Genomic DNA, 65,565 nt, shown 5'->3' with positions numbered 1-65,565 from the left:
CAAAACATTGCGCCATCCGATCGTACGTGAGGAGTCAAACATGGTGTTGCAGGTCACGTTTTAGTTAATATGGTTCCTTTTGTTCCTTTTTTTTAATAAAAAAAATCAGTTCGTTCTCGATGTAATTCTTGAATGTATTATATAGGTACAATTGTATATATCTTTCACGTAAGGATACAACCATGTATTTCTTTTTTTATGGCAGTTTTTTTCTGGAACGCTTTTTTTTTTTGGGGGGGGGGAGGGGGAGGGGGAGGGGGAGGTAGGGTGTTCATCAGGGTTTCTCTGATGCACAGATTCCTGTGAAGACCTTTACACATTCTTTTTTTTTATTTTTGTGTATCCTGTTACGGCCAGATCTTGATATCCATGTCTGTGGACTTTTTGATAGTTTCGTGATGCAGGATTATGCATAGTCAAAAGCTTCAAGAGGGAAATTTTACAAAACAGTGCCGTTGCTGAAGCGGGATTATTTCAATGACAAGGAATTCAAGATCTGTGGAAGTTAGTCGGATCCTGGTCTGATAATAAAAAAAAAGTTTTTTAAAAAGCATAACAATGAAACTTTATTCACAACGGATAAAGATAATGGAAGTAATGAATTTGTGAAGTTTTGCTAATTTTTGCCAAGTATTTCTTGAATAAGTAAATGAGTGAGTTAATGATGTCATCCCGTCACAACTTGCCATAAGGTTTGTATACAAAACTTTACTTTTCCCGTTTCGATGTTGTTTTTCACAATGAATTCTTACCCCAGTCTGTAATACTTGCACATCTTTATTCTTATGTAACCTTATCATGGTGAATATTATTTGTAACATTTTTGCAACAGAAATATAGTAACTCTCATCATTAATTATAGACAATCAATGCAAAAAGAAGAAGAAGAAAAAGAAGATAATCTTATTGTGAGATGGCGGCAGCAGTAACTAACTCAAATACATATTCGTATGAACTGTTCACGAACTCTTTTTTTTCGAATATATTTTGTGAAGTTTATAACCTTGAATAATTTTACAATTTTGATGGAATTTTAACTTATGTGATTCTTATGATTTGACTCTTTTTTTCCAGAACTATGTTTCAACAAACGTGGCATCCGATTTTTTTTCTTTATTTTCTTCATATTATTTACTGACGTTAATGCTTATCGACCTTGGTGAGTGATGAGTGTGTTACAAATGATATCAATGAGTTATACGAACATAAAAAAAAGAACTTAAAATGTTATCACGTTCGTTTGTCAGGTGAGTTTTCATGAAACCCTTTCAATGATGCGCCTCTGGATATATTCATTTCAAGCCAACTTAAATGTTAAGATTAGCTCTATCGGGGAAGAAAAAAAAATCAGGTCTAAAAGTTGCTGCAAGAATGAAGTACACGGTGTATATCAAAGGCAATTACTTGGTAAATTTGTTATTACATTGGCCCTCTCTAGTTTATTTCATGATTATGTACTAGATGGGCATATTTATACGTCAATGGTATACATTATGAAGGGAGGGTCATTAAATAATGACAAAGTCGGGAAAGTAAAGAAGGATGGCATAGTAGGGGAAAGCTTCACATTACCTCTCTTTCCTGAAAATACTCGTTATATTTAATTTAGGACGTTTTGCCTGATATTACTAGAGTAATGGAATATATCTTTTTATACATATATATACACATATATATATAACGGGGACCAAATCCCAACTAGGGTCCTCAAGAGACCTTCAGCAGCCTTCCAAATCTCAAACTTCAAGTATATTTTCTCTAGGACGCCAAAGTAATAGAGTTACTACGGACTAAGTTTTTATTTGAGTTTGAGTAGAATCTAATATTATCCTTGTAAAATATACAATTTGTATTTGTTCAAACGGTCACTCATCATTCCAATGTCCATTCGTGGATTCTTCCCCTAAACATAAGAGTCCATGTGCCTCATGATTTTCTGTAGAGAGAAAAAAAAATCGGGGTTGAGATAATTTATCATGGCTCCATCATATTCTGATATCTCTTTTTTCGGGGGAGGGGGCAGTCTACAAGAATGTAAGGAGGATGAAGAATGAAGTGATTTCATGAAGATCAAATTATTTGAATAATACGTAGGTTCATATGTTTGTAGATACAGGTAGGTATGTAACATACTTCTGTAAAACTATTGTTTGTATTTGCTTTGTGACTCTACAACCTTGTACAAATTGTTAATGTCGTACGTCACAATAAATTTGTATTATTTGGATATGGAAATTCGGATATGGAAATTTATAAACTTGCAGTGATCTCGTGAGCGCTGTCCCCACTGGGTTTCTTGCAGTACGTCAAACTCGTTTCCTTTACTGTAACTTTGTTAATGATAATAATGTAATGGCTAGGAATGTAGCATACGAGGCCATGACAAGTTTTTTTTGCTGTACATAAGAATCTCTTTGTAAATTCCATGTATCTTTATATCAATAAACATTTCGACGTGGAGATCTTACGCGACATTCTATGTAATTTGGAATGAGAGTATATGTATGATGAAGCTAATAACTTGGGTTTCATTAACACTATCTGGTTCCATGTGCACAATATAGCCCAGATTTCTAGGCTGTAAAACGGCTGTAAATATCTGCAAAGGCTGTGGTGAATATACGCAAAGAAGTGATTTGATGAAATTTAGTTTCTCTTTCATCCTTTTGCATAGCTTATTTCTTGATCTTATTACCAACTACAATGTTTTACTTCTCTTTGGTCACAACTTTGAGATGATAATGGATTTGCTATATTTGATATTTTGGCAGTTTGTCGTTTGTAGGTAAAGGTTTTCTTAAAATGTTGAATCAAGTTGCCTTTGTCAGCATTCCTAGGGCATATCTAACCTAAGTGTTCGCTCTTCCATCCTGTCACATGTCTTTCTTTCTTTTTTGGCCATGTTTTTTTTTTTTTTAACCACATACACTTAAATACTGTACATAATCGATTTCGTGACGTTCAATACTGTCATTATAGTAAATGATCTTGTTTACTGAAAGTATAACTTCATTTTGAAAGACTGAAAACAAGAAAAGCAAGAATTCAGTGTACAAAGTTTTTACATTATAATCTGTTATAACTATGTAAAAGAACGGCGTCAAGAATACCGCTACTAGTGGGTGATGTTTACACTTAATTGAATACCAGTACAGTTACTGAGCAAAAGAGAAATTAAGTAATATTTTGGCTGGCTATTTTATGATAGGTTTCATATTCGCAATGTACATAATCATTAGCTAATCAAAAACTGTAACTTGCTTGTATTTTCTTTTTCTTAAAGCTGTTGCTTATCTGCGTAAATATTGTAGCTTCACTTGTTTGTACCGACCACAAATCGGGAATAAAATTACAGCTCGTCAAACTCACTCATAATTCTAAACTTGTGTTTCTTTGCATGCAGCCCTCTTCACCACGTATAAAAATATGATCAATCAGGCTAATCCCGATGACGAAATCCCTTAAAAACAGACTCCAGTATTTGACACTGTCATATGAAATACACACAGGATGGCAGGCGGTCTCTTAATACACACTGTTAGTGTGATTGTGTACATGTTCAAGATAATTCAGCAGTTATACTTAAATGTCATTTTCTTACACTTTACAGTATAGTTTACTTTTTTCTTCAGTTGACAGTGGTTGATATTGAACCATCCGATGCCCGACGATATAGTAAAGTTCAAAAAAGATTTATCTGTGGATGTACAATGTGGAAATACAAAGTACATGGAGAGAGAGAGGAGAGAGAGAGACAGAGAGAGGAGAGATAAAGGGGAAAGAGGAAGTTCTAGTCGTGTGTTTCAATATTTTCCAAAGTACATTTCCACAATCCACTATAGATGGCCGTTCTTAGTAATATGGTCATGATATGACATCATCTAAAAAATTATGAAATCATGAACCATTTGTAGGAAACTGTACAGTGCTGGCTGCAATCAATCAGATAATTTCTGAATTTAGGGTGGAACAACAATGCAAGCAGTGTCGTATCATATATATATATATGTACATATATATATATATATATATATATATATATATATATATATATATATATATATATATTATTTGTCACAAATATTACCAAGGGCAAAGGAGAGTAGTCGTTTGTGGTGCTATCCGCATTTGACTCGTCAGAATATTGAGGAGTGTATGTCCAATATCAGCGCCCGACTAGTGGCAGTGCGAATTCCTTCGCAGAAGAAGATGGAAGCGGATGATGGCATGTGTATGATGGATGGTATATTAGTGGGTATGAAACTCCTGTAACCCTCACCCCCCCCAAAAAAAAAAATGAAATAAAATAAACAGCTTAATCAGCACCTCATTTGCTTGTACGGTTTGTATGGGGCGACAAGATTGTTTATGAATAGATTTCAAAGTATTGCCATGCAGGGACTCTTAGTTTACCATCAGGGCACATGAGCAGAATCGACCAGTACAATGATAATATTGATGCAATAGATAATGTAGGAACATAAAGATAATCATGAAAGTCGGAGGAGAACAAGGGAAAAACAGATAAGAGCCTTACCTAGGCAATATGGGGAAGCATTTTATTTTGGAACGAACTTCTCTTATGGAAGAATATTATTTTATTGAAGGCAGAGTTCCAGTAATAATTGTTTTTTGTAATGACGGAAATACATAATGTCGATTCCAATTTAATTTCTTTGTTTATATCCAACTCACATTGAAACTCTTCGTCATCTGAAGAAAATAACCATCACTTTTTGAAATAACAAAAAAAAAAAAGGTCCTTAAAAACAGTTATCGGTTTTATGCAGTGATTTTGATAAAGACTTGACCCAGATGGATGAAAAAATGATGAACTTCATGCAGTCCACCTTGCTGTGTATGTCGCCCTCAACGTTCGTTGCTACACTGAGACTCGACGGAGCTACTACACTGTCTGTATTGTCTGGTTTTTCAAATGTGCTCAAAATTCTGGTGCCCCTTCACCACATCTATCATCAATAAATAAGAACATGGTTAAAAAAGAATATAAGTTGGTTTCATTTCCAGTTCATCCGGTTGAATGCAAATAAATAATAAATATATAAATAAGTAGATAGATAGATAGATAGATAGATAGATAGATAGATAGATAGATAGATATGATATCATAGCCAGCTAGCTAGATAGAACACATCATTAAACTAGAGAAGCACTCTGAGAGTGCAGACCTCCGCCAAGCATGCAGCTCATTTCCACCAATGATCTTGTTCTTCCATAGAAGTAGCAGTGATTTCCACCCCACACGTATAGGTACGTATAGCAAACATCGTCGAGTAACCTGTGACCAATGCAATCGAATCAATAAAATTGTATCGGCCTGGACAAAATGCACAATCTTTGCTTAGGCCTATTAGTGGACGGCGAGTTGTCACAAAATTGGGGAGTTCTTAAAATTTTCTGTAGATTTTTATTTTTTGTATTATTTCCCCTATTTGGGGCTGCTGAACACGAATATACTTGTTGCCATTTTTCTAACCGACGTCCTCACCCGTTACCATGGCAACGAATTATTTTCTTTAAAAGAACGTGTATTCTTTGTTAAGCATCATAAAAACATGCAGTAAACACCAAAATAGATCAATTTAAACATCTCTTTAGTCAAATTAAACATCGCAATTCTCATAATACCATGGTTTCCTCACGGCAAAGATGGTTGCCAGGGTAACAACTATTTCTAAAGAAAATATTGATACTTTCATGAAGAATCAAGAAAATTTGACAAGATCGGGTGGATTATTGATTACTACTCAGTAACCACTATCATGATTTTCCGCTTTTTTCGCACTCTGTTCATTTAACTTCTTATAAAATGCTATAGCAACAACATGACAAAAAACTGCGTTTTAAAGAAAAAAAATAGGTATTTCAATTAAAAGGAAAGCAAGAATGAAATAAATCGGTTAATAATACATTTCTGTAGAGTTAGATTTTTGTGTTCTCTCCCTTTGGGAGTGCCGTACACGAATCCACCTGTTGCAATGTTTCTTTGAAATGACATTTTTAGCCGTTGCCATGGCAACAAATTATTTTCTTTAAAAGAACATGGATTCTTCATTTAACATTATAAGAACATACTGTAATTTCCAACAGATGCCCATATAAACACATTTATTAATTGAATAAAAAATCACAATTTCCGAATGTTACAGCTACCTCATAGTGATGACGGTTGCCATGGTAACAGTTTTTTAAAAGGAAAATAATGATTTTTATTTCAGCAAAAAGCATGAAAACATGAAAAGATTGAGTAGTTATTCATTAGCAGTGACGGTCCTATTATGATTATAAGCTTTGTTTTCGCTATGCTCATCCCCACATTATTATCGTTGCTATGGCAACAACATGAGGAAAACTTTCTTTAATAGAAAGAATAACTGTTTGAAACAGGAAAGAAAGAATAAAATAAACAAATGATAAATTTCTGTAAAGTTTAAATCTGTTGTGCTTTTCCTCTATTTTGGAGGTGCTGAATAGGAATGAGATCTCATTACAACTTAATTGTTATTTTCTTGTTTGTATACATTTACAGACATTAACTGGGGTGCAGGAACTCCTTTGTCCAAAACAAGCATTTGATAAACAGCGGTGCCTTTGTGAAATTAGTGAAATTCAGTGGACTATGACTGTTGTGGTAGGTCCTATTAACTTTGTTGGTTCTTGTTCTCTGTCGAAATAAAAAAGATCCTATGTAAGTGAAGTGAATGTATGATACAGCCGTTCAGGAGCTGTACAAGAACGGTGTGAAGCTTCGCTTCTTTGCCGGGAAATGGAGGAACCGAACTGGAGTCCCGCACATCTTCCTTTCCTCCAGTTAGGTCACTACAGTCTCCAGCATGTATGTACTATAATAATGCTTCTCAATATCTCTTGTTTAATTCATTACATCACAATCATGTTTCTTTATGTCTATTTCTCTTTTTCTCCGATCATCCTCCTCTCTGCCTTTCTTTCTCTGACGACCTCTAAGTCTGCACCACGGCAAATATGAATATCCATGTGTTCTTGTGTAATCAAATATCATGCTGTGTACAGGCTTACCAATGTAAATAGAATATTTCCAAATATATTTTGACTTTATTTTATATAATGTACACGGAGAGTTGATGTAGCAATGATCTTTACTGTGACATCTCACCTGTCCGATGCGGCCACTACTCTTGAGAGTATACTTCGTAAACAATTTACACTCTGTATGACTTGCTATATTCCTTCCTTCTCTTCTTGTCTGCTTTCGGCAACTTTTAAACAAATGCTGATGGTAACGTCACGGTCCATAATATGTTGTCCTCCTTTGAAATATGGATGAATTTAATCCATGTTTAGATAAAAATGTCCAGTGTCGATATTATTTGCCTGACGAGTTCAATTCAGAATTTATTAATAATGAGCATTCTTTCAGTTTACTACATGTCAATGCCCGCAGTCTGTTAAGAAATTTTGAAAATATGCAATTATTATTGTCTACGATAAATATGAAATTTTCTGCTATTGGCATCACAGAAACATGGCTTAACGACAAATCTCCCCCTTTATATGACATTGATGGGTATTCTGTTGTCCGTTCTGATAGAAAATGCGGACGAGGAGGCGGAGTCGCCCTGTTCCTATCACACATATTATCGTATACAGAAAGGCCTGATTTGATGTACAATGGAAGTGAATTTGATTGCACATGTGTTGAAATTAATATGTATAATAAAAAAAAATATAATACTTTGTGTAATGTACAGGCCCCCTCATACAGATAGTAATTCATTTTTGGATAATTTTGATGTCTTATTAGAGTTGATTAATCAAGAAAACAAAGATGTATATATTATGGGTGATTTTAACATTGATCTCTTGAAAGAAGAGCACATTTTTAGAAATAAATTTTGCAATATTCTGCAAGCAAATTTTTGTAATATTACAATTGATAAGCCTTCGAGAATTACTGTCACTTCATCAACGTTGATCGATAATATTTTTACGAATATTGACACAGATTATTCGAAATCTGGTCTTTTGTATAGTGAAATCTCTGACCATTTACCCATATTTTTCATTTGTGGCGACACACAGAATTCTCATGTTAAGCAGAAAGAATGTAAGAAGAAGCGGAAATTCACACTAGAAAATATATCATTACTCAACGATGATTTAATCACGGAAACATGGGATGATGTATTAATTTCTGCAGACCCAAACATTGCTTATGACACCTTCTGGAATATATTCCTTTCTTATTTTAACAAACATATCCCCACAATTGAAAAGAAAAACAATAAAAAAATCAAAAATCCGTGGATAACAAAGGGAATTTTTCGCTCCATTAAGAAAAGAAATGTTTTATTTAAAAACAGTTTACGCCATCCTGATAATGATAATGTTAATCGATATAAATTATACAGAAATAAACTTACACAGATTATCAGGCTTTCCCGCAGAATGTATTATACGGAAGCTTTTGAAAATGCTACTGGAGATATGTCAGCCACTTGGAAGGTTATTAATGACGTCATTGGTAAGCAAAAGAAGGTGTCAACATCTCAAATTACGAATAATGGACAAACGTTTTGTGATCCTAAAGATGTAGCATGCTGTTTTAATGAGTATTTTGTTAATGTAGGTCCTAGTCAAGCTTCTAAGATTGATCATACACAGACAGATTTCTCGCAGTACTTGGGCACGTCAAACGATAATTCATTATTCTTCAAACCAACAGATTTTAAAGAGATCCTTGATATTGTGCATTCTATAAGATTTAGTCATACATGTGGTCATGATGAAATGAGCACGTCTTTTTTGAAACAGATTGTTGGGAGTATATTGACACCTTTAGTACATATTTGTAATTTGTCGTTGTCAACTGGTGTATTTCCGAACGCATGTAAAATTGCAAAAGTTATTCCAATATACAAAAAAGATGACTCTTCTTTTGTTTCGAATTACCGACCTATCTCTATTCTTCCTAGTCTTTCTAAAGTCATAGAAAGACTTGTTTATAACAGACTGTATGATTTTTTGTTACAAAATGATATACTGAACCAAGACCAATATGGTTTCAGGAAATTTCACTCTACTGATATGGCACTAGTCCAGTTGTATGACAGAGTGTCGACTGCCCTAGCTGAACAAAAACATGTCATTGGTGTATTCATGGACCTAAGCAAGGCATTCGACACTCTTGACCACACTATCCTTTTACGCAAATTACATTGTTATGGAGTTCGTGGCATTCCACTGGAATGGTTTGAAGATTATTTATCAAATAGACAGCAATACGTATACTATGAATCGGTAAACTCTGAAGTTTTACCCATACATTGTGGAGTCCCACAAGGATCCATATTGGGACCACTACTATTTCTAGTGTATATAAATGATATTACAAATTCCTCTAAGTTACTGCAATATATACTGTTCGCCGATGACACCAACGTATTTTGTTCCAATTCTGATTTTCAGTCGCTTTTAAGAACTCTTAATACTGAATTGCCGAAATTATCTACATGGTTTAAGAGCAATAAATTGTCACTCAACTTAAAAAAGACAAATTTTATTTATTTTCATAATAAGAAGAATAAAAATGAAGTGCGCTACTTGAATATAATGGTGGATGGTATATCATTGGAGCAAAAAGAAAGTGTCAAATTCCTTGGAATATATATCAGTGAAAATATGAAATGGAATGCTCATGTGCAATACATCTCAGATAAAGTGTCTCGTAACGTTGGTTTACTCTGTAAGCTTAAGTATTATGTCCCAAAGAATATTTTATTTATGCTTTATAATTCGTTGATATTGTCAACTATCTCATATTGTAACATTGTTTGGGCAACTGCGAAAAGTCACATTGACAGTATATTGCTTCTACAAAAGAAAGCTATACGTATATGTACCAATTCAGGCCATCGGGACCATTCGGATCCTTTGTTCGTAGAATTAAAAACACTAAAGGTAAATGATATTAATTTTCTGCAAAATTCACTTTTTATGTTTCGTTTGTACAACGGTCAGTTGCCATCTTCTTTCCTCCCATTATTTCAGTTAAACAAGGATATACATTCTTATCCCACAAGGCAATCTGATAAATTTCATCTACAAAATCCTAAAACGGTGATGGCTCTGAAATCTATCAGACACACTGGACCTGATATTTGGAACTCTCTTCCTTCAGAAATTCGAATTTTAAAGTCTATGTATTCTTTCAAGAAAGCTGTAAAGACAATGCTGCTTTCTGGATATCAGTGATCTTATAATGTCATTGCAATTGTATCGTATGTGAAATTCCCTTGTTGCATTATCGCCGTTCAGAAGTTATTGCGTAATGTTATGTAACCGACCATGACCTGTAAGTGTTCACCTGTACCTCGGTGAGAAAATACTTTGCTATGCTTTACTATTCAGTGATCCAGGTGATCTATTAAACTTTGTGTATAGTGAAAGCAGACAGACCTCTCCTCTCTCCTTTCTCCTATCCTATCTCTATGCAAGTCATCCCTCCCCTTATTTTCCTATATGTTATGTATTATGTACGAGGGCTGCATGCAAATCAAGCAATGCTTAAGCTGTAGCCCTTCTGCGTTATTCATTGCATCACTGATATGTTCTGTTGTACATTGTAAAGGCAACGAAGAAACTGTATTGCTGTACATTCTAAAGGTAATGAAGAAACTTACCTTGTTAGCACTTAATGTTTATGTATATCCATTTATGTGTATGGTACCAACAGTGTATATGATATATGTGTATGTATCTGCATAAGCAATGATATAATGCAGGAACCAATAAATCAAATCAAATCAAATCAAATCAAATCAAATATTGAATCAGGATTACAAATATCATTATTTGCCTTTGAAATGTTTTTTTTTTTTTATTCTGGCACGCCAACGTGGTTTTGTTTGGATCTCATGGCAAGTTGCTTCTTATTATTTTTTTTTTGTATACATCTACAGACAATGATTAACTTGGGTGCAGGAACTCCTTTGTCCAAAACAAGCATTTGGTAAACAGCGGTACCTTTGTAAAGGTGTGAAATTCAGTAGACTATGACCGTTGTGGTGTTAACTTTTTGGTTCTTAATCACTACAAAAAAAAAAAATCCTTTGTAAGTGGATTGAATGCATGGTACTGCCTCAGGATATCAATATTTTCTTTTGAAATATTTTGCACACTTTTAAGGCAGTAGCGTTATCCTTTCAAAAGTTATTAGACTTGAAAGTGATTAGTATTTCAAAAAATGAAAAGGGGCCTCTGATACATACCTGATGGTTCTACGCTCGCCCTAAAAAAGAGTTGCAGATTAAAAAAAAAAAAACTGCTGAAAACACATTTTACCATTCATGTTATGATCCAAAACTAAAGAATATTGCAGAAGAAGGATAGGTCTTTTAAAAAATATGAAAAACTTAAGATTGACTCGGTTTACCTGTGTCACCTTTTTTAAGTTCTTACGTTAAATCAAGGGATGAGACTTTTTGTTGGTTTTTGTGATGCACGGTCACATATAGGCGCCGTTTTAGCCCTTTTCTAATCAGTGGGAACAATTCCGTCATTCCAACTCTTTTCAGAATCAAAATTTGAAATATCAAGGTTGTTATCTTTACCAAAATTCAAGAGAGAATTACAAATTTTATGATCAGAAACACAATAAAAAATAAACTCATTAAACACATTCAGAATGATTTTATTGAAAATACTTATACCACCTTCTACTATTTCTTTGCCGACATCAAAAAGATATTCATTTAGTTTATTAGCAGTTAATTCATCGGAACGTTATCTTCTTTACGTTCTCTACCCGTCACTCCATTCAATTCTTGCCACACTCTCTTACTGTCATTTTTACAATTACATTCATCTTTGAAGTGTTCCCAGTATGCCACATAACGTTTGCACCACCCGCAGTGGCATGTCGCAAGAAACGAACCTCGGCCGTAATCTGGCATAACTGCGTATATCCATTCTTTCCCATTATGCCAGAGATCGGCTTTACAGATCCAATGTTACATCAAAATCTCTACACTGAGTTAATACAATGAGTTGCACATGTCTTCTTTCCTTGGTGATAATTGGTCTAACGAATTAAATACCAGGAAAAAGTTTCAGCATTCTAAGTAGAAATAATCAACAACTTACGCAGTTCTGCCAGATTTCGAGCCGTCAAGCTTCAGCGATCATAATCTGGCAGAACTGCGTATCTTTGGTCACGTGTGTTACGTGATAAATTGTAACTCGATGTCTAGGCTACTGAAAATGTGTCAGAGCGTTACGAATGCGGTCGCGCACATAGTCCACTGTGTTCATGCTGTTGGCACACGTACCGCGGTGGTAATGTCACCGGGAAAAAAAATAAAAAAAAGAAGTAAAGAAGAAATTTAATATGTCAATAATGATTACATAGAAAAACACACATAAAGGTTCAGTCAGAGAGAAAGGGAAAAGAATAAGGAAGGAAAAAGCGAGAAACATATGAAGGCGATACAATGCTAACATACGAGTAAATAATTGAAGAGCTTGTTCGCAAAAACCGATAAGTCCATTTTTGAAGATTTTGAAGTACGGTCTCTGTCATAAAGTACAAAATAATACCTTTTAAACGATATATTGGTCACTACATATAAAAGTGCTTTTTTGAAGTTATGGTCAAAAGAAGCAAACATTTTCTTATTATTCTCTTTATTTTTCTTGACCTTTAATCGCAAATATCTCCATTTGGCAAATATGGACTTATCGGGGTTTTTTTAAATTTTTTTTTTCTGGGGGGGGGGCTATGTCACATCAATACAATACATTCATGAATATATAAGTAAATACATGAATAGATGGAGACATAAAGTAAATAAATGCATACATATCACAGTATAATACATGGGCGCACATAAGTTAGGGGTGATGAATCACCTAAGCACCCCTTGACTCCCAGCTGTGGCTTGCAAGGAACAGGAGGAAAATATTTTGACGAATAATGTAGTCATAGGTAGGCATAATGAAAACAGACGATCCAAATCATATCATATCAATAGAAAAGATAACCTGTCTCCTTGCCCAAGAAGCTTTTAATCACGTGTTCTTTGTACATACCTCATATCATAATCATAAACCTACAAGCACATTTACACAGGTGCACAAGAGCGAAGAACGATGTTAAAAAAGCCTTCGTTTGTTTGTTTATTTGTTTGTGTGTGTGTGTGTTTGTTTGTTTGTTTGTTTGTTTGTTTGTTTTTTTTTGGGGGGGAACCACACATTTACTCTACAACGGAAGTATTTCGCGCATGCTTACATTATCATAAAGGGAAGACCAGCGATTGCTTAAACGGACGGGGGGGGGGGGGTGTTTTGGAAGATTATGGCACGTGATATCATCACGTACACGTATCTATAATTTGTGATACTTACTGGCTGTTTAAAACAAACAAACATTGGGGATATGATCATTTCCCCAAGCAATATTACATTGCATAAATTATATGTAGGCCTACATGCTTGCATCGTAAAAAAAGATGTTTTTACTAAAAATGCATTGTTTGAGTTTGACAAGCTGAACACACAAAAGATTGTCTGAAAAGAGCGAGACAAAGCGCAAGAGGGCACTATCGTATTTCAAAATGATGAATAGTAGGACCTTACTCTTGGATCTAAATTTAGTTGACATCCGTTTATCTGAAAGTCCAATTTAGAGCCTGAACGAAGTTCAGTTCTGAGCCTGCAACCCATTGTGCACTGTGCGTTGTGCATAGTGCATAGTGCATTGTGCACTTTCATCGCCATAACCAGTCTGTCGGTGATTTCTGATATCCAACAAGATGAACTACGACGATTTCTTAAGCGAGTCGGGGAAATTGAGGCGCAACTCTCCTTTCGCAAAATACAGTAAGTTAAATCCATTGCCACATTCTTTTTTTTTTAAATTCAGTTGGGTACTGTTCTATGGTTCATGGCTCCAAAGACTAAAAGATGTTATCACGTTTGTGTGTGTTGCAGCTGCGGGTTTACGCATTTGTGTTAACATTCAATGTCTTCCTAATGTGCAACAATGAATTCATGAAAAATTGGAAAGTTATAGAATGAAGTTTCATTGGTTTTCACAAAGCAGTCACAAAACAGTTTTTGATCACTCAATATGAATAAATCAATCTTTACATGCAAATGAGCACGCTGATGATTTTATCACCTTATAACTATCCATGTATAGCTTGCATACAAAATATTTGTATTTCTTCATGTTTATGTCCACACATAGTTTTGGAACAGGGTCAAATCCCAGTATATATGAGCGACTATTATTCTGAATTTGTTCATTCAGAAATAACTCTATGTTGTGTATTTTTACACCAAACAAAAACAGCAAGTTTCCTCATAATATGCGGGATTTTTACTCTTTTACAATGATTAGCAAAACATCACAATTTCATAACTTACCTAATCATTATTTGATTTTGATTAAACTCAGACTGTCGACTGTTGTTCTTGTAACTTTTCATTTTACTCTCTCATACTCTTGCATCTTGATTTTAAAAATTTTCACCGGGATTTTTAAGTGTTTTTATTCTGACGTAGACGCACTCTTTGTTACTTCTCGAGGAAAATCCACTAACATTATCAATTACATACTCATGAAATAGGACTAAGCTTTACTTTCTTTAGTTTATCTCTTCAAAACACAGATGTTCTTATGACAGCAAGTGTTATAAAACAAAAGGTGAGCATGGTAAAGAAGTTAAGCCTCGAACTCGGTCTCATAGAGAATAGAGGAGATTCCTGCCACGATTTGTTCTCATTGATCTATAGTTTTTAAAGACTGCCATTCCGACAAAGACATAATTCTACTACTGGTCATGGTATCGCAGTTGTCATTATTCCATGTGTTTCATATAACATGTATTTATTTCAAACTGAGACAAGTTTTGTAAACCAATTTCTGTTCATTCTTATAGGTATGTTCGGCAGAGAGACAACGATCCCACTTATCGACCTTTCGCCAGGCTTGCCAAATTCTGACCTCTTTCACCTCGTGGGCGCAAAGTTTCAATTGAGGTTTGTTTCACGACTTGTTATTGATATACAGAACACACATGAATACTATATGAATCATGTCATTACCAATATTTATTGCGTTAATAACGATGTGCAAAGATTCTGTGAAATGATCTAACTTTAAAAGTCAGCTCTTTAATGTGTATTACCCAATCATATCAGGGACATCATGCAACATGAACCTGAAAGTGATCTTCCAGACTTTCATGTGGTTTAGAATTAATGGCGGCATTCAAGTCACATTTTTTTTTTTATCAGTTCCACCGGTTGTCACCTGTTATGATATGTCACGTGTAAATTATGTAGTCATTACGTTGTCCAAAGGTTAACTTGATTTTTACACTTCATGCTGTACATAGTTTTTTTTTTTTTTCCAACCAGAAATGAGGCAAAACAAAATGAAACAAATGCTTCGCGACATTACAGGATTAATGTTTGAATTTGATTTGATTTGATTTACTGGTTCCTGTATTATCATTGTACATGCACATACAAGTTCATGTATAGGCCCTACAGATATAGTTTGTGCCAAACGTATAAGTTATTAACCAAATATAAAATATATATTTTTTCTTCATTGCCTTCACAATCTTCGGCAAAACGTATCCGCAATATAATGAAAAACAATATGTAACTAAGTTTAATGCGCTCAATTTGATTCTTCTGTCTAGAATGATTCTCTTCCCTCTCTCTTTGACAGAGATGGCTCAACAATTGAACTCTCAAGTGAGGATATGGAGACTGCCCAGAGTTACGGGAAATTTGATGGGTAGGAATACACACACATACATACACATATTGTGTGTGTGTGTGTATATATATATATAATGTATATATATATATATATATATATATATGTATATATATATATATATATATATATATGTATATATTATACATATGTGACCCGCTACAACAAAAGGATCCTAAAGTCACTGACGGCTAAGCCGAGAAAATCGAGTTTAAAGTCACATCATCAAAATTGGTCGAAACAATCGGATTTCTGTTTTTGGCATAATTCTGTACTCCAATGTTTTGTCTGTCATCTGCCAAAATTTTGAATCTAAATGATCAAAGGAGAGGCAAGAAATCAGCGATTATCTGGGCAATGATTTTTTTCGACTTTCAACGTAACTGAAACGTGTCCGAAGAAGAGATTTGGATTTAGCGCCGCAGCTAGACTCCGCCCGAAGCAACGAGGGAGTGATTTTATTGGTCAGTGCGTGGCATCCTGATTACTGATTGGTCGTGCGTAGACTGCTGCCGCTAAGCTTGAAGGAACATCACAGAGGTTGCTAGGAGCATACCCCTTTTCAATTCAATTCAATTCAATTCAATTCACATTTATTTCGGATATTAAAACAAGGTAAATATTACAAGGATTCATTTGGGTAACACCTATAAGAAGCAAACGCTTGTCGGGTAAGGTGCACCCTATTGCAACTGTATAATAAACATAAATAATGATATAATATACAACATAAAAGCGACTAGAAATAAAAACAAAACATACAGCGTACATACATACAAAATACATTCACAAAGACAACAAATAAAAAAAAATAATAGATATCGGGTAAGTGAGGCATCAAAAAAAAAATTAATGTTGGTTGAAACGTACGTTGACTCAAAAGATGTGAAATATCAGATTGGATAAGTTAAACAGGCCAAGTAAACAGTAAAAAATCATTCAATTAGTCAATCAGCATTCGAAATATAGTATAAGCGTCAATAATATAATTCGTTTGATTTTTATAGAAAAATAATAATACTAATGTTAATCAACACTAACATCTAGTGATAATTATTAAAATGAACTTTGAACAGTAACACAAAAAAACAATATAGCATGCAAAATATTAAAAGCAGATACTTATTCGAACTTATACAAATGAAATATAATGTCAATTTTTTAAAGCATGCTTACTATCATGTAAAAAAAAAAATTGGTCAGTATTTCATATCATAATTTGCCAGATAAAAAGGAAGTGTAGATGGGAAACGTTGATTTTTGTTGCAGAGTCAAATCGGAAGAAATCATATGATGGCACGTGAATTCAAAGAAATGTATTGCACAAGGATCATAATAATGTGAACTAATAACATATGTAAAATACGTAAAATGCATGCAATGAAATACTATTGTGGCACTGATAAATTATAATAAATAAGGTAATAATACATTAGGAATTATACTCAGAATGGCAAACAAAAGAAGAAGAAGAAAAAAAAAAACGAAGCACAGTATTGCACAAAGATCATAGCAATGTGAAACTATAGTATGATATAATAATGAAATACTTGCAATGTGATACTACTTTATGAGACTTATGAAAATCTACACCCACTGGTAATGGGACAAATTGATTACGGAAATATAAATTGAAGCAAATGAACATAAATAAACTCAATTAGAGATACAGCGTGATAAAATGATATAATAATAGTGAATGGAAATGATGAAAATCAAATTGCATTGCATGATAAATCATAGTAAACAGGGCACTTTACATTGAGAATTATACACAGTATTGCAACCAGGGGAAAAACGAAGCACAGTATTGCACAGAGATCATAGCTATGTGAAGCTATAGTATACATGAAATGCATGCAATGATGATGAGACTATACGAATGTCTACACCCACTGGTAATGGGACATATTATTGATTGTCAAGTGTTGAAAACAGTCTCGCCTCCCCTAGATCATGATAGCGTCGGAAGGATAACTTTGATGGCGTTTTTCTCGAAACTCTGATTTCCACAACCACTCGACATGAGCTAATAAAATCATCGATATCTTCGCAACCGAGTACTTTAATGAATTGTGCTATATACGAAATTTAAGTAGAAGAGTAAGGGAATAATGTCATGCAATTTTCAGAAAATTGTCCTCTCTCGACTTTCGGATCCTTTTGTTGTAGCGGGTAACATATATATATATATATATATATATATATATATTTATTTATTTATTTATAATAAATTGTATATATATACATGGTCTATATTGCCTATTTTTATCATTTTTTTTGGCTAGTTGTCATAGGTGATTTACCTATTCCATTTGTTTTATTATGTAAGATATACATTTTATATAATAATTTGTATGTTTCTGAATATTTCGACTTCCACTTTCAGGATGAATATTGATGTGCAAGGTAGAAGTATAGAGAAATATTTCATGAGTGATATGGATGTCTTATAAACAATGATAGCAATACATTATAACAGGATAGATGGCTAAACAAGAGTGCGTAATGACGTAAGGCTACACTGCACACATGGATACAGACAGGGATCAAGCGAAAGTTTGTTTTATTTATTTAGAATAACCCCCACAAACCTCCATAGCAAGTTTGAATAAAATCCGACAAGAAATGTGGCTTACAGAGCATATACAAGAAATGTGACATGGCCTACAAGTCGGAACACTGAGGGCGCCGTCACCACAAACTGTTGTGTCCGTCAGGTAGAATGACCACCCATACACCTCCTAATAGCAAGTCTGAATAAAATCTGTTGAGTAACAATCAAGTTATTTCATAGATAAGCACTTTTGCAAATTTTGACATAATCAGGGTGGCATTTGACCCTGTAAAAGGTGAAACAGTGAGGGCAGCATTATCAATACGTATAGGTGTATAGATTTGACTATGATATATTCACATACCAGATTTGGAAAAAAAAAAAAAAATCGGTTAAGAAACAAGGCCAGCGTCTCACACACAAGCAGACCCCTTTTCATGTATAAAAACGGAACAAGCAAGGGCGCCATCAACAAAAACAATAGGCGTCTTTGTTTAACCATAATACACCTTCATGCCAAATCTGAAGATGATCTAAGAAGAACTGCAGCCAGTAGAGCGCTCACAAGAAAATCTCTGCGGCGGGCGCGTCGGCGGCGCAACGAGGCCAAATCCATAACTATCCAGAGTTCGGAGGATACAATTTTATGACTTTAAGAGCTACGCTTAAAGAGGAAATCCAGTCCAAATATAAGTTAGTCTGAAAAAAAAAGAGTAAAATTTCACGAGTTCAATGGTAAAGATTTGACTGAAATCACATGAAAAATAAGGAAGTTATGAAATTTTGAAGTTTTGATAATTTCCCCAAAACAGTTCTTGTACAGTGGGTATGAATATGCAAATAAGTGAGCTGACCATGTCTTACCCTCACAATTTTCCATTGATTGTGTACAAAAAATGACGAAAATTCTATGTTTCTATCCTTGAAGTCTGAAACATGACGTTATTCCTGGTTGAATTACTTCCGAATAGTAAATCAGTCAGATATATGTGAATTTGAGCCTCGGGCATAATTGCGTTTAAAGGAAAAACTGGAAATTTCAAAATCTTATGTACAAACTACATGGCAAGTTGAAATGTGAGGGAATGACATGCTCACTTTGTCATTTGCATATTCATATTGACTGTACAAGAACTGTTTCCCCACAAAATAACGAAACTTCAAAATGTCATAACTTCCTTATTTTTCGTCCGATTTCGATCAATTGTTGAACTTGTCATATTTTACTCTTTCTTATCAGCCTAACTTATATTTTGACCGGATTTCCCCCTTAAATCAGTGGTAATCACTATCAAATTATTAGAATATTACTATAATTAATTACAGTCTCTCCATACTTTTAAATTAACATAACTAATAATACAATGGCAAAATATCACAATTTTAGGAGTAACAGTTCCTTTTTTATATTTCACTCAAACGAGATTGGCATTTTCAGAAGATTAATGTATAATATTCTAAGCCTGTGAGAGGAAATTATGTCCAGAGAGCTACCATGTTCAGAATTTGAGGATGGCAGTTTGATATGTAGATGAAAGCTGTTCACCGGCTGTAATCCCCTTTTCACTAGATTCAGGTTGACAAAGGTCCTTGTTGTTCTTTGTTCCTCTCTAAGGGTTAAACCATTCCGAGAGTGGCTGGAAGAACTGACCATTAAACTTCACAAGCCACCAACCACGGCAAGCCCAGACCCAGACAGAGCGCTTCAAGTGATTGTCAACGCAGGGGCGTTGCAGGGACTACATTCGGTGCATTCCTTACATTGCTTTCCATATACTTTAACACTCAAATCAGCCAAAAAATTCCTACGCATTGAACATGATGAATTAAAGAACGCAGGATTATACAGATTTTGATTAATATTGATTATCAATTTTGAAGCTAAGTAATTTCTTTTTTCGTAAAAAGAAGTCCTTAAGTTATCAGGATGGATGTTTTGACTAAGTGAATTTAGTGCCAATCAATATTCTTCTGTTACAATCTAAGAAGGTATATACAGAAACTCACAAATTTGTACATAATGAGGGCTTTAAACTAGGCAACACTTCGACCGTATATTGCTTTAAATAGCAATGATAGCTGCACAACATTGTACCTTACATGGAATTTGGGACAATGGATGTACTTCTGGGAAAGATTATCTGGTTGCGTCATTTCCAACTTCCTTTTATTCAAATTTCAAAAGGAAAACACAATCCTGAAGACAAGATCACATAGGCCTAAATTACGTCAGTGTATGTAATTCGTGCCCAGACAGCACTCAAGCATGTCAAGCTTGAAATATCGTTGTGCAATTCATGTATTTAAGATTAGACGATATTTCTTCTTAACGCTCTCTCTTATGAAAACGCTAAATGAAGAATAGTTATGTTAAATTGATCGTGATTATAATGATCTAATGATCGTAACATACTAATAACATTATACAGAAATTATTTGCTAATATACAAGCATGAAAATCTAGGTGTGACAGAAAAAAAGATAAAAATCAATCGTGGTGCTCTTTGCAGAAATGACTGTCAAACGTTTTTAAATCACCTAAAATGTCTTTTTTTGTAATGTTTATTTGCCTTTATTGTAATTTCGTTGATTATGTTTCCATGTGGTTGTGTTTTATATCGTTACATTCTATTTTTTTCGTAAATCATCAGAGAACAGATTCTTGTTTCGAACTTAGAATAAAGATCCCTCAAAGCTTATTAATTTCACATTCCCTGCTTTAATGACAGGCTGCGAACCTGCTTCTCAACAAAGGTCAACGCTTTTTGGTTCCAGAACGAACTTATCCAACGTTCCTTGAAGCAGTATGTTTGATATAATTATACAAAAAGTTTCTTCCAGAGCTTTATAAATTCCATTTGCTCATGTATTCACACTAACACCAAATAGCTACTGTTGTCATACCTGTTTAAGTATCTTCGTCTTCAATCGATTTTTCCTGCCTTTCTTACTATTGCATTCTCTGTGCATGTACTAAAAATTATATTGACGCCTTACTCTCACCAAGGATAGTCTTGTTGGTAATTGTGTGACTTCTGGCTGATGTAACGAACTTTTGAAGCAATTCAAGGTCTTCTGCGCATGCCGTTAATAATTTGAAGATCCTTTACGATTTACTTGGCAGAGGAAGTGGTGGTCATCATAAATCATCAACGCTTTCTGATAAAATTGAACAAATTCCTAGAAATTGAAAAACCATCAATCATTTACGGTTGACCATTTCGGAATAACACATAAAACTTGCAAAGATCTCTCCCTATCTCTCTCTCTCTCTCTCTCTCTCTCTCTTACTGTCAATATCCGGCATTTGCTACTTCGGTTACTAATAGTACTTTTACGCGTCTTTTACGAATCACATATAGGCTTGTAATCACACAGACCATTCATTTCGTTTGAAAGAAAAAAAAATATACGTTATAACATAGCAGGGTAATCTCCATCGTACTCCTTAAAATAATGTGACATGATTCATTTCAGTTGCGGGTGATGCAAGGGGAGCCAGTTGGAATAAGAATGGAGGAGGATGGACCCAGTATCACACATCTCGAAGAGGTGCTTTCTCAGTGGAATCCAGAAGATAAAGAAAACTGGTAAGCAGAGGTCATGTGTTGCTGTGTGATGAGGAGCCATAATGAATCGCCGAGTTTCCGTATGATTTCAAGTGTTCATAATTAATGAGGCAGTTTGATGAAGAATGCCTTTTCGCAAGATAACTTTTCTATGAAGTAAGCACTTCATTTAACGACCATGAATAAATTTCAGGAAGCGTACATTCAAACAGATGTAACTTGATGTCTTTCATCACCGTGGCAGAAAATTAAGAAAAGAATGTTTGTACGTTATGAAAAAAAAATATCTTTCTTGAATTCACGAATTGATGAATATGATGACTCTTAAAGTATACGTTGTCTTGTATACTAATGATACAAAGAAAAAGAATACACATACATGTATAAACAATCGAAGTGTCTTATTACCATATTTCTTTTCAATTCTTAAAACAACCTCCTTTCTAATCTACTTTCCGTTGAAATGTAAATTCGTCCAATGGTATACACTTATATCGAAATTCCATGCAAACTGAAATAGTTGTCTCATGTAACCCGTAACAAAAACAACAACAAACCAAAAACCTCAAGAGATAGGTGACGGATGAGCTCTTACAGGAAATCATAAATCTGTTTGCATTTACTTTGCACTCTAGTACCTATCTTGCTATCATTGAAACAACTATTAGATAATTCGGGAGAGAGCAAATGAAAGCTAATGTCAAAGATAGAGATAAAAAAGAAGGCCTTTCGCGTGTAAGCTCACGCTTGAAAACAAAAATCACAATTCACGTTGATATTGATACATGCATTGCCTTTAAATCAGGTCAAAGAGACCGAAGTTCTTCTACATTGTGCCGAACGGACATAACCCATCAGGGGAAACAGTGTCTGTAGAGAAACGCCTCAAGATATACGCCTTGGCACAACGATATGATTTCATCATCCTAGAAGACGACTCCTACTACTTCCTGCAGTTTGATGAGGTAAACATTTTCGTTTGTAAATGCGTGCTTATTTTGTTTGTTTAATTTTCCCCGAAATGTATAACGTAGATAAAATCACGTCTCAACAAGCAATGACTATAGAAAACGATCTTTTCACCTATGTCTTGAAGTAATAACTCACCAAACTGCCAAAGCAATCTCTAGCACCCTCTCGCGATCATTGATATCTTAACGACCACTCGTTCAAGTACAGAGCAGTGGCCTGGACACAATATCAGTACACAAGCACCTTCTACTTCTACAAGCCAACTAAGCGGCAAAGGAACAGCCTATCGCTGCAGCAACTATTCCCTGCATTAGCACCAAATCTCATAAGTGCAGCGCATCTTCAGGTCCGCCAATATCCAGGTTGATCCGACCCACATCCACTAACATAGTTCACAAATCATAACACTCCTTACAAACTCATCACAACTATCAACAACTGGAACTGTTTCTCAACCTCCCTCACCCCCTCCACGAGTATTCCTCCCAGTGGCAACCCGAACTTCGTCCACCCCATCCACAAGATAAAGCGCATGTCGCTGGTCCAGAAGAAGCAAGCCCCCACCGACGCATATCTTCCTCAGCACTGTATACCTACCTATCTCTACTGGTCATACCAGTGGTTCTACCAAGGAAGTTCTAGGCGAGGCTAACCTTGCAGTGCCTCTTTCTTTGCCCCATTCTTGCAAACAGCCGCTTGAAGTCTATTAAACATAACAGGGTTCATGGAAGACAATGCAATCCAAATACGTTCACGTTATACGTATGTATGATTATGTAACATATCTATGAGGCTATGATAGAAAGGGTGATCTGATAGTCATATAAATGTTTATGAATATTTTGGTTATTAAACATTCCTTGATTCCAAGCATTTTATTTTTTCACTGAAGACTTGGAAGAAGCCTTTGCGCATTGTTTTATTGTATTCAAAATAATTATACTTGCTTCGTGAGAGGTTGGAGCATGGCACATGCAGTATTCACTAGCTCTAACTTTGTTGTGCCACAACCACCGTACACACCACTACCATGGACACTATGAATGTTTTAGAAGAAAAGAACGTACTGTAGCTCCATAGACGGCTTTTTCAGATGTCAGCAGCTTTGATAGTGCATTGAGGTATGATTCATATTGTTTGCATAATTCCCTTGGATTCCAGCCTCGTCTGCCTTCATTCCTCTCTGTGGACAGTGATGGAAGAGTGATCAGATTTGATTCATTCTCCAAGGTCATAGGCGCAGGGTTAGTTGAAACCTTTCTTCTTTACACTTGCCTTTGTTAGAATCAATGATTTATTATATTTTTGCAGAAATGTATAGCAAAAAACAACAACACACCGTGGTGTTCTAAATTTAGTAATGTGTATTGTTTGCTGTAATTTCATGGCAAAATATGTTGTTGTTTTTTTTTTTCTAATTGACGGCTCTAGAAAACCGAACAAGTGAAATACAATGGAATTTCATATATCCAGCGTATCCATTATTGATTTTTCTTGCCATCTTCCTATTCGTGTGGACGTGTGAACATACTGATTGAGTTATCATACTTCAAAACATGGCACATTTATAAGACGTCTCGGAATCTCGGGATGCCACTACGTCTTCCCTTCTTTATTGTTGTTGTTGTTTATTCGTGACAGATACAACGCCCATCCATTCTACTTCACTTCTCTTATCTTTAATCAGCTTTCGGCTTGGATGGCTGTCTGGTCCACGTGCCCTAGTTTCCCGCCTTTTCTACGACATTCAGGTCACTTTGCAGCACGCCAATGTTCTGTCACAGGTATTGATAAGAATTAAGATTATTGAACTTGGATACGAAGAGGTTACATGCTAACGGGTTCCATAATCTTTCCTCATTCAGACGTAGCGATGTCAAGTTTTGTTATGTTTTGTTTGTGTTTTTTTTTTTTCTAATCGTAAGTTTGCCGGAGTCATGGCATTATTAGAGGCAACGTTAAGCCATTTTTGTCACCCGCCTGTTTTCGCAGAAGAGGTTAAACTGATATGTCTCAACGTGAAATCATGAGGTTTAACATGACACAAAAAAGTGATTACCTTTGATATTCTGTCACATTTCAGGTGGTACTGTATCACATGTTTCGACAGTGGGGTGTAGACGGATTTCTAGAAAGAGCAGACAAGATCAAGGAGTTTTACTTACGACGCAGAGATATTTTGGCAAAAGCAGTTGCTGATCACCTGACAGGTTTGGAATGTTACAGCTTTATTATCTTTTCTTTGTGAGCGCGTGCGTGTATGTGCGTGTATGTGCGTAGGCCTATTTTTTATTTTATTTCTTTTTAAAGTAGTTAGGTGCTGATAACCTGATAATAAAGTGTGCCTGCCTCACGACAGACCATTTCCAAATATCGCACTTGGCATATTCGGGCGCACGACAATAACAGCACGAACACATTGCAAAGTGTGTAATGATTAAAAAAAATAAGATAGGACATACCGCCTTTCACCTGCAAAAGTGGATAATAATTATTTTCGCGCTTGGCCGGGTGAGATGAATTTCGCGTGTTTTTAATTCTTCGGAATCAGGGCGTTGACTACTTGAAGATATATTCGCGTGCATTTATTTTCGCGCTAGTTTGTGGTTGCGCGAAATGCGCGAAAATTTCAACATCGCGAAGAAAAAATCCACTTTTACAGAGTGCATACATATTTTCATAAATTGTGTACGTAGGCCTATGTAATTACTGGAATAACCCTTGATGGCAAGGGATTCAATATTTGGCAGCTAAATGAATTGACTACGTTTGTTGTCAGTTCGATGCAAGTATAAATTGCGTAATACTTGACTGGGATTAATGATGAAAGATTGCTGAGTAAGCCATGCCTTTACTTCGTTTTGCTTTTAACAAATAAAAAATGGTATGCTTTCAAAATATTTTAATATATCATTTCCCTCTCTTTCCAGCTTTAATTCAAGTTTCATCCTACTTATTTTGCCACCCCTCTGTAAATATTCACGAACACGATTCAGACTGTGTTCCTACATTGTAATTAATGTTTAAGGCCTGGCTAAGTGGACAGTTCCAAAATCTGGAATGTTCATGTGGATTGAAGTGCCTACCATCAAAGACACGGAGAAGTTTCTGATGGAGGCTGTCGTAACTAGGGGTGTGGTTTTCACCCCTGGCAACATCTTCTACATAGACAAATCGGTGCCCTCCTCGTACGTACGGGTTGCCTACTCCAAAGCATCGGAGAGTGATCTAGTTGAGGTGAATAATGCTTTAATTATTTTCAGAGGTAAACATTGCTGAAAAAAAGAAGTGCGTCCTTAGAAGCTACAGCATCGGACCAATTACCCCCATAATTTCTACATCCAGAGATTGTTACTGCCAATCTGAAAAATCTATTCTCTACAAGGATTTATGTTAACTTTGTAATTCCAATATGTGTGCATATCTTTATTATTTTGTTGATTACTATTGATTGTCATACTTTGTAATGTATATGCTTATGATTTAATTTTTGATTTACTTTGTGTTATGTTTTGTTGAAAGAAAAATGAGAATGAAATAAATGAAATTAAATTAAATTTTCCTTATTGTACGCAGTTTTAAAAGCATTGCTTCGTGTCATGCGCAAATTTGGAGTTGATTGCATAAGCCTGATCCACAAAACCCCCGTATGTCATTTTCCGGGTACATTGTAGACCTGCTAAAACATATTTTTGGTTCAACTCAATCAACTTTCGGCATTATGGTTTGTTTTTTTTATGGCATGTAAAATGCATATAACCCCTATTTTTTTTTTGTGTGTGTGTGTGCATGTGTCTGTGTCAGCAAGCTATAGCAATTGGATTCTCGATCACAAATTTATGCTCGTTATGATTATCTAATTCTTATGAGATGCACCAGTGGCAGATTCGGGGTGGGGGTGCACCGGGCGCGCGCCCCTCTTTATTTTTGCTTTTTGAACAAAAGAAATAGAAATTAAAAAATGGGGAGGGGGCGTGTGAGCCCAATTTAATTTTGTGAAGGCGCCTCCCCTTTATGCAATTCCTGGATCCGCCACTGTGCACATCATCCCCAACACGAGAATCTAATCTTTGACCTAGTCATAGCTGAATGGTCCTAAAACCAGCTACAAACGTTTAAAATGTTCTTTGATTTTGTTTTTAATTGTGCTTACATCCCCCTAATTTCAGTTAAGGTCCGTTGATTCTAATGTATTTCTCGTTTTATCGTTGTTTCAGGGAATAAAACGACTTGGAGAAGCTGTGAGGGAAGCATCATACACAGCGAATGTCGAATAAGTTGTTCTAGGATAACTCTATTAGTTTCATTATTTAGGTCTGACAAAAACAATACAAATAAACAAACAATAGGCTGACTATGCAACAAATCCATCTTATTTGCATGAGAGATAATTTTCACTATTTCACCGACCCGGTGAAATTATTGGTGTAAGGACGAAAATGCAAAAGGAGAAGGAAGAGAAACAGTGCGGATTTTCGAAGGTTTCTGTCTGGGTTTGTATGTATGTATGTATATATATATATATATATATATATATAGTCCTACTCGTTTTTACCGGTTTTTTCGACACAAGCAACTTTCAAATAAACTCCTATGTAGTGCACACCAATGAAATGGATGATAAATGTTTACATGCGATTGTCATATTGTACACTTTTGTCGGAAATGAAACGAAATAAAATGAAATAAAATGAAATGCATTTTGGCAATTTGACACCTTTCAAAGAATTTTCGATGTTTGTCAACGCTTTTATAACGATAATACATTTAGCTTGCATATAGGAATAATTACCGTCATCCTTGTTTTTGGTTTCAAACCGTTATACTGTAAACCGTAATACGAGAAGTGATGTGGTTTATTACATGTCTGAATATCGAATCATGAAATGATTATTCCATTACATGAGATCAAAAAGAGAAGGTCTTCCCAGGTACCAAAACCCATAGTGTCGGCAGGAGAGTATTCTGATAGCCGTTATGGAGCAAGTCTTATTCTTTTTTTCTTTTCTTTTTTAGATGTATGTCTTACACGGTGCATAATTATAATTAACAAATAGAGATATACATACATACCGGCAAAATATTAAGTTATGTTTAGAGGGGGAAAGGAGAACTGAGAGGTCAACTAAAAAGGTCCTCTTTACTTATTATGTGCATTTTTGTTTTTCCTTTTCTGCGTCACCAATGGTACTGTGTATACGTATTATAATGCATTGTTAATCTTGCTGCTGTATTGGTACACACATTACATAATAATGGATCTCGTCTGGATATTGCCGTTATATTGATATTTACCATACGTATGTGATATCTTATTTTAAAGACGCATTTTCTGGTACTATTTAAGTATTAGTGACAATAAGCTTTCATCAGAACAGTTAGCAAACACTTTTATTCAAGGAAGATTTACATATTGGATAAAATAATCATGTTATTATGGATTCCACCGAGGGATAAACGTCGACGAGCTGTGATATGGAGCGAATTCTCATTTCCAATGCTTTATTTACCTCTTAAATGCCTTTTCCAAAATTGTTTTATACTATAATCCCGTTCGCATTCACTATAGAAGTGGTATTTTTTAATGGTGTGTATACTTGTGTTATTTTTAAACTCTGTGACATAAATCGCCTTTTGTTCGATGAAAATAAAGAAATTGAATTGACTTGAAAAACCTCGGAAGATCTTGATTTGATTTTTTAATGACGTAATTGAGGATTAAATGAACGGCAGTGATAATCTCCGTTTCTGGACGTAATGTTACGGGACATACTTATCACTCGTATTAAAGGTAGGGGATACCTTTTACAGACCTCCCAAAATGCAGCAAAACATTAAATATGAACCTCAGGGGACTTGCTTAGGCCACTGCTTAGAAATTTGGAAGTCTACAGTTATCTAAAATTTGAAAAATGCACAAAACTCAACTACTCAGTAGTTCTGTGTGTCAGCCACACTTAAGCCCTTTTGTTGCATTCTTCTGTATTTGTGATCTATAAACACAAATCTAAAAGTACAAGAGCTGATGTTTAGAGTGTGTGGCAAGAATGTATAGAAATGTTTGTAAGTGTTGATGAACTTTCTTCACAAAATATACATGATGGACACACATGCAGTACATGGGTCTACAAAGGTAGCCTAGTAATGTACTGGAATTTACGGTGAGTCCCGAAAACAATTCAATTCAAAATCTAACGGTCAAAAAAAAAATGTACTAAATGTTACCTTCGACTTTCAATACTTTATGGGAGTTTCTAAAATGATACTCTCTTCAACATACCACTGTATTTATACAACTCTTCATTTAAGGCGTGCAAATGGGATTCCCTACCTTTCCAACCTTTTTTAGGATGGATTTTGAGATAATGAGAAACCTCTTGAGAAATATGAAAGGGCATATGATTGTAGGAGGAATTCAAAGTTTATTTGATGAAAATGGGTTTTGAAATGGCTGAGATACAATGTATTCCAAAACAAAGCGATCCTAATAAAAAGATGTCTTAGCCATTTCATAACCAATTTTCATCAAGTGATGAACTTTAAATACCTCTTAGAATTGTATTCTCTTTAACATTTCATGAAGTGGTTTCTAGGTATCTAGCAAAAAGTTAAAGCTGAATCCTCACTTCAAACAATACTATACCATCCCATTAAGCACCAGCTTCATCATCATGACCATTTATTTATTTATTCATTTTTTTCATTTTATCCTCACTCATTATATCTTCGAAAGTGTCCACGTGAAAACTGACGTTCATTTGCCGCAAATATGAACGGGAAATCGACAATAAATTTTAGATAGCATCGACTTAAAGACAGTGCATATAATACTAGTACAAACAAATTGTGTTCGGCTCGGTCTTACTAGATAAGCTTGCTAGCTGTGTGTACAACTGTGATGTCCCTTTTACGCGAATTCGGCATCCAAAATATATCGTTTTCTCTATTTTTTTTTCTTGCTAATATGTCTAACAATTGACGACACGTGGGATCACATTCGAAATAGACATAAAGTTTCCAGTATCATCGTGGCGTTTTGCAAAATAAATTCAGTATATTTAACATTTACAGAAAAGAAGTCATTACACATACACATCCTTGCGCGCACACACACACAAACACACACAAACAAACATAGACCTACAGTCCACGAACTTGAGTACACCTGAACAAACGTGCCTATACACACACCAACACAGAATACTGATCAAAATAAACATGTGGACGAAACAGTAGTATTTTCTCAGAATGCACATATCATATTTGGGTGCACATCACGAGATCGACACCCACGAGTCATGTCATGAGGCCTACGAGTCATACTGCTCACGAGTGATGCAGCCCGTGAGATAGACACTAAGGCCCGAATTCACGAAGGTGGTACCAATGAAACCATGGTTTAAATCATGGACAAAAACCATGGAGCGCCAAGTGTCGCGCGGAATATTTCGTTACGAAATCAGTCATTTCGTTGATGAAATGATTATTTTGTAACGAAATGACAACATTTTGTATAAACTAAATGAACATTTCGTCCACGAAATGATAATTTCGTTGACGAAATGGTCATTTTGTCGACGAAATGGCCAATTTCGTTAAGAAGTATTTCGTGCGACACTTTGCGCTCCATGGTTTTTGTCCATAGTTTAAACCATGGTTTCATTTGTACCACCTTCGTGAATTCGGGCCCATGTGAACAAGGCCCAAGGCAAATAAAGCTCACGAGCTGGACACTAGGGGAAAAAGAGGGCTACGAGCTCGACATGTTTAGATCACGGGGCTTAATTTTCACAGAGTCGAACTTGTGTGTCTTCTTTGCCTAGATCAAGCCTGTTATGCTTAGTGTCACGCTCATTTGTCTGTCTTACTTGGTGTGTAGTTCGTGAGCTGTTGTGGGCTGTATGACTCACGGGTGTGTGACCGTTGGAACTTTTTTTTGACCTGGCTTCCAGTTCATTTGCCTGTCCTATTTTGCGTCCCAGAATATCAAGACCCTCTAATGAGACGGACGAAGTAGCAGGTTGAGCTGGATGGTCCTTTGGCTTCGGTAAAAGAGGCGACTTCGTCGTCGCAAAGGGTGTATTTTTTTGGGGGAAAAAAGCTGACAAAGGGTTTGAAAACCAGACTAGGGATGACCCCTCATATTCTACCCAATATAAATATTACGCATGGGTTGGACAGTTGTTTGCTTGTTATTTGTTTGAACAGCAGTCCAGGAGGGGAAGCACAGGAAGGATCTACCGCACTGTTGACGTGGTCGTTTTCCCTTACTGTTAAACTGAATAACAGTGCAATCGTTTCAAAGCAGGAGAATATCAAAAGTTATTACCGAAGTCTCATATTGGCAAACATGATATATCTTATTGTCCGTAACAAATCCAGCTGCATTTGAATCGAGTGATTTGTCTGAAACGGAAGCCACGCGTTGGATGAAGGCCTACAAGTATTCTCAAACAACCAAGACGTAAAGCAAACAATAAGTGATTGAGAAGTGTCAAGTATGATAATTATGGCTTTAGGCCTACATTGAATCGTTTAGTCGTGAAGTAACTGAAGGTAGGTCACTTCTGAACGTGTAACTCTCTGTGCAATGTTCCGATCGCTACATCAGCAACAACTGATTGGTAACATCTCAATTACCCTCTCGGAGAATCTGTAATTTGTGATTTCAGTCCTCGCTACAGCGCTGCCATCAAGATGAACTACAGCGATTTCCTGAGCGAATCAGGGGCACTGCAGCGTTTGTCTCCTCTTCTTTCGTACAGTAAGTGAAATCATTACCCACGCTCTTATTCTCTTGCCTTATATTTCTAATCATATACATATTATTCAGTCAAACAAGAATCTACCATGTCTCCAAAGGCATCGTAGTTTTGGCTGAACGGCTGAATGGTTGAGGTGTAGGCCCTACGTGTTTGCATGTCTACATCCCTGTCTTACGCTTGTGCAAAAATAATTCAGTCCTCGTATTATGATCATTCAAACACGTAAATAACACTGTTTTCATGTTGTTTTTTTTTTAAGAATTGGCATTTCACTAATAGTAAGTGAAAATTAACAACTTCAGAAGACAGGAATTGAACTAAACCATGATCTTTCAAATTCATGATATTCTTTCATCAAGATGTTTTCATTGCAACTGATTGACAAATTGCCCTAAATCGACGTAAATGAGCACTGAATTGATCAGTGTTTTAGTAGTAGCCATGATAATCATGGCTGCTACTAAAACACTGATCAGTTTAGTGCTCATTTACGTCGATGTAGGGTACGGCTGCTACTAAAACACTGATCAATTCAGTGCTCATTTACGTCGATGTAGGGCAATTTGTCAATCAGTTGCAATAAACCATGATCATTCATCTGTTCAATTAAACATTGATTACAAGCACTTAAGCCTATTCAAAATTATTTTGCTCGTGTCAACCCACTCTGCGGCTGTTGATGAGGACACCACATTGTTGTATACATACATGTATTTCATATATTCATTCTATTTGAATATTCTTATAGCAGAGGAGGCCATTCAGTTGGTTTACTGTTCTGCCGAAGGGCCCTGCTCACATTATGTACAGATAAAATTGTCACGAACAACAAAATACAAACAATGAAATAACCTACACTACAAATCAACCTCAGATACTCTAATACGCAAAATACAAACAAACTTACGAACGAGAATAAGGCACTTTTTATCATTTAATTCTTCAAGACAAGCATATGCGTATTTGCAAAATAGATTTGCTTGTGTAGTATTCTGATAGTCGTCCACTCGAAGTGGTAACGACAACAAGTTAGGATTAATTATACAAGCCGCACAAGGCAAGCCTGAAATTTTATATAATCATCTCCTTTTGGAAATATACCTATTTCAATAGGATATAAAATAGTTCTCTCTCCTATGTCTGTAGTTCAAAACATCCGCCACTTACAAAGAGGTGTGCTCATACTATTCGTGATATTCCTTTTATCATAATTTTCTGCTTATCATGCACAACTATCTCCTGCTTTGTTTTCCTACTTTGTTTGGTTTTGCATTCCCGTGAAAGGTGTAATTGGCCGAGAGACAACGATCCCACTTATTAATCTTTCGACGGGCCTGCCAAATTCTAACCTCTTTCACCTCGTGGGTGCAAAGTTCCAACTCAGGTTTGTTTATTGCGACTTTTCCATTGATATATATAAAATACCATTGGCAATAGTCTGGTGCATGAGGATGTGTGTACATTCAGTGACATGAATTATCTCTGAATCAATCTCTAGTTCAAGGTACAAGGTCCAATGCGAACAACCTATCTCGCGTAATGTGAAACCGAGTCTCCAGAATCTGTCGTTTAGATATTTCAGATTTTCTATTTGAAAAAAATTGGAGAGTATGGTAACTTACCAATTCCAGCAGCTCGTGACGAAAATCCAATTGAATCCACATTGAAATTTCAATTGGTTTCAATTGGTTTTAATTGGTTTCAATTGGTCCTCACTGGTTTCAATGAGTATGATAGGGTCCAAATTTAGATTCCAGTTGTGTTTTTGTTGTTGCGAGGCGAGTCAATTGGTACCAATTGGGCTTCAATGGGACTTCAATAGGTCGAACTGGACTTCCATGGAGCATTCAACCATGTCAACTTGTCCAATTGGATTTTAATGGGGCTTCAAATGGTATATTCAGATCGTCTGAAGTCCAATTAAAGTCCAGTGGGGGCAATGGGGTTTCCAACTGGTCCAGCTGGTCCAAATAATGACTGAGGCTTCAATTTCAACTAGTTGTCATCATAGGTTTCAGCTATACTGTCGCAGTCCATAAACTGCACTCTAATTATTTTCTTAAACCAACGATAAAAGAAGGGGCCAAGTTTGTAATATCCGGCAACTACTTTTATTTTTCCAACTATTTGGTCTCAGACTTTCCTCTTTTTTTTTTTTTAACAGAGATGGCTCAACTGTTGAACTTTCAAGTGGAGATATGGACATCGCCCAAAATTATGGAAAGAGTGATGGGTAGGGAATTTAGATTTCACATTTCTTTTGAAGTCTCGTTTGTGTAGTTGTTACTTTATTATTATTTTATAATCCGTTTTCGTTGTGTATCCATGTCAACAGTTTTTTTTTTCACGTGGAGTAGACACCCGATAGCCACCTCCCTGCTATAGCCGATACAAGCTGGGACACCGCAGTCAAGAGCCTCTTTATGATGATGGAGACTGAATATTAACCCGGCTTCAGTAGCGCATATGAATGTGTCGGTCGGAACTGCTACTGTTGTTGCTGTTTGTGTTGTAATGAATTGCAACACACAGGTTTGTGTTACCACATGGTTACATAATAGTGTTATGCAAACGAAAGTGAAAGCACACTACTGATACTTTAAGCGCCATAATGTAAAGAGGCATTTTGCTGTAATGTGCCTACAATTAATTTTTTGATATCTTCCAATGGAATTGTCATTTCCTGAACTGTAGTGCCTGTAACTTTATGAGGCAGTGCGTGAAAAAAAGTCAAACTTTCAACAGCAGAGAGCTACAACATGTGTACAGTTCTTGCAAATAGCACTACTTCATGAATGGTAAATACCAATATTACAGCCAAAACTTTTTTTCTTTCTTTTATCGTTAGTTTTTAGAGTTACGAGTAGTAGGGAAACATTCAGAAGAAAGCTGCAACAAAGAGCTATTATCCTCTGTACACTACACTCCATCAGTGGGATAAGTGTAGTTGTTGTTGTTCGTTCTTCTCTAGGGTTAAACCGTTCCGAGAGTGGCTGGAGGAGCTGACCATTAAATTGCACAAACCAACAACCACGGCAAGCTCAGATCAAGACAGAGCCCTTCAAGTGATTGTCAACATTGGTGCCTCCCATGGCCTCTATTCGGTGCGTCCTTGACCTTGCTGTCTGTTGACCGGTACCTTTCAAATGTTAAATCAACCTAAAGATCATTGGAGATAAAGCAAAATAAAACAGCCTCGCATATGGACCATTTCGAAAGCAAATAACTACTCTTCTTCTTTGACCAAAAAAAAAAAAACACACTTCAGTTTTAAAGCCTTATACGCAATGTCACGTGTAGAAATGAAGTCTCAATCAACGTGGTTTAGATATTTAATAAAAGTTTCAGAAAAGTGCAAAAGAACGAAACTCAGAAGACTTCAAGAAGTACACTGTGCAAAAGGGGCTATCTGAACTAGCAACGTTGCATTTAACGATAATTCAACGCAGAAGACGCGACGAAAGGAGACCTGTTACATGCGAAAAAAAATTGAAATAAGGATGAATTTACTGACAAAATGTCAGGTTTGTCACTTACTCAAGTCAGTACAGGTTGATTTGAAGATTCCTCCCTCTTCTTCCTTCTCTTGTCTTTAATTACAAATTAAAGAATGAAATTATTGTAAAACAAAATATAAAGGAATTTTATTTCTACGTCCTCTCTCTACGTGGACCAAAGTTTGAAATGTTTGGCAATGAAATTATGTGTGCAGTACACTGTAACACAAATTACGCATTATAGATTTTGGTAACTCCATGGTAATTATGATAACATTGACAATATTATATTTCTTATATAAACGACTTGCAAATGCCTCAGAGACTGTACGTTATGACTCACTCAATTCATACAAGCTCGGGCTATGTAATTAGGTCAATTATTTTAAATAACATAATCTGTTGTTGTTTATTCATTTGCTTTTTGGGGTATTGAAATGATTAAAGTAATTATTGTTTTTGTTGTTGTTGTTGTGCTATGTGAAACAAGCCAAATTGAATCGAACACTTCCCCTCAAAGCTAATGATTACACATTTCGCATTTTCTTTAACAGACTGCAAATTTGCTTCTCAACAAAGGTCAACGATGTCTAATTCAAGAGCGAACTTATCCAACATTTCTCGAATCGGTGGGTAGTCAAGTATACAAAGACACTATGAAAGAAAGACACTCATAAAACGTCATTACACATCTTATGTGAACAAAACGAATGATTCCATTAATGTTTAGGCCTATTGTTCACGAACTCACCAACACTTCTATTGTTGTAACTGTAATAAAACCTTCGTTTTCTGATTTCTCACACTGCCAACAATCCGACTAAGCACATGCTGCGGGTTGCAACATAAGTATCCCATCCACCGTCACTTTTACTGGGGATAATAATAACTTACATCGACCTGTGCATGTTGATGATTGAAGAGACTTTATGATTTGCTTGGCAGTAGATGGGAGTGGTGTTCTTCAATCATCATTAATGCGTGCTGTGTAGTTAAATGGGTTTCTTTAAAATGAAAACATACATAATTAACTTTCACCTCACACTTGCAATGATCTGCCGCATTTTGTACAGACAATCTGTGGCCCTTGATGCGCTTGTTTCTGTATGTTATATCAAGGTATACAGCCACTACTACCTTTCCAATCTTTTTTACTTCATAAGGGACTAATAATTATATACACTGATTAAATATTTAGAATATGATGGGCGAACTACAGATTTAAACCAAAAACAGAATTTTTAGGAGACATTGGAATGTCAGTTACCAAAAAACACGGGTTTCACACTTTGCGCACACCAAGGTTGAGTAGAATTGAATAACGTGTTTTATGACGTTAAGATAATAGTTCCTGCATTAACTACTTAATCACTAATAACCAACATTTAATGGATTACTCATCACACTATTTAGATGTATCACCGTGATTTTTTTTTTTTGCATTGATATTACATACATTAGACATATGTCTCTGCATTAATTCTACAATGTATGATAACCCAAAAATCAAAGCGAATTACACTGCAAAAGTGTGTGAGTTAATTTCAAAAGAAGAAAATGAAATAAAGCTTTCATCTGCATTCATAAGAAACACACTCACACACACAAAAAAAAAAAACCCACATGCGCACATACTGTAATATTCACCTAGTAGGACTGAGGAAATGATTCTTTAGGTAGGCCTATATATTTTGGTATCAATGACATCAGCAGCAACATTGTGAATTCACTCTTCATATTCATCTCATACATTTTCGGTCTGAAACATGATTTACAAGTAACAACAGTTCAAGATTATTAAGACCGTATATTCATCAAACAGGCAATAAAGTAAAGACGCTTTGTTATTACAGTTACGGTTGATACAAGGTGACCCCATTGGAATAAAAATGGAAGAGGATGGGCCCAGTATCACACATCTTGAAGAGGTGCTTTCTCAGTGGAGCCCGGACGATAAAGAAAACTGGTAATTTGTATAATCGATAATCGAAATGCCTGTTTTCCTGCGTGTCTATCATATGTGACCGTGCACCTCAAAACGACCATAAAGTTGCACACAAAGATTTTGCGTGAGGACAGAAAATAAGTGAAATGGGTCAACCTAGCCGAACTTGACTTTTTCATATTTTCTGAAAGAACAAGTCTTCTTTTACTTTATGCTAAAATTTGGTATCATAAAACGGGCAGGAAAGTGTGTTTTTTTTTTTTCTAGCAGTTAATCTCGAACATTTTTGGTAGAATAGTGTGATTAGGTGTGTCTTCTAGAATCCCTTTTTCATTTCTGAAAAACCTTGTCCACACTCTTCACTTTCAACTCTCATAACTTTTGAAAGGATAGTGCTACTGCTTTGAAAGTTGGCATTAATTATGGACAGAATGTGATAATGAGGCATACTTAATTTCAAGTTAATTTGATAATTCCTTCATTGTTGTTACTCTGGTGGTTTACTTCCTGTTTTTTTTTTTGTCCCATTCATCGCACAGCCAGCACTGTTTGGTAATGATTAAGCGCTTGAATAGACACTGTACTTCAGAGCCTCTTTTCTCAGTTCACCTTCTTCCTGAGTTTGTGCTTTCTTTCCAATATTTAGATAGGTTAGGAGAGTCCATTTGATTTGAGTTATACATCATTTAAAAGCTTAAAGTCTGCTCTTTCAGAATATGGTCTTAACTAAAAATTCATGTCTGGCGACTTTTTGTTTGTTTTGAAGTGCAGGGTCACATAAAGCAATTAAGATTGCATCATTTAATTCATGAATACAAAATTTAAAATAAAACATGTGAACACAATTTCCAATTTTCCAATCGCATTCTTAACATAACACAAAATGTTTCTTAAGGCATTATCAAAATTATCGTTGAAGTATTGATTTTTTTTTTCCCTAGCAATTTTAAACTTAAATATCTCAAATGGATAAAAGTGGATACATCTGTTTTTGCATATAAACCTTTCATGATATATATGTTTGGGTGACAAGTCTTTTTTTGTAATTCATTCTTTGACGGGTACAAACCAAGGAAAAACCACGAAAAAACAGGGAAAAAAATAGCGGACGACTATGAGTTCATAAATCTATTAGCCACCTGCTTTTCCGAAGGAGTTTTCTCTGTTGCTTAGACTGCAACAACTATTATTAAAAAAAGATAACCTCTACTATTGAAAACCCCTGAACGGAACATGATGCTGATTTCTAAAATGATCGAAAGCATCTCTGCACTCACATTGGTACATTTCCTTGACACCATGCAGGTCAAAGAGACCGAGCTCTTCTATATCGTGCCAAACGGACATAACCCATCTGGGGAAACAGTGTCCTTAGAGAAACGCCTCAAGATATATGCCTTGGCACAACGATATGATTTCATCATCTTGGAAGATGACCCATACTACTTCCTGCAGTTTGACGAGGTAAACATATTATTATATTTTTTTTTTTTTATCTCACGTGTTACTGAAAGTGAAATGAATGACAGAAATGTATACTCCTCGTATTGGCATTACTAGAAACAGAAACCATTACGTCACAATAGAGAAATGCATTAAATACCAATTGCCTTGGTTTTTATTCAAAATCCAAATTTTCAGGGGCCTACCCCTTCGTTAGGGATAAAATTGCTTATGAATTTTTCACAGTGATATTAACAGTACTGTGTTTTATATATATATATATATATATATGAAGGGTTTGTTTGCAAAAACCGATAAGTCCATTTTTGAAGATTTTGAAGTACGATTTCTGTCATAAAGTACAAAATAATACCGTTTAAATGATATATTGGTCACTACATATAATGGTATAATTTTGAAGTTACAGTCAAAAGAAGCAAAAATTTTCTTATTATTCTCTTTATTTTTCTTGACCTTTAATCGCAATTATCTCCATTTGGCAAATATGGACTTATCGGTTTTTGCAAACAAACTCTTCATATATATATATATATATATATATATATATATATACATGGCTCGACATAAGGATTGAGAGAATACAGCAATATTAGTAGAACACATCAGTGAAAGTTTGAGGAAAATTGGACAATCCGTTCAAAAGTTACGAAAATTTTAAGTATCTGCACAGTCACTGCTGGAAGAGAAGACTACTACAGTGTATGATGTCACATGCGTACAACTATAATAAGGAAAATAAAAAGAGAATTTCACAAAACTTTACTTTTTGAATTAAGTGCACATTTCTTCGACTTGCTGCTGACGTATGTTAAGGGTAATATTATTCCCCCTGCCTTCTGAAAGAGAGAAGTCGAGTGTTCTTTTGTTATGCGAGAAAAATGGAAATATGTTGAATTTTCTTTATTCTTTCTTTATATCGTTGTACTCATGTGACATCACAAGCTATGGTAGTCTTTTCATCCAGCCATGACTGCGCAGAAACTTCAAAAATTCATAACTTTTTGACGGATTGTCTGATTTTGCTCAAACTCTCATTGATGTGTTCTACTAATATCACTGCATTCACTCAACCCACATGTCTATGAAGGTTGTCCTTTAAGTTTTATGATAGTAAGAATAACAAGATGGACATATCTACTCATAAATAAACTTCAACAAACTTGCAACACTCACTCTCAGGCACTCATTCAGTCCTTTTCATCCATCCTTTAAAGATGATCATTGCCTGATGATTGCCCCTAAATGAAGGTGGCATGAAACTCCGAGTAGCAATAAAATACGGCTGAACCTGCTGTCAACCGAGTGAACTTGTTCCAATACTTCTGTCTAAAGCTCTTCCTTCGAGGATATCGAGCACTCTTCATAGAAGGATAGAATCACCAAGTGTATATGTATATATATATACATATATGTTGATAAGGTAGTCCACGTGTTGGCAAGATAAAAAGATAAGTAACAAAGCTGCAACAAAGTTCATGCTGTATTCACCAACGGTTTATTTCTTCACACAAATTTTCGAGCGTCTCGAGAAAAAAAAAAGAAAAAAAATGCACTGCTTTTACATTACCACCGCAGCTGCGTATTCAGAGGAATTACTTCTGTATCAGTCGTGCCAAGTTTTTTCATGTATGCTTTATACTCATTGTCATTTCATTATGACGTAACATTGCACTGTTGCCAGGATGCGCGCTGGGTGTTGGATGCCTAGCATTGATGCGTTAAAGCGCGCGACCTTGGTAACACGGTTGCAATATTGTTATGGCTTAATTTTGTTCTTATTCTCTCAGTACCAACACTTGAGAAAGGGCGGCGAGACGCTCGAAAATGTGTGTGAAGAAATAAACCGTTTTCATTGCCTTTAACTCTTGTTGTACAGCCACACACCACTGCCATGTATGTACTAGAAGAAAACAACTTGTAATCGTATTAATTACTTTATTCAGGTGTCAGTTTCAATACCAGATTGAGAATAAAAATGCGTCTTATAATTTGTATATTTTCCTTGAATTCCAGCCTCGTCTGCCTTCTTTTCTCTCCATGGACAGTGATGGAAGAGTGATCAGATTAGATTCATTCTCCAAGATCATAGGAGCAGGGTAAGTTGAAGTCTCTCTTCCTTATTGTGCTGGAAAAATGTGCAAATACGTGTGAAAATGTCCTTGTTCTATTGGTCAAGTATGCGAGGTATTTTTCTGAATTGATTTTTTTTTTTTTTTGAGAAAGAGTTATATATACTATTTTCTGGTCAAATGACGAGTCTAGGGAAAATAAATGAATACAATAAGCGCGATTCTCTTTACTTCATATTTTTGTTTAGTTTTCGGGTCGGTTGGCTGTCTGGTCCCCACGCTCTTGTTTCCCGCCTTAATTACGACATACAGGCCAATCTACAGCACGCCAATCTTCTGTCGCAGGTATTGGTCCTCTTATGATTATACTGATTTGCAGCATGTGCATGGGAGAGAAGAACAAGCAAAGTACTGACTAGTTGAAAAAATGCATTCCATTTATTTTGAGGTAAGTCTTCTAGTGAATGTGGGGATTCTTCTGTGATATCTTCCTGTCAATGGTAATAAGACGATAATCTCCATTACTAGCTGGTTAAAAAGGTTCCATAATCTTTTCTCAGTCAGAGCTGTAGGGGCTAGTATGGTTAGGTTAATCGAAACATAAATTCGCTCCTGTTATTGAGTGGTTGCAAACAAGACCTTAGTCTTTCGTTATTTTCAACCAGTTGTGATAAAGATGATTTTCTAATATGTTACAACGTGAAATCTTGTGAATGATAACATAAAGGAGAAAGTGAAGGCACGTAAATTCCTGTTTCATTCCAGATGGTAATGCATCACATGTTCCGTCAGTGGGGCTTGCACGGATTTCTTGAAAGAGCAGATGAAATCAAGGAGTTCTACTTACGACAAAGAGATGCTTTGGCAAGAGCAGCTGCCGATCACCTTACAGGTTTGTCATGTCATATCGTGATTTTTTTTTTTAAAATGCACAGTAATTATGGAGAAAACGTATATATATATATATATATATATATATATATATATGCACTGTACATATACATATAAAAATAAATTATACGCACTTACTGGAGTAACCTTTGATTACAAGAGATCCAGTATTTTTATAGGTAAATGAATTGAGAGGTGTAAACTCTCCAATAATGAACGGAGTTAATGGTGATCATAAAGTCATGCAAAAGCTTCATTTCCTTTAAATATGGTGATCAAGACACATGCTGTTCAAATTACAGCGCACTCCTTCGTAACGAAGTCCTCAAGATCAGCATTCTTTTCTCGTTATATCGACATTTAGTAATAACCATCGAACAATACAGAATACGATGTAAACGTCAACCATGCGTATATTGTATGATGATTACTGAATAGAACCTACTATACCATAAAAATCAATCTTAGATGCGACCCTATCTAATTAATTTCGTGGGTGTTTTTATTTAAAAAAGAGCATTAAGCTGGTTTGTACTCTCATGCTTTCTTTGAAAGTGCATCTATGGAAAGTGATGGTCAAACATTGTTTGAGTTTGTTATTCCAAACGCTCGTACACCCTCTACTTTCTCCAAGCAATATCCCAGCCTGTATCGTGTCTCTCCCGTCTAACTGTTTTTGTAGGCCTTGCAAAGTGGTCCGTACCTCGATGTGGGATGTTCATGTGGATTGAACTGCCTACCATCAAAGATACGGAGAAGTTTCTATCTGAAGCTGTCCTATCAAAGGGCGTGCTTTTAACACCTGGAAACATCTTCCACATAGACCAATCAAAGTCCTCTTCCTTCATACGGGTTTCCTATTCAAGAGCTTCGGAGAGCGATCTAGCTGAGGTGACGAATTCTTCGATATCATTTCATGACACTTAAGATTGTATTTCCCATTTAGAAGCTAAATGGCAAGTATTCCTTATTTCTTTATCCAGATATTGCTACTGCATACCCCGCAGACCTTGATAGACAAATTGATGTTGTTACACACTTATAATGTAGTTACCGCTACTTTTATTTAGTACACATTTGACAATCTGTAATTGCTGTTTATGTACATATTGATAATGTCTTGCAAAAGCCTAATAAGCAAAACTCTGGTATGAAGTTTTCCTTATGTAACTGGCAACATTTTGTTTTCCGGTCCAACGCTTTGGATATAAATTAGACAGTCATGATCTGGTATTCCTTTCAATTTAGTTGATACATAGTTCCCCCGCCCCGACTGTTCTGTGTTTTAAATTGCAAGAAAAAAGGCGTCAGCAACGTAACATATATATACATGTATGTATATATATATATATATATATATATATATATATATATATATATATATATGTATATATATATATAAAGGTAGCTATGAACATCAAAGTCTACTATGGCGCACAACATTCTTTATGTGATTTTTTTTTTCTTTTGTGATGAAGCCAAAAGTCTCAACCGCAGGTTATGTTGTAATCCATGTTTACGTATTCTAAGTATTAAAGATTTAGTTACAATATATTTCTTGTTTTATTCTTGTTCCAGGGAATGAAACGACTAGGAGAGGCTGTGAGGGAATCATCATACACAGCGAATGTACAATAAGAAGAATAACTTTCATGATTTCATCATTTAGGTCTGAGAAAGATGATATAAGTGCACAAATAAAAACAGGAAGAGTATGAACCAAATTACTTTTATAACTTTGATAAACAAATGTGTGGGTGTTTTTTTTTTTTTTACAATCAATACAGTGCGATGAAAATTGTTAAGAAAAAAAGCAACGCTGCGAAGATTATTAAAAGATTAATTTCTAACTCGGTGCGTGTAGCGGTATGATATAGTCCTGGAAACATCTTAACTAATTCTGTCGAGCTGATTAACTGAAAACAAAATGCTGACGTGCTACACTTCGATCAAATTTTTGATAAATATCTTCGTTGACAGTTTGTATGGTTATGTAGCTTTCGATACCATTCGACGCTTTTGAGAGGATAAGTTAGGTTTACTTAAAGAACAGAGAACAGCTTCGCTTGCTTTTGGTTTCAAGCCGTTGCAAGTATTCGCATGAGAGAAACAGTAATATATCAATTCCTTGTCAGTGTAGAATTATGAGATTAGATGTTTCATGACATGAAGTAAAAGGAGAAGAGGTAAAAGAGAAAGGACAATAGGTCCTCGCAGGAACCAGTACTGATCTTATAACGGCAACCCGGAAGAAAGTACTGATAAAGCCGTTACCGAATAAATTCAGCCATTCGCAATGACTGATTTGCACATTGCAATACTGTAAAACACCATTCTACTATATAAAATCGGGGATTGTGAAAATGGATCTGCTGACAGTCGTCATTTTGTGCATGTTATGCCATCAAGTACGACCTACATCGATTGTCGATTTCATCGGGCATCCGAAGTCGATCATAGCTAAAGAAGATGACCAGGTTTCATTTCAGTGCTCCGTAAGACTCAGTCAACCCTCAGAAACGATCCAGTCATTCTGGTCAAATGGATTTACTTTCTACCACAGTAATCAAGACAACTTTATTGCTATTACCTCTTCTTATAACGCGACAACATTGGTATACACATCTCAGCTTTACCTTCTCAAAGCTACACGACATTCTAATAAGTATTACAAGTGTGTTATCTCTGTTCCTTATGCCCATGGATCGTTCACATCCCACCTTGCTGAACTCAAGGTTCTATACTTTCTGAAACCACATGAGCTGGAATGTGCTGGACCAAGCAAGACAGTTCGACAAGAATATGAGACAATCTCTATCAGATGTGAAGCCTCAAGGGCCAACCCACCAGTCAGAATTGATTGGTTTCTTTGTCCAAACGAAACTCTCGCCTTGCATGCTGAAACGACATCGACATCGGTTCAAGAGAACCTGGCAATCATCAGCGACGTCATGACAGATCGACGTCTTCACAAGAAAATGATTTGTTGCGTAGCTACGAGTCCCGCCTTTGCAGATCAAAATGTCCATTGCAGTATTGGCCCTTTTGAAATTCTTCACTCTCCTTCGGTAGAGATTATACCAAGCAATGAAACAATCATCTTGCCATTTGTTTCTGAGCGAACATTCCGTTGCATTGCGCATTCGTTTCCACCGGTGCTGTATTACTCATGGTCCTGCGATTCCTACCAAGGTATGTCGGGTTGTAACTCAAATTCTGAAAATATGACGCTCACTTTTGCAAATAGTGACTGGGAGACAGAAAGAACGATAGAAGTGAGTTGCAAAGCTCGAAACGAAATAGGAGAAGCTCGAGATACCACTGACATGAATTTGCTCGTAGAGCGCAATGCTTCAATGTACCACCAATGTTCTAGAGGATCTGTGAATCAACAGACATCATTGAGTGTTAACTACTCAGAATCTGACCGGAATCAACTGAGAGTCTCTACGTTTAATGGATTCGAACAGATCACATGTCCCTTCAATAGAGAGTCAAAGGAAACGCTAGGCGTCCGTTGGTATGTGAACGGCGAAAAGGTAAAACAGTTGGATTCAAGCGACACCAGAGACTTTAATTTCAGTTCCTGGCACATGATCATTCCTGGAAAAGGCCACAGGGGTATCATTACGTGTGAAGTTTTAACAATAACTCGTGCATACAAGATGTCTTGCGTACTTATCGATTCACCTAGTAGTTTGGATGACGGATTATCAGAGCAAACTGACAATCATACAGTATTGTTGCCTCAAGAGAGATCAGAAATAACAATGCACCCTACCAGCAATGTTTCTCCTTTTACTGGAACTTTTGATGCCCCTGATCCTACATTGAACGGTTTCAATTCAACAAAACTGAACTGGATCATGCTTGTGGCTGCTGTAGTTGGCTTTCTCCTTCTAGTATGTGCCATTATTGCTATTCTCTGCCTAAAAAAGCAGTTGAGTCGAACCACAACAAACAATACGACCGGGGTAAAAGCAGGACATGGAGGGATGGTATATACAAAGGATTCACAGGTGTCGGGATTAAACTTTCCAGAATCCCAAACCCGCAGTGTTAACGAGGATCCTATCTACGACATTCCGCAAGGCGAACACTTTACCTCACAATCTGATGGTCCATCAGCAGTGGGATCTCCACTGCTCTCAGCGTCACATGTGTACGAAGACACAATATTCCGTTGGTCTCGACACCAGGACGGTTCTTCACAAAGCAGTCGTGGCAGCTGTTTCGTCCAGGTAAATACAGAAGATTCCGATTCGTCTGCTTCCACTTTCTACATATACGAGAACACGGGAATAACCCATCCGTTACGGGACAGTTCTGAGTGTAGCACATACTGCGGATCCAATCATGAACAAAGCACAACGTCTGGTGTCTCTGTGTAGTTACATCATGTGTTCAAACCTTTGCATAGAATACAATGTAATTATAATCATCATATCTGTGAATCTTTATCGGGGGTTGCCCGTCTAAATCAGTATTGTTGTTACAACCTGTAGTATAGAGATGGTTAAATATCACCCTTGAAAACATTAAAAAAAAACAGTAAAAAGGCTAAAACACACAACAGACACAAAGACAAAAACATCAGAAAGCGGGGATCACCAGACCCTCCTCAACTCTTTCCAAAAGGCATCACCTATGTGTATTCTGGTTGTTCGAGTTGAAACGTAGGATCTATGTGAAGTGGGGATTTTGTTTTGTAATTTTGTCTTTTTTGGATTATTGAAAACCAATAAAGAATTTCTTGAAAGAAAGAGGCAACTTCTACTTTATCAGCACCATAAGGACGATGACGCTAAGACACATTTCCCTGACCAGAGTGGAAAATAAAGTATAGCACATTGTGTTCAAATTGAACAAACAGACAAATAACAGACCAAATTCAAGGGGCCGATACTGGATGGATGGCTCATTGAAACTAGAAATATCTCTGGGGCTGAAATGGTTCAGAGAGAGTTAAAAAAAAAGTATAATATCATATCACATGCAATGTAATAAGATCTTACGTCGAAAATGGTAGGATTATACAATTAAGTTAAACAGAGACTGAGACGTAGATAAAACAATGTAATATTTGCACTTTGTGTGTGCGTGTGTGTGTGCGTGTTTGTGTGTGTAGGTCCGTATGTGCTATCTAAGCTGACTTGGTCTTTTTTGCTGTAGCACTTAAAGGAATTTTTTACCATTTGCAGATGAAACAAAAATCCAGTTTTAGTGCTTCACAATAATTCTAAAATGTGAGTTAGGGATCAAAACTACAAGAGTGAGGGAGGCAATAAGTATATCTAATACCAAGTATTGTTGAATATACAAAATGTAAGCGATAGTTAAAATAGAATTGTTCCCTGACTAAATCATCTACAGTTATGGTTTAGTGAAAAACATCGTGATATCTCTATAATTTCTTATATTTCAGGCTTTATTGCAAAATTGCATTTGATACAATGTTTTGTGATACACCTGACCTACACATACCTTATAACATAAGAAATTATTACCTATACGAGGTAGTTTTGCGAGGCAATTGCAGTTGGTATTTTGCAGGGTCGTGGAGGTCAGCAGTCAATATTCGTTGGTATTTTGCTTCTTCCGGGTTTCTTCCGGGTTTCGCCATTCACTTTACAAGTAAACATTCCGGTCGACCACAAAGACAAAACATTCAAGGACGTCGCTGTGTGTCGGTTACACGCACCGCAGAAGAACGCCGATAAACCAACTCATACAAGGTCGACCACTTCCAGCAGCACTACGCGTCAAACAATGACTAGTCCATTTGTGTACAGTGACCATCAGTTATTACAAACTTCCCAATTGAAACAGAAGCAAAAATAAATTGCAAAAGGTTCAGATGTTTGAAGTTCGCCCGTTACAACTGCATATTATTGTATCTTGGAAGTTGGAGTTGAATGATATTGATTGATGAACAATTTTTCAATTATTCGAAATGTTGGTGATGATCTGCATGTAGTCAAATGCGGCTTGAGCTATATCATAGTGTATAGCCGTATTCACATATTTTCCTTAATTTACCTAGGCGATAGGTAATGACTGATATTGATTGGCCTTGAGGGAGATACCAGATAAATATTGCCCACACTGAAAGAATACTCCCCTCTGTCTTCGACTCGGGCAATATTCTTTCAGTGTGGGCAATATTTTCTGGTATCTTCCTCGAGGCCAGTCAATAGATAAAATGTGATGGCTCGGAGAGTTCTTTTAAACTACTGCTCCAAATGGTAAACAGTACCTTTAAATTCATAATAATGATAAGAACAGGTGTGTGTGTGTGTGTGTGTGTATGTCAGTATAATTTCCTTAGTGAGTGTGTTATAGTTAAAGTGTGTAATGACATTCTCAACAATAAGATTTGTAGATATTAAGACATCTGGCATTAAAAAAAGAGTAAATCGCATAAAGTGTTCTTATTGATCGTTATGTATTTACCCACTTGCTACAGGAGCACCTAGAATGCCTAACCACACAGATGTCTGTGAAGCCCGCAATTTAAGAGCAAGTACAAAAATACATCTTATTGTTTCATTTTTTATTGCATTGCATGTAGTTACCGTATATAAACATTGCACAATATTATTGATTTAATGTACAAAATCAAAAGAAAACGCATGTACAGAACACAATCAAAATATTGTGAACTTGTCACATTGGAAGAAAAAAAAGTAGCTTCATCCTGCTCTTGTTAAATAGACGTTAAATATAACTACGAGCATATTGTGGAAAAGGATACCTGTAACATCATTGAAACATACTGCTAGCCTCTTTTGAACGTCACGCAATATTTGCTTCCTCTGCATTGTAAATATCTGCGATTGAAACAAGTTGAAACCTTTCCTGACTAAATGTTAACATGGACCGTCAAAGATATTGTTTGCCTTTTAAAATTCAATTTGCATACTTGTGTGGAAATGAGTGGCATATTATTTCGGGTTATATTCCTGAAGAAACTATGCCATTGCTATTAAACACTAAAACTGCACCTGACGATGGAGGGTGAAGACTGCTTAGCAAGTCGTTTCCCAAGTGTTTGGTTCACTAAACAACAGCTGAACAAACTCTTTGAAATGTTATAGTTTTCATTTGGAGTATCAAAATGCTTAATCATCTAGGTTACTGTAAGGTAAGCATGTTAAATTGTGTGTTACCTATTAAACTGCGTTTGTAAACCTTGGTCAACTTTGTCACTTAAGCAGGGAAAACAAGAGGTTCTTTTTCACCATGAAGTGGGCCTTCTTGCTTCTAAGCCTTAACCTCATCCACATGGTTACTCTTCCAATTTTAATTGACCGACAATAGTGGTAGAATTGGGCCAATTACAAGGTTTGGACTATTCATTCTGTTAGTTATTTGTATTGTCTTTCCATGGATAAAGAAAAACTACTAGTATCCTTGAAGCGAACATTTACAGTACAAGCATGCATGTGTTGTCAATTCTTGTGATAGATGCAAATATGCACAGTGATTATGAGTGCATGTGCGTGTGTGCTAATTTTTGCGACCTTCCAGTATGAAAGCCTAATAAAGTCGCTGATAACAATTAATGTTGCGATTTGTGTAGCGTTTCATTTTTGGTTTTCCAGACGAGATAGTAGACTTTGATGCATATTATATCTTTCTCTATCTCTACAAACTAATCGCATTGTATACAAGACTGCACATGAGATCAACAAAGTTTTGAGACAATCGGTCTTAAATCTTTATATTATATGAAGTCCTACGAAAAGAAATGAAATAAGGTTGCATGCATGCTATCTATGCTGCCTTTTCGTATACACTTATCCACACGCACGCACACACACACATTATATAATATCTCCGCATTTTACATACACTCACGCACACACAAACGTATTACTATACTGGATACTGTATGTACGCATACGTGCAATTACAAGCATTCATTGTTTATGCATTTGCAGTATTGTTTATATTTTTGAAGTGTGAAGTCGAGGAGTATTATGGGAGTAACAATATCTAAGCGGGTAAACTTTGAAAAAAAAGAACAATATTCCTTAGTCAACTATAACGGCATGATAATTGCCTAGATATTTGCCTGAAATGCCTTTGATGTGTGCTTGATGCAGCAATGAAACTACTACCTACATTATTATATTTACTTTTTTCACATTTTGTTTCTTTAAAGTTGAACGCCTCTTACAACATTTACTAAACAAGTATCCCATAAAAGTTTTAAGGGACAGCTATCCAAATCCACATTACTGTAGATAAAGGTGGAGAGAACTGGATGACATTTTTACACACACAAAAAGAACTAGACTCGGAATTTGTCAAGACTGACAAATTAGGTGATCCGATCTGTTCGTAAATCAACGATTTGAGTCTCCTAATCCCAATAGGCATGACCATACCGGTTTCATCTGTGTTTAGTGGACATTGGCCGTGTGATGTTTGGATTCTCATTTAGAAAAGGGAGTCAGACCTGCCATCTATGGTACACAATTCCGTATACACTAACGAAGATACAGAATGAAGTATATTTGACCTTTGACCCCACTTTGCACAGACAAGATGGCATCTGAGCAAAAAGTGGTTATTTTGTGAAATGATCCTTGTAACATGGTCTTAACGTGTGCAAAATATGGGAAAGATAGGACATGTATTCACCAAGATACAGGATGATACATTTATGACTTTTGACCCTAATTTACACACCCAAGATGACGTCTGATCAAGTAGTTGTAATTGTATGAAATAATGTACGTTACGTGAACTAAATATGTGCAAAATATGGGGGTGATAAGGCCTGTTTTTCTTGAGTTATTGTAAAGAAAGTTGCAGAAAGAAAGAAATATCTCAATACATCGAAGATAAGCTTTAATTTCAACCAAGTCTTTGGACATGATCCCGACATCGTATGAAAAATGAAGGACATACTTTCGATAGCCCAAAGTCTCAGCTACAACATATTAAAATCTGGGAGAAATTCACCGAAGCATAAGTGAGCTAGTGCTCGATAAAGACAATCATGTCAATTTTCACATCTACAAAAATTCCCTCCCATAGAGATAACACGTCATAACGTAGATAAAGAAAGAAGTACATATGACCTTTGACCCCACTTTGCACAGCCAAGATGGCATCTGAGCAAAAAGTGGTTATTTTGTGAAATGATCCTTGTAACATGGTCTTTACGTGTGCAAAATATGGAAAAGATAGGACATGTATTCACCAAGATACAAGATGATACATTTATGACCTTTGACCCTAATTTACATACCCAAGATGACGTCTGATCAAGTAGTTGTTATTTTATGAAATAATGTACGTGACATGAACTAAACATGTGCAAAGTATTGGGCTGATAGGGCTTGTTTTTCTTGAGTTATTGTAAAGAAAGTTGCAAAAAGAAAGGAATATCTCAATACATCGAAGATAAGCTTTAATTTCAACCAAGTTTTTGGACGTGATTCCGACACCGTATGAAAAAACGAAGGGCACATTACCGATAGTACAAAGTCTCAACTACAACATATCAAAATCTGGGAGAAATTCACCGAAGCATAAGTGAGCTAGTGCTCGAAAAAGACAGTCATGTCAATTTTCATTTCCAGAAAAACTGCACTCCCATAGAGATAACACGTAAACTGGTCAAATTTGACAAGATTACATTCAATCCATTTTTACGAGGTGATGCCGTCATCCAATCAAAATGTTGTTATACATTTATGAAAGAACATTTAATAAGCTACAAGATACTGAAATCTGGGTGAAAATTGGCAAAGGATAAGTGAGATACGCTCGAGTAAACTTGAAATTTGATGACGTCATTTTAAAAATTTACTCTTTTTACTTTATAAAGAAATTTGATATCTTTTAATCATTTTTCCAGCATTGCAAACCCATGAAATAACATGTACAACTCATCAGCTTTCAGAATATGTAAAGAAAATTGGGGGTCACCGTCCATCCTGACGAGTAAAATCGGATTTAAAATTGGCAGTTTTTTGGCATTGTTGCACTGTATATCGCCATTGACGCGCGCGCGGAATTTCAACTTTGACGGGCCCGTATGACGTCATATTGAGTCGGATTGACTTGAAACTTGGTATAAATATTCCTTGACATTTTAGGCAGCCGATAAGTGTAAAAAAACGGGATATTTCTATTGCATATGAGCTGTGCGTGCGTATATGCGCGCGCGCGTACGCGTCCGTCCAATTTTTTCAATTTTTCAAAAAATGCTCCAAATGGTCTGAAACGTGTGCAAAAAAAATTTGAGCTCGATTTGAGCATACAAATATTTCAACGCGCGCGTACGCGCACGTTTTAAGAAAAAGTATGAATTTTGAAAATATGAGTAAAATGCCCATAACTTGAAATGTATGCGACGTAAATTTCATTGAAAAATTCCATTCCAGTAATGAGATATGAATGAAAATATGTTTTCATATAATGACGTCATAGTGACGTCACGGCCGACTGATCACAATGATACATTAGATTTGTCGTCTTTGGGACATGATACATATATGGTATGAGTTTGAAATTGATACTCTGAGAACTTTTTGAGTAAGTAGATACACAACTTTTGTCCAGAAATAAGAAGAACCCAACAAAGAATCCGTACAGATACAGAAGGTGATCCGAGAGGATACTCGGATCACCTAATGACAAAGACACACTGAATTAAAAAAAAAAGCAAATTGGCAACCGTTAACAATGTCTGAATACATTGCTCAAGCTTTGTATTAACATAACATTGCAAATATCGGTCAGAGGGCTTAGTACCAGTGATTAATTATCGTTTTGAAAGCTCTGGTACTTGTGTCGAGATTCACTTAGCATTCACAATTATATGACAGTCGAGGAACTCTCGACACGTCGGGGACTGAACAGAAAAACTTCACACACTTTTCACAGGTAATTTCGGACTCTGGTATTCTTTCATGATAGGATTGCTTTTTAAGATGTCCATCAATCACATGAAGGTTAGTTTCGTCAACGTGAAATCAAACGTGTTGCTTCTCTGGTGGCTTGAGAGGCACGTGATTTTGTAAAGCTCAAGTCTCAGTTGTCCACGCCTTGAAAGCGCTCGAACGTTTCTACAGCTGTTTCATCCATGACTTTTACTTTGGCATCTCAATGTGATAGTTGCACATTGCCTGACTGCTTTGGGCTGATCTTTCTTGCTTCTAACGGAGATTGATATTTGCGTCTGTCGGGGGCTTACAATGGCAGTTCATGCCGGAATATTAACTCTAACGTGCATCGTTAACATCTTAACTTGTGCTAGATGCAAAAACGATTTCGATTTTGTTATACAGCCTACCAGCTTGACCGTGAAAGAGGGCAACTCTGCAAACTTCTCCTGTACCTTATTTCTGCGCAGTGTATCTGTTTCCGACAACATTATCTGGGAAAATGGGCAGACTCAAAGAGTTTCTCCCACGGAGGCGATAACTATAACACAAAATATTTCCCAAAGAACAGCAAAATCTACACTTTTGTTTCGTTTTGTCAACCGGACAATGGACAATATGTATAGATGTGTCGTTCAAGTAACAGATCCCATCGAACCGTTGGTTATATCCGAGTTCGCTAGGTTAGAAGTGCAGTTTTTCATGACGAAAGAGGAACTCATATGCTCCGGTCCAACTAATCTCGTTCTTCGAGAAAGTGAGACAATTACTGTTAGATGCCGTGGGCCGATTTGCAACCCTGAGGTTGACTACCAGTGGATCGAGGACCCATTGCATTCAATTGTTCTTCCCACAAGATCAAATGTCACAGAGAAATATCTCCAAGCGCAAGAAATTGCCAAGCGTTCCCTCCATGATAAGATGTTTATGTGTGTTGCAACGAGCAATGCATTTCTTGGCCGGAGTGTCAATTGTTCGATAGGGCCATTCCAAGTCTTGCATTCGCCTGTTGTGGAAATCTTACCAAATCAATTTGAACTTATTCCACTAATTGCTGTTGAGGTCACCCTATTTTGTCGGGCTGAAGGATTCCCTGAAGTAGAGAGGTACTCTTGGTCATGCGAACCAAATAACTACCTGTCCAGCTGCAGCTCATACTCGTCCAACCTTACTTTGACCTTGATAAACACAGACATTGAAGTCAAAGTAAATGTATCATGCGAAGCAGGGAGCATCGCAGGAGCATCTACGAACAACTCAGTAATCCATACCAACCGTGCCCGCAGGGCTGTAGTCTCTGAATGCAAACCAAATGCATTATTCACATCAGATATGAAGAACGATTTAAGGCTCAAAAGATACCAGGACACCAACAAATTGAAATGTTACATGGTAATCACATCAACCGAACGCGTTGTTTTTCGATGGTACCGCAATGGTCGTATAATCAGAGAAAAGCGAGGGGAATACGACTTGATCAACACGAGAGATGGTTCCAAGCAATTAGTCGTTCAAGACATTACCGAAGTGACAGGGAATAGTATCGTGACCTGTGAAGTTGTCGAACCACCCTATAACAGAGTTGCATGCACTTTCCTAGATGATTCAAACACAACAATCGTCCCAAGCCCTGAATTACCCACACAAAGTTCTACCAATTCGTTACCAACGACTGTACCGTCTTCGATTATTACTAGCGTAAGGACTCCTATACGTACAACGTTGACTATAAGTTATGGGCTTAAACTTGGCTTCTGGGACTTGTTTTGGGTGATTGCTATTTCCGCTATTATTGGATTTGGGTTACTTGTCTGTGCTGTGATTGCTATTCTCGCCTCGCGAAGGCTCGTCCACTGTTTTAATGGCCGACAACGCTCAGCAAAACCAACTCAAGTTTCTGCAGGTAGTATGTCTCGTGCCGATGACAATGATTTATCAGTTGACACTAATGGCGATCCAATCTACGAGCTTCCTCAACCAAGTTCTGGTGGAGTTGGACATGGCCCGCTAAATCTCTCAGGAGTAACGTTTCCTTATGATGTCAGAATTGTAAAGATTGGACCTGACTCGTTCATAAGAGACGATCATGATTGGTCAAACTACTCCTCCGGCTTTCAGAATCCCATGGGTGAGACAAACTGTCTTGATATTTCGAGGCAGTACGAGAATCAACAAGTTCTAGACTTGGCCCTAAAAAATAAGAGCGGTGCGTATTTCCTCACCACGATGGCGGAGGAGAAGCAAGTCATAGTTGGGGAAAACGGGCATGAGGAAAATACGGAGTCATCGTTGGCCTCCTCGTGCAGCGAACTGGAACACACGTATTTGTAAAGAGATAGAAAATATTTATGTGGTTGTCCTTGTAGTAAAAATGCACCAGTGTGATTACTGCAGTACTATCATGGAGGTGAAATATTACGAGTATATTATGTACAATGTTTTTGTTTTTTTTTTTTAAACTGACAAATGCAAAGACAAACTTGTGAAAAAAAAGTAAACGCACTCTTCCATGCCACGTTGCATTGCAACAGTAAACTATTCAAAGAATTGTATGGGATTGAATTTGGAGCAGTCGTCTGTAATTGGTTTTTATGCACAACAGCGTTGTTGACTAACCCTACAGCATAATAAACTTTTTATATGCTAAATGACAATAATGATTACAATGAAATATACATTAATATTCACTTCCGCGACAAAACGCATAATGAAGCATAATTTACATAATACGATGCATTTAAGCTCATTTACACCTGCTTCAGAATGCAACGTCAAAATGATTATGCTATATGAAATTTCAAATGCCTGAACTTAATGCAATGTTCAAAATTAAATGTTCTTTGCGGCAAGTAAAACTGTTCACGACAATGAAAATCGTTTGCGAATTAATAATTGCAATTGTTTACGAATTTGATTGCACGTGCAAACGAACCCTGAAATTCCCTAAAATTCGCTACGCTACTGACAGAACATCCGCAACTCAGTGAGACACCCCTTTCATAGTTTACAATGGATCATGTACGCGTATGGCCGCAGACATAACAATTATGTAGGCTCTTTAGTTTAGAAGTGCCCGAGAAGAAAAAATACTGTGATGGGCGTACGCTGTCTAAGTTAATTGAGCTATCTTGAGAGTGTAAAAGCGATATAGTGAGGGCTCCGAATGAGGTAAATAATACCACATGTAGAATTACTAAAAGATGCTAATAACACCCTATTTTAGGTAATGCCGAATTCAATAGATTAAAAAATTCCTTCATCATGATGTGAACAAATAACAGAAGCATCGTCGGCAAATGATAAGTAAGTGAGTAGAGAAGACTTACGATATACTTTATGCAAATATTAAATAGTAAACGCCATAGGAAGGCACCAGGATGAAGCCCACGTGATATTTGATTTCAATTGCATGCAACTCGTGGGAATAAAAAGTGAATTGTTGTATATATTGTTTTGCAGATAATCCACGAACCTGAATGCAAAGCTTGACGTCGTAAACCATAAGATAATGGAAATTATTTACTTTTCAATGGGTTTGAATGTTTTAGTTTTAATTTTCTTCTGCAGAATGCATCAATTATTTTGTCACGCGTGCAAGAATGTATGATTGCTTTAATTTTAAGATTTGTAATCCTTATTGGTGTGGTTTTAATAGATTGTCTGTTTAACCTCCCCCCCCCCCCCCAAAAAAAAAAAAAAAAAACCAACGATAATTATAGACGTGTTTGTTAATCTATCAATTCTTAAGAACCTTAGATAATCGTTATCATTGCGATATTCTTTTTGAAGTAGTTATTTATCAACAACAATTCCTGTTAATGGGAATAGCATTGTCGATTTCAACAGAGTGTTGGAAAAAATGCATGTAATTACGAGGGCAGCAATGTCATTAAAAATGCATCAATAAATGAATAGTTACACAAGCGTGGCCATAATCAATCAAGTTGTTTTCATGTTGTGGACAACATGACAGACAGTGGTAGGGGTAAAAAGCTAATCTAAATTATTAGCTATATGATTTGCAAAACATGTGGTACCTTCAGTTGGATGCTAAACTCGGCCTTTTACAAGTAGCAGTAACATACATCGTTAAAGCTGTTAACAATCGTTGAATAAAGCATCGGTAATTTGATATCAACAACGACATTGATGATACTTTCTTTTCTTGAAAGTTCATAACTGGTTTCCATAGAGAGAGAAAAAAAAAATATTTTCTATATTGGTTATTAATTCATTTATACGAGGCAGCTTGATAACTACCGATGTTAAGTGCGTTCTATGTTACTTGTATATATCTCGTAAACTTGTGGTTACTTTTAAATTAGCTTTTGATTCCTTGCTAACAATAGTAGGCCTACCTCATGGCAGTTTGCTGTCATTTACGGGTCGATGTGATTTATTACGGACAGACTTGATGCCGAATGTGTCAGTACAAACACATTAGAGTCTGCCATAACCAAGTCGATTAGATTGTTCGCCAATATGTTGTCTGTATCGGAGTATACTGTATGTATAGTTAGCCCATGGTGCCGTTAACTCAGTATGTTAACCTGTAAATTTATATACGCTAAACGCGATGGTGATTGTTTCTTGTTTCACTGAACCAGCAGTTTTACTGAAATGATAATCATGTGTGAATAATGAGCATAATAGCCTTCACACGGCAGTATTTTTTTCCTACACTGTCGAATATGCCACTGCAATGTTGATTAAATCTTCTGTGTCACCTCATTGTATCACAGCATGACATGGTACAAGTTTAACGGATTTTCTGTCTTGACTCCTCCTCCCGAAATGCAAATGTTCGTGTGCCAAGCGATACCTGTGCAAGAAAGTTAGTATTATTCAGCACATGAACTTTGAAAAAATAAAGTACCCGGCAGACCGTATAGTAGTGAGTAACAAAATGAAGAAGGCGTAATTGTATTTTTATACTGTATATACATACATGGGACAAATTGAATAAGATTGAAAATGGACAAGCAATCTAAAGATGTCATTAAAAAAGTTGTCAAGAGCAGGATATACATCAACATAAATACATTCGTTATTATTAACTCACAAATTACATTATTTTAACAATATAGAATTGAATATAATGTCATTAACTCATTAATGGCAACTGTATGCGATCTAAAAAAAAAAGAAGAGACCAGACAACACCGACACACTGCATACGCGAAATAAATATCAACGATAAAAGCAAAGTAGTTGATGCTTCAACGATTTGTTTACAAATCTTGGTTTATATTTGTGACCGTGCACCAAAAAACCAAAAAAAAAAAAAAAAAAGTCACACCCCTTGATTTTACGTGAGGACTCAAAACAGGTGAAATGGTTCAACTATGTCAATCTTGAGTTTTTTTATAATATTATTATCTGAAAAAGCTTTCATTCCTGTACATTATTGTTTAGTTTGGATTATAGCATGAACGGGAAAGTGCGTTTTCAGCAGTTTTTCTACAATCCCTTTTTGGGAGAGAGTATATAATGACAAGGTAAGTATCTAGAGGCCCCTTTTTGTTTCTTGAAATCCTTTGTACACTCCTCACTTTCAAGTCCAATAACTTTTGAAAGATAAAGCTACTGCTTTTTAAGTTGGCATTAATCATGGTCAAAATGTGTTGATAAAACATGCTCAATTTCAGCTTAATCTGATAATCCCTTCATTGTTGTTGCTACGGTGGTTGGCATCCTGTGTTTTGAAGCCTACATCGCCCAGCTATATAATGCGGCTTGGTGAAAGATGAAGCGCTTGAATACACCCTGAACTTCAGCGCCTCATTTCTCAGTTCACACTTTTCCAGAGTGTGTGCTTTCTTTCCAGTATTTAGGTAGGTTAAGGGAGTCCATTTGAATTGAGTTATACCTCATTCTAAAGCTTAGAGTCTGCACTTTTAGAATCTGCCCTTAACTAAAAATCCATGTCTGGCAACTTTTTGTTGGTTTTGTGATGCAAGGTCACATTTAGCAATTGATATAGTCAACCGCGTAATGAATTGCGGAGGTTCTACCAACATCTTGATATGATGCATTTTTTTTTCTCAACTAACTAATGATAAGAAATTAGTATACAGTTCAGAAAAGAATACATGCGGGACACAATTATGTGTATTGTTCTGAAAAAACAAAAAACAATTCGTCATGAAATTATCGTAGCTTAGTTGACTCAAACAGGTTTATTCATCTTCAAATATGAGTCCAATCAAGTTCCGTACCTATTTATTTGGATGTTCATTCTTAGTTTGAATATCAATCCTAAACACATAATATTTCAAAGATCAATTGGACACCATGAACAGGACGTTTGGAACCTCTGATCCCATTATTTGTGACAATGTCTCTCCCTTCTTCGTTTAAAGCATTTTTTTTTAAATTACATCTCAAAGTGATTGTGATGCCTCAGGTTTTCTCAAGTTTTGGATTACTATAAAGAAACACTTCTCCTATCGTTTCTTAGCAAAACAAGAAGAGACAACTGACCAAGCCACTCAATATACTCAACTAATCCATACAAATGCACTAAACGCAATGATGATTTACTTCATGTAATCAATGTTTCGATTGGGTAATCTTTGATGGGTCATCCCATGTGACCGACACCCCCGAGTCATACGGCCCACGAGTTTACAATTGAAAAAGAGATTCACTATGTCATATACAGCCCCGAGTCATACAGCCCATGAGCTCGTCACAAGTAAGGCTCATAAGTCCGACAGTAAGCACGCAAAGCCCACAAGTCCGATATGAGACCAAATAAAAAAAGGGCTTATTAGTTCGACACTAGGCAAAAAATGGCCCACGAGACAGGCATTGCATCAGGGAGCTTTTGTGTTCGTCTCGTAGGCCTTTGCCGAACTTTGAGGCCATGTTTGAACTCATTACCTTTTTTTTATTGCCTGGTGTCAGACTTGCGGGCTTTGGTTGCTTTATACTGTCGAACCTATGGACCTATCATTGCCTATTGTTGAGCTCATTCCGTTGTATGTCTCATGAGATGCATGACTTGTGTATGCCATACTCGTGACGTGCACACATATTAAACGGGTTTGTTCTTTGACACGGACAAACCTGTTGACAATGTATCCGGAGTCTTTCCAGTTTTTAGTGCTTGGGGAGGCCACACAAAGTCGATACATGTGCTCTGCTCAGTTGCCATACTTTCATCATGAAAGCAGCAGTAGATAGGGCTACTATTCAAATTCATCCAAAAGGTTTCATAAACGTAACGGCTGTCACTGTGTACTTGTCCAGTGTAGGAGATTTTCTCCCCATGTTGAAAACATGCCAACATTGGACTTTCTCTGCCGACGTCGGCTCGGCATGAAATTACTGCGTATCCAGGGGAATAGATATCGGTGGACTCGACATGTATGTTGCAATCGGTGTTGCTGCGTGGTTGATTTACTCCAACCTCTTTTTCTAATATAATTGTCTTTCCATCATCGGCATCAATCGATGTCAGTGTCAGGATATACATCCCAGCATCTTCTTCAGAGACGTCTGATATCTCGACTGTAACACTCACAATGCTGTCTGTTTGTGTGTAGGTAATTTTGAAACGATCATACTGGCTTGGAGATTTAAATCCTTCTCGATGTCGGTTAGTTAGGGTGCAGAAAGGACGGCTTTCAGATCCGAATCTCATTTTGAAGAATACAATCAGGCCATCATGTACAGTCCACGGAACGTCGAATGTGACTGTCCCCGGAGCTCCTACTTCAAAATGGTGCTGGGTCCTCTCTGAGAACAAAAAGAGCGCACTTACCAAAACAGCGGTAGCCACGGACATCCGGATAACCATCTGCTTCTGTTTTATCTGCATGGAGTATGCAATAGGAATATGTAAAACAAAAACTTGGCATCAGCGTTCAAGATCAGCAATAAGACATTTTTTTTTTCGTTCTCGTGTTATTATCCTGCTAAACTCTCTAACAAAGCTACGTTTCCAGTTTAAAGTACGAAGTCAGTATTCTGTAAGTTTTCATCGTGCTTTTATTTTGCACGGGATTTTAGTCTATTTGTTTAGAATTTACACTAGCTTATTCCCTCTTTCTGTTCAGCTGAAACGAAATGGTTATCTAGAGTCTGACTGAATGAATATTTGAAGGCTCATTAATGAATACATTACTTAAAGGTTTTTGATTCACCGCATCTTTCTGGTAATCTTATTCCGAGACGTATTCTGAAGCAAGAGGAGAAGAAATACAATATACTATTGGTTACCCGGCAGGCCTAAAATATTTTTGTTGTAAGACTTACGACATGTGTGTTGTAACGTTGTAGCCTGGTTGAAATACTAGCATGGCGGAAGGGCACAGTACGTGTGGGTTGGGTTCCTGTGACCTATAGGGGATAGTAATGACTCCGGTTATCTTTGAATAGTGAAAACGATTGTTATGCTGATAAACATAGTAATAACAAAGACAATTTGATAAAGTGATTTTACAGAATGTGATGACCTTTGTGTGTATTCCTTAATGTACAATATCTAATTTTGATTTGTGATGAATGTTTATGTATTTTGATAATGCAAGCACAGCAATACCGGTAGGTCTCGAAGAGATTAAAATTGAATTTAATTGAAATAAAACAAAAATCAAACAAATTAGTAAAAAAAAAATGCTTTGGAATAATGGAATAGCAACAATGACAAGTCTCGCATTTAAACAAATGAGTATATGAATATAAGAACGACCCAAGTCCATGGAAGATCATTTCGAGTAAACTAAAAAAAAAAACTTCATATCTTTTTTATGGTATGTCCAATAATATTCTATTTAACTGTGATGGGAGGGCAACATTGTATATAGAAATTAGAACATATATTATTGTGACAATTAACATTTACATTAATTGTGGAGAGGCCATTTCTATTTTTGTGTGGTGGACTTGGGTCATTCTTTGATTCATATACATGATATTCTTCTATAGAGATGGGAGAAGGATGAGAGAGGGCGCTATTATATGAATGTAAGAATGACCCAAGTCCTTCATTCTTACATTAATATAAGATTTAACTCATTCATTTCAGGCACTTCCGGGGGTAATTAGGATTTATCATTTACACACAAGATGAGTCCATGCATAAGCTACAATTTCCCATGTCAAACTAAATTTGGCCAAAAATTGGACTTGGGTCGTTTTTATATTCATATACTCAAATGTAATATGCAGCTGACCTGCATGTAGACCAACGCGAAATGACAATCAAAGCAAAGCAAAAGTCAGGGGCGGATAATTGGATCCAGAAAGATCCGCTGTCCAGCAATATAAGTCAATCCCCGTGTAGGAAATCTATAAGTGCTAAGACGTTACAATGATGAGCTGTATAACAAAGGGAAAAAAAAAAACGAAAGTGAAAATAAAAAAGCGTGGCAAGATGAGTGTACATAAAGGTCAGCAACTTGAATAATTAGCAACTATGAACATTTGAACATCGACGGAAGTATCACCAAGCACACAAACGGACCGAAATCAATAAACAGAACTGATGTGTGTGTGTGTGTGTGTGTGATGACAGAACAAGAGATTGGCTATCACGAAAGTTACACCATGTACTTAGATTTTTACATGGCATAAACCCGAGGGATAATTCAACTTGGGGATAAATGCGAGGGATCACCGAAGTGATGCAGCTTTTTTGAGTTTGTAACAAATAAAGACAGAATAAACTGACCAGAAAGAATATAAATTATTAGTGGAAAAGTGAGCAAAGAAAATGGGATTCCATCGGGATTCGAACCCGAGACCTCCGGATTGCTAGACCGGTGCTCTACCGACTGAGCTATAGAAAGCCCTAGTGCAGTGTTCGTCCCAGAAACCCTTAATTCTCAATGCTCGGGTGGTCAGAAGCTATAGCAGTGTGTTTGTGTGTGACACACACGCACACACTTGAACCAGGCATAAACCCGAAGGATAATTCAACTTGGGAATAAATGCGAGGGATCACCGAAGTGATGCAGCTTTTTTGAGTTTGTAACAAATAAAGACAGAATAAACTGACCAGAAAGAATATAAATTATTAGTGGAAAAGTGAGCAAAGAAAATGGGATTCCATCGGGATTCGAACCCGAGACCTCCGGGTTGCTAGACCGGTGCTCTACCAACTGAGCTATAGAAAGCCCATAGTGCAGGGTTCGTCCCAGAAACCCTTAATTCTCAATGCTCGGGTGGTCAGAAGCTATAGCAGTGTGTTTGTGTGTGACACACACGCACACACTTGAAGCTGGTGTGTGCGGTCTAGCAATCCGGAGGTGTCGGGTTCGTATCCCGATGGAATCCCATTTTCTTTGCTCACTTCTCCACTAATAATTTATATTCTTTCTGGTCAGTTTATTCTGTCTTTATTTGTTACATACTCAAAAAAGCTGCATCACTTCGGTGATCCCTCGCATTTATCCCCAAGTTGAATTATCCTTCGGGTTTATGCCAGGTTCAAGGGTGTGTGTGTGTGTCACACACAAACACACTGCTATAGATTCTGACCACCCGAGCATTGAGAATTAAGGGTTTCTGGGACGAACACTGCACTAGGGCTTTCTATAGCTCAGTCGGTAGAGCACCGGTCTAGCAATCCGGAGGTCTCGGGTTCGAATCCCGATGGAATCCCATTTTCTTTGCTCACTTTTCCACTAATAATTTATATTCTTTCTGGTCAGTTTATTCTGTCTTTATAGATTTTTACATGATACGTCTGTATACTTAACTTGAATAACATCACATGAGCACATGGACTGAACACACGACGCCAACTAGAACATGACCATTTATCGTACGAAAGGCCGAATGCTTGGTTCAACATCATCAAAAATAATGGAGGACTTTTGTGTCAAAAATGTGTAAATTCATTCCATTTTTGAAGAATTCAAGATTGGCGGGTGGTGGATCACAATAATAAGAAAAAACAAAAGAACAACATGGTGGCGACTTTTGTCTGCGTAAAGGATAAAGCATGGAGAGCAGCGTCACCAAAATTTCCCGAGTTTCAACTTTTGACTATGATAAACATCTGCAGCATCCGTCAAGAAATGAGGCTAGGACTCCCTTTAAAGTAAGTGAAAGGGCCGGGCTCGGCCGCTGCCGATCCCGGCCTTTTCTCACTGTAAACGCAAACTGGGCCAAATGCAGTATCAAAGTTAGTCTGGCTTCCAGACCCTTTGCCCGTACTATTTCGCTATTCAAGATAATCTATTAACGCCCTCAATGTCGAAAACTAGTATAGTTTAAAGTGGTTTTGTCTTGCAGAGGCCTTTGCCTTTGACTTCGTCGCCGCGGAGTCCAGTTGGCAAGGGGTCTGGAAACCAGACTATACCACATTGCGACCGGCGCCCTCCCAATAACAGTGTTTGTTGGCAAGCAGAGCGCCACTACAACAAAATATCGAAAGGTTTGAATTAAAAGCCGGGTCGCGCCCGGCACTGTAAACGGACAAAATTGCGAGGCCGAGTACCGCAATTGAGGCCTGGCTCGACCGCGGCAGGCTCGGCCAGGTCCTGCACTGTAAACGGGGTCTAATAGAGCACTGACAAGCAAACCCTTGAAATTCAAAGATATAGGCGGCTCGATTTTTGCATGGTACACCTCCATACCAAATTTTACTTAATATCCGTCAAAAAAAAAAGTTCATAGGCCACATAAAAGTCATGAGTTATTTTTTTCTCGTCTTCCCAAGTTCAGCAAAATGTCTGCAGAAGGAATTGCAAACCAGTGATCACTGATCTTTTTAAATGAAGGGACAAAACTTGAAAGCAGGATGTGCATAAATCTGCCGCACTGAGTAAGTTAAGTTTTGTCTTTAAATGCAAGTAATTGAGTTTTGCTATTAACAATTTTTCGCAAGCAGTGGATATCTTCTCCCCTTACCTTGATCTGCTCCTCAGCCATCTGCAGTCCTTTGCGTCTATCTATGGCCTCCTGTAGCCACTCCTTCGAGCGCTTGTAGACGTCGTGGTAGTGGGTGCGGAGGTTGAAGGTTTTAGCCAACAGATCCTCGTTCTGTTCAGGGGTAAGCTGCTCACGGTTCATGAGAAGAAAGAACTCTGACTTGTTCGTCGTGTTCAAGATGGTCGGTTGCTGATGTTGAATATCGCTGCGGATAACCTGGGGAGAATGTTGGTAAAGGGTCAGGCGAAGAGTTCAGCACCCAAAATGCATTTACGTAGTTGCGCTCATAAATCCTTCTCGTTATGATCTTGTCATGATATCTATTCAAATAAGGATTACAAAGTCAATCATAGCTGACAATCACTATTGTAGTCTTACTTGAGTCCTTTGGCTTTGTCAACCTTATTTGCCATCATCCCCCCACATAACCAGCATCATCACCGTCATAATCACCATTCCTGTCGCAACAATTACGCATCATTTTCACAATCATTGTTGTCATCCTCATCGTCGTCAGGGCAAAGATTTATAGGGAACTCTTGGGAGAGTTCATCAAAGAACGAATCCGTGACAAAGAGAACAACCTTCACCCGGCTGGTTAAAATTCCCTTGCTTTCAAATTCCTTGTAATTCTAATTCTAATTCTAATTCTTCTTTGAATGTTAGTACTTGTATGTTCACTCTTTAGGTTTCCCGTATCTCCTCCGAGAACTCGCATGTCGAGTTGTTCTCTTTTCACCATTATTCAAATCGTATTATTACACTATTGTCAACATTGTTAAATCAACTGTTCTTACATCTGCAGAATGTGGTTGTCTGTATATCACTATTAATGTATTGAGAAGATTCTGTTAGTGCCTAAGGTATTTTTGCCTTTCATTTTTGTTTCTCTTTATTTTGGTCCTACGTTGCATCCGTGCTCCTCATCTTTACACCCTGTTCAGAAGTTGGAACCTACGCTTAACAAGCTCGTTTTTAAGTAGGTTCCATCATATTTCTTTAGCGTTATACATAGAACCAAACGTACGATGATTGACCGCTATATGTTTTACATGCTTACATTAATTTATTGTACATCCAAGCCGGATATTATGATTCACTATGTTTTTATTGTATTTGATGACATTCCTTCATTGAGAAGTATGAAGATAAATTGAATTGAATTGAATTGAATTGTCCGCCTCGGACTTCTTTAATATCGTAACGATATCGGAATTTCAGGGGTTGGGCATTTGTTCCATGTTAATCATGTA

The 65,565-nt window shown here is 36.6% G+C and overlaps 1 protein-coding gene and 1 pseudogene across 1 annotated transcript; both read left to right on the top strand.

Annotated features, from left to right (window-relative positions):
* The first annotated feature begins 13,811 nt into the window (after nt 1-13,811).
* LOC140243087 (kynurenine/alpha-aminoadipate aminotransferase, mitochondrial-like) lies at nt 13,812-27,367 on the top strand. The gene is made up of 12 exons (XM_072322821.1): nt 13,812-13,878; nt 14,943-15,042; nt 15,743-15,811; nt 19,966-20,098; nt 21,080-21,154; nt 21,828-21,940; nt 22,725-22,884; nt 24,053-24,135; nt 24,579-24,675; nt 24,975-25,101; nt 25,920-26,128; nt 27,109-27,367. Exons 1-12 carry the CDS (start codon nt 13,812-13,814, stop codon nt 27,166-27,168), a joined length of 1,293 nt encoding a protein of 430 aa, XP_072178922.1. The 3' UTR covers nt 27,169-27,367.
* A 4,221-nt stretch (nt 27,368-31,588) lies between these two features.
* On the top strand, nt 31,589-43,306 carry LOC140242793 (kynurenine/alpha-aminoadipate aminotransferase, mitochondrial-like; annotated as a pseudogene).
* Nucleotides 43,307-65,565: the final 22,259 nt, after the last annotated feature.

This window comes from Diadema setosum, chromosome 19, assembly GCF_964275005.1.
Source record: "Diadema setosum chromosome 19, eeDiaSeto1, whole genome shotgun sequence".
Taxonomy (NCBI): Eukaryota; Metazoa; Echinodermata; class Echinoidea; order Diadematoida; family Diadematidae; genus Diadema; species Diadema setosum.
This window is presented reverse-complemented; position numbering and strand designations above follow the sequence as displayed.

What these genes read in the sequence shown, in the direction of transcription:
- LOC140243087 (XM_072322821.1), top strand. Translation starts at nt 13,812, where the DNA reads ATGAACTACGACGATTTCTTAAGCGAGTCGGGGAAATTGAGGCGCAAC. An exon ending in TCCAAGGTCATAGGCGCAGG is followed by an intron (nt 24,136 to 24,578) that starts GTTAGTTGAAAC and finishes ATCTTTAATCAG; the next exon opens with CTTTCGGCTTGGATGGCTGT. An exon ending in CGGAGAGTGATCTAGTTGAG is followed by an intron (nt 26,129 to 27,108) that starts GTGAATAATGCT and finishes TCGTTGTTTCAG; the next exon opens with GGAATAAAACGACTTGGAGA.